Source organism: Ranitomeya imitator, chromosome 5 (genome assembly GCF_032444005.1).
Source record: "Ranitomeya imitator isolate aRanImi1 chromosome 5, aRanImi1.pri, whole genome shotgun sequence".
Classification (NCBI taxonomy): Eukaryota; Metazoa; Chordata; class Amphibia; order Anura; family Dendrobatidae; genus Ranitomeya; species Ranitomeya imitator.
In genome coordinates this window covers 37,865,223-37,937,311 of record NC_091286.1, presented here as the reverse complement: position 1 = coordinate 37,937,311, position 72,089 = coordinate 37,865,223, and the positions used below count along the sequence as shown (strand labels likewise).

Below are 72,089 nucleotides of genomic sequence, written 5' to 3'. Positions count from 1 at the left end.
GAGAGGACCCTGCCCGCGAGGGCTCACAGTCTACAGGGGATGGGGAGGATACACTAGGAGAGGGTCGAGCTGGTCATGCGGCGGTTCAGTATACTGGGGATCACTGCAGGTTGTAGGCTTGTCGGAAGAGGTGGGTCTTCAGGTTCCTTTTGAAGGTTTCCGTGGTAGGCGAGAGCCTGATGTGTTGGGGTAGAAAGTTCCAGAGTATGGGGGAAGCACGGGAGAAGTCTTAGATGCGGTTGTGGGAGGAAGAGAGGAGTAGAGAAGGAGATCATGAGACGATTGAAGGTTGCGTGTAGGTAGGTACCTGGAGACCATGTCACAGATGTATGGAGGAGTCAGGTTGTGAATGGCTTTGTATGTTATTGTTAGTGTTTTGAACTGTAGCCTCTGGGCAATAGGAAGCCAGTGAAGGGCCTGGCAGAGAGGAGAGGCTGGGGAGTAACGGGAAGACAAGTGGATTAACTCTATATCAAGTTAATTCTCTATAGCGGTGTCTGCAAGTAGTCAGTGTAGCATTAAGCAGGGGAAGCTGGTTATTCTTCTGTCCTCTACCATCATAGACCCCTTTAAGTGTCATGTGCCATGAGTTTTTGGTAGGCACTATATACAAGGGCAAAAAAAGTTCTTCAAATATCTACCCAACACTGAATTGTGAGAACCATTGACAGCCATCAACAGATAGTGAAGTGTGATACATTGTGTCAGAGATGATCCACCACTCCAACCAATCCTTGATGTTAAGCACAGTAGTGTAAATTTTTGGGTGACCACTGTGGAGTTCGCAATGTTCAGAAGCTTTCTCTCTGAGGACAGGATAGGGTAAAGGTTGTCAGCATAGGAAGGGTGAAAAGGGGCTGAAATAGGTAAATATAAGTCTCATCTCTCAACTGTAGGTGCATTAGGTAAACGGCTACGTGAAATCCACTTGATTTGGAAATGTACACAGCACTCTAATCAGGATCTCTGGTAATACTGCCCTATCTTAGGACCACATAAACATGGTGACAGATTCCTTTTAAAGAGGTACTGTCACTTGCTCAAAAAAAGTGAAATACCTACTGTAATTGAGCTTCCCTGATCTGCTGTTTCTTTCCATTTTGCGCTGCATCACTCCATTGCAGAGATATTCATATTTATTGCATTTGGAGCGCAATATGTGAAATTTCTGCCTCAAGTGAAATTTTGTCTTCTTGTACCTTCACAACTCCCTCCCAGAGGCTTTCAATCAAAGTTTCAGTGTCTGAGTCTCTGTTAGATCAGCTGTGATTGCCGGAGTTTGTAAGGAAGGCGTGAAAATGCACACTGCCAAAGAAAACTTAAGTAACTCCCAGTTGCAATACATTCAAAAATTTCACATATATTTTGCTCCTAAATCAATAAATGTAAATCTCTCTTCAATGGAGTGATGCAAAGTAAAATGGATGAAAGCAACAGAATATGTAGAGCTCTATTTAACATTGTTATTTAATAACTCTGTATAAATAATTTAACAATATTTATTTTTGAGCAAGGTACAGGTCCTCTTTCAAATAAATCTGACGCAGGATTTATGTGGCTCTCAGATAGAGCAGTAGTCACAGTTTTCAGCGCTGGAATCTGGATCTCTATCATCAGATTCATTCTGACCTAACAGTTCTCAGCAGGAATCAGAACCTGGCTGTTCGATTGCAGCCATGTATATAATTCTCTCAAATTCCCCAGCATTTCAGAGAAATTATACTTTAAAGCTCCATCCTGGGATCATAGTCAGAGATAGCCGACTTCTCCCAGTGCCAATGCAGGTGATTGACAGGCCTCTCCCTTAGCAAGAAACCTGTTCACCACTAGCAGTGCTGGGAGAAGCCGATCAGGGTTGGTGCCAGACTAGTCTAGTCTCTGGCTATGGAACCTCGCTGGATAGTCCTTGATGAACAATTTCTCTGAAATGCTGCAGCATTTCATAGAGAAACATTCCAGGTTGCAGTAGATCAGCCAGGTTCTGATTTATGTTGCCCTCAATTTGGTCAACATTAATCAGGTATTACAGTGTGTGCAGAATTATTAGGCAAGTTGTATTTTAGAGGATTATTTTCATTATTGATCAACAACTACCGTATATACTCAAGTATAAGCCGAGATTTTCAGCCCAAAAAAATGGGCTGAAAGTGCCCCTCTCGGCTTACACTCGAGTCATGGTCGGCGGGGGAGTCGGCGGGTGAGGGGGAACGACGACGGTCACATACTCACCTGCTCCTGGCACGGTCCCTGCGTGTCCCATGGTCTCCGAAGCCGGCAGCTTCTTCCCCTGTTCAGCGGTCACGTGGTACCGCTCATTAAAGTAATGAATATGGAGTCCACTCTTATAGGGGTAGAGCCGCATATTCATTCCTGTAATGAGCGGTACCAGTGACCGCTAAACAGAGGAAGAAGCTGCGGGCGCCGGAGACCATCTGTCTGGGAGAAGCTGCCAGGGACCGCGCCGGGAGCAGGTGAGTATTTCATGTTCACCTTCCCTCGTTCCACCACCGCCCCATCTTCCGCGTCCTCTGCAGTGACTGTTCAGGTCAGAGGGCGCGATGACGTATTAGTGTGCGCGCCGCCTTCTGCCTGAACAGTTACTGTGGAGAGACGGGACGCTGAGGAGCAGCGGGCAGCGAAGAGAGGTGAGTATGTCATGTTTTTCAGCATTACATTTGGCACATTGTTATATGGAGCATCTTATGGGGCCATAATGAACTGCATGGAGCATTAAATGTGGCACAGTGTTATATGGAGCATCTTATGGGGCCATAATGAACTGTATGGAGCATTATATGTGGCACATTGTTATATTGCGCATCTTATGGGGCCATAATCAACATTTGTGCAGCATTATATGGGGCATATTTTAATATGGAGCATCTTATGGGGCCCATCATAAACTGTATGGAGCATTATATGGGACGTATTTTGTATGGAGCATCTTATGGGGCCCATCATGAACTGTATGGAGCATTATATGGGGCTCCTGATTCAATATGGATATTCAAAAACACTTAACCTACCGATGTCCCAATTAATTTTACTTTTATTGGTATCTATTTTTATTTTTGACATTTACCGGTAGCTGCTGCATTTTCCACCCTAGGCTTATACTCGAGTCATTAAGTTTTCCCAGTTTTTTGTTGCAAAATTAGGGGTCTCGGCTTATACTCGGGTCGGCTTATACTCTAGTATATACGGTATGTTCTCAATCAACCCAAAAGACTCATAAATATCAAAGCTTAATATATGTGGAAGTTGGAGTGTTTTTTTTTAGATTTGGCTATCTTAGGAGGATATCTGTTTGTGCAGGTAACTATTACTGTGCAGAATTATTAGGCAACTTAATAAAAACCAAATATATCCCCATCTCACTTGTTTATTTTCACCAGGTAAACCAATATCACTGCACAAAAATTAGAAATAAACATTTCTGACATGTAAAAACAAAACCCCAAAAAATTAGAGACCAATATAGCCACCTTTCTTTATGATGACACTCAGAAGCCTTCCATCCACAGATTCTGTCAGTTGCTTGATCTGTTTACGATCAACATTGCGTGCAGCGGCCACCACAGCCTCCCAGACACTGTTCGGAGAGGTGGACTGTTTTCCCTTCCTGTAGATCTCTCACATTTTATGAGGGACCACAGGTTCTCTATGGGGTTCAGATCAGGTGAACAAGGGGGCCATGTCATTATTTTTACTTCTTTGAGACCTTTACTGGCCAGCCACGCTGTGGAGTAGTTGGGGGCTTGTGATGGAGCATTGTCCTGCATGAAAATCATGTTTTTCTTGAACGATACCGACTTCTTCCTGTACCACTGCTTGAAGAAGTTGTCTTCCAGAAACTGACAGTAGGTCTGGGAGTTGAGCTTCACTCCATCCTCAACCCGAAAAGGTCTCACAAGTTCATCTTTGATGACACCAGCCCATACCAGTACCCCATCTCCACCTTGCTGGCGTCTGAGTCAGAGTGGAGCTCTCTGCCCTTTACTGATCCAGCCTCTGGCCCATCCATCTGGCCCATCAAGAGTCACTCTCATTTCATCAGTCCATAAAACCTTTGAAAAGTCAGACTTAAGATATTTCTTGGCCCAGTATTGACATTTAACACCCCTCCTCTTTACAGAGATGCACATCACCTGATTTACTTAATTGGTAGTTGGCTCTCAAGCCTGAACAGCTTGGAGTAGGACAACATGTATAAAAAGTATCATGTGATCAAAATACAACTTGCCTAATAATTCTGCACACAGTGTAGTTGTCCTTTAAATGATAGAATTATGGCTGTATACCTCTGTCTTTTGTAATCTCTTCTTAGTGGCAGAGATACACAGATGATTGCATGTAGGTAGTAATAAAGCATGATGAAGGCTTTTTGCAGTATTAATAGAGTAATGATGTGTAGACATTTATATTATTTGTTCATTGACCAGATAAAATACTAGATTCTATGAAATTAGATTTTGCAAATGGAATTGTTATGGCCTTACCTGTTGAGGTGGATTTACTCGGCCTCAGATCAGGGTGAGCAGTAAGGACCACAAGCACTGATGCCGTGGAAAAGGCAGTTAGTGCATCAGCCGGGCTGGAAGCAATGTATGCAGTGGAACCAAATGTGTGTGCATACTGGGATTACTAGTAGTAAGAAAAAAAAACAAGCAAGACCTCAAAAGTATGGCATATTTTATTAAGGCTAACTGGGGGTAAAGTACCATCTTGTGATCAGCTTATAATAAGCTTCATGCAGCGTAGTGCATGTATTGAATTTCTATACTCTTTTAAAAGATTTTTCCCATTGTTCTGAATCCTGAGTAAAGTTCAAATCTTTCTCCCAGTTTGTCGTATTAGTTGTCTTTTTAAGATCAATGTCGCTATTAAAAAGTTTATATATACTACATGTTTTCCATTTTATTTCATTCTTGGGTTCCTCGATCAAAGTGATTATCGATTTAGGTATTTGTAGTTGTTGGTTCTGTTTTTTTCTTGTTTATGTATCATTTAATAAAATCTTCCCAGCGCAGTCACCATTGTGCTGGAGGGAATGCAGGAAAAAGGGCGACATCAAGCATATCTTTTGGGAATGTACCTAGATTAAAGAAACATGGAAGAAAGTGGAACAACTGATACAACAGATTACACACAATAATATAAGACTCTCTACACACTTAACAATTCTAGCAATAGGGATAAATGATATATTAAAAGAATATATCTTTATAGTCTCACATATAATAATGGTAACAAATCATTTAATTGCATCCCATTGGAAAAGGAAAGATCCTCCAAAAATAGAGGACATCATAGAAAGAATAGCTACACATAATGTGTACGAATTTAACCACGCCATAAGACACAATAGATTTTCCCAAATACTCAAAAAATTGAGCCCCCCTGGAATAAAGAATTCACAACACAAATTCACCTAGTCCCCTCTAATCACAGGAGAGAAGGAAAGAGAAAAAGGAAAAAAAATAAAAAAGATTTTCAGTATGAGACGTCCTGAGATGGCTGACAAGGATCCCTCCTTTGCAGTGGGGGAATTAACAATTGAAAAAGAAATGTAGGCTTGGAATACAAGAATGTGTTTTATTAAAGGGAACCTGTCACCCCCAAAATCGAAGGTGAGCTAAACCCACCAGCATCAGGGGCTTATCTATAGCATTCTGTAATGCTGTAGATAAGCCCCCGATGTATCCTGAAAGATGAGAAAAATAGGTTAGATTATACTCACCCAGGGGCGGTCCCGGTATGACGGTAAGGTCAGAGAGGCCCAGCGCCTGCGCACTGTAGTACTTTGTTCTGCCCTCAACAGGCCAGACAAAGTAGGCCTACGCTGGAGCCGCAGCGTGAATACAAGAAGAGAACGTCATCGTTAGAAGATGGGAGGCCCCGGACCGGACCGCGACGCCCATCGGACCAGACCACAGCAGGAACGCCCCTGGGTGAGTGTATTCTAACCTCTTTTTCTCCTCTTTCAGGTTACATCGGGGGCTTATCTACAGCATTACAGAATGCTGTAGATAAGCCCCTGATGCTGGTGGGCTTAGCTCACCCTCGATTTTGGGGGTGACAGGTTCCCTTTAAATGTAGAATTATTAGAAACAATTAGAAGTAAATATATTGTGTATAATTGGTGGCTATAAAGTTGTTATAATTAATAATAGGTAATAGTATGATTATAACTGTTTAAACAGATAAATATATATATATATATATATATATATATATATTTTTTTTTTTTTTTTAAGATAGTGAACTATATACAGCATTTACTCCTGTTTATATCCTAGATTTGGATACCCATTCTTTTACCCTTCTAATCCACCCTCCTTGCCCTTCCCTTGCCTATCTCTCCCATTACAATAAATAATATGTCTTAAGTATAGTAAAATATTGAGAGAAGATATACGTAAAAGGTAGAAGTGATATGCCACATGCACAGCTTGTTATTGTTGTTAAAACATTTATTTTGTTTTTTCTTTTTGAAAAAATAAAAATCTATTGAAACAAAAGTGTGGCATATTCTCTAAGATGCTCATACATGTACTTTATATACCGTATGTAATCGAGTATAAGCCGACCCGAGTATAAGCCGAGACCCCTAATTTTGCCACAAACAACTGGGAAAACTTAATGACTCGAGTATAAGCCTAGGGTGGGAAATGCAACAGCTACCTGTAAATTTCAAAAATAAAAATAGAAACCAATAAAAGTAAAATTAATTGAGACATCAGTAGGTTAAGTGTTTTTGAATATCCATATTTAATCAGGAGCCCCATATAATGCTCCATACAGTTCATGATGGGCCCCATAAGATGCTCCATATTAAAATATGCCCCATATAATCCTGCATAAAGGTTAACAATAGCCCCATAAGATGGTCCATAGACACATTTGCCCAATATAATACACAAATGCTGATTATGGCCCCATAAGATGCTCCAAAAAGATATTTGCCCCATATAGTGCTGCACAAACCTTGATTATAGCCCTATAAGATGCCCCATACAGACACTTGCCCCATATAGTACTGCACAAACGTTATGGCCCCATATAGTGCTGCACAAACGTTATGGCCCCAGAGATACTCCATACAGACACTTGTCCCATTTGCTGTTGCTGCGATAAAAATATATAAATCACATACTCACTTCTCCGTCGTTCAGGCCCCCGGCACTTTCAATAGTCACCTGCTCCTTGTTCCGGCGCCGCTCCATCTTCAGCGTTTTCAGTACTGACGTTCAGGCAGAGGGTGCGCACTAACCACGTCACCGCGCCCTCTGACCTGAGCATCACTGCTGAAGACAGAGTGGCGCCCGGAACGAGAGCAGGTGAATATCGCGCAGCACAGCGCTCCCCTCCCCGTTATACTCACCTACTCCTGGCGCATTCCCTGCAGGTCTCTGCTTCCCCAACGCCGCAGCTTCATCCTCTACTGAGCGGTCACTGTTACCGCTCATTACAGTAATGAATATGCGGCTCCACCTCTATAGGAGGTGGAGCCGCATATTCATTACTGTAAATGAGCGGTACCATGTGACCGCTCAGTACAGGAAGAAGCTGCCGGCGCCAGGGACCTGCAGGGACCGCGCCAGGAGTAGGTGAGTATAATTAGACAGCCCCCGCTCACCCTTCCCTGCCGACCGCTGGGTATGACTCGAGTATAATCCGAGAGGGGGACTTTCAGCCCAAAAAAATGGGCTGAAAATCTCAACTTATACTCGAATATATACGGTAATTGAAAGACAGAATTTAGCACAGTTTGTCCAGCCCTGTTTAACAAAAACTAAATTTGGAATGTGCTGAAAAATAACATAGTATTCCCCTTTTTGATCCCAGTTTCAAAGCCACTTGGGTCTCTATTTTTCCTGTTCAATTCATTCATGCTTGTGACTGCTGTAGTCAATCAATGGAAGCTGCGGTGACCATTATGTCACTACAGTGGCCAGTGATTGAATTGATTGCAGGCAAGATCTGGTCTCAGCAGTAATGTGATAACCACTGCTACAACCAGTGATTAGTTGCAGGCGGCAGTCACATGCATATGTGGACTGAACAGGAAGTACAGATGCAGCAGAACACCTGGACAGTGCTGAAACATGAGTGACAGGGGATCTAGTAAGGTAATAAATCTTTTATTTTTCAGCCTTGTGTTTTAAAAAAAATTAAATAAACCCACTGGGCCAGATAACCCATTCAATTTCTTTAGTTAGTCAAATGATCATTGTAAACTTCAACTAGCTTTGTGTATTGCACTGGATAATGTTCTCTAATCTCTACAGTATTTTTAAAATTCCAAAACTGTTCATGTTTTATAAGGCATGGTCTCATTATCGTTAGAGCACTTGTTAATGTACAATTCTTTTTAACAGCTATATATAAATATGCAGAGACATTTTACTGTGGTGAATGTTGAAGGCTAAACATAGATCAGGATTTGGACGACAACCCAGTAATTTTATCTCCAAGTCTGTTTCAATTGTGTTAAGCAATGTGACTCACTGACATGTTGTCTGGGGCAGGGAGACTATTCACAGTATGTTAAAAAGACAGAATGCCACATGTAAGTCTTACATCTGTCATCTGGCACATCTGTCATACAAGCAGACAATTGTCACATTCTTCAGAAACTATACACAGCTTGAGTTGTAGGCTTGGGCTCCAAAGCATTTCTGAGTTCGTTGTGCAGTCTCACTGTTCCTGTCACGCTGTGACGGTCTACGTAATGAAGGGGGATCTCGAACTGTGACCCTAACTATCCCTGTCCCAAAGGGTACTTTTGAAAGTAGAGAGGCCCGAGTCTTCGACGTTACTATGCTCCTGTTAAACCCTGATATGTCCCCTCCCCACCCCATGAGGGGACCGAAATGTAAGGTAAACAAGACCCAGACAAAACAGGGATAACAGAAAGCAACAAACAAACTCACCAAAGGTAAAGAGGTATATAGGAAAGGATAGGAATGTACTAACCAAATGGGAATAGGAAAATGAGGAAAATGGACACCCAAAAACAGCACGCAACAATCTCCATTAGCAACAACGATCTCCTATTCAGCACAGCGTCTCCAAGGAGCTAGGAAACAAAGTTTTCACTGACAAGACAGGGAAGATCTGGCCAGGTTTTATAGGGAGAGGAAATGACCAGATCAGAAGAAAATGGAGCTTCAAATTTGTAACCATCATAGAACGGGTAGTTAACAACTTCAGCACCAAAGGAAGCCGAATCCATTTAATATGGAACTCAAGCACACAGGCTAAATTGAAGATATGCAATTCACAATAGGTAATCTTCTAACCCCAGATCTCCGAGTAGAGCATGGCACACTCGTGACAGTTCACTTATGGGAGAAAATTCAAAAGGTGACCTGCAGTGATCCCAATAATTTTGACCACGTCATTTTTATTTTTGTGACATAAAAGAATGAATTATTGAAACAATTTATTACCTGAGTTGGGTTCTCACATATTTGAACTGCTCGTCCTTACAACTGCGCTTCCACATTGCAATGGTAATTGCTCACTGACATATTGGTATCTGAGTGCAAGAAGAAGGTTCTTGCTATAGAAGCGAGAATGACAACTAATGGCCCGAGACATCAAGACCAGCATTGTTCACGCCAATCTTTATGAGGAGATGGGCTAGAATCAAACAATCCTGATTCATTAATCAGGAGCGCCAGACGAGTGTGCGCCTTGCCACAAATACTATTCCAGCCCCTGCTGGAGTAAGATTTGTGATGTAGTGAAAGCCACTGCTTGTCATGAATTTGATGAGGAGTGGTCACCACACCCTATCCCGCTTCGCCCACTTTGTTAAAGCTGGGCAAAAGTGGCAAGAGAATGCCAAAAGTTGCATAAAAAAAGCACAGAAGCCATTTGCACCAAATGTATGACTTTTCAATACTATTTACACCAAAATACTGTCAACATTTCATATATTCTTCAAAACCTATGACCAGTTGGGTTTCAGGCTGGAGCTTCAATGCAATTTTTCCTTGTGAATCTGTTGCAGGTTGTTGCACAATTTCACTCTTCTCCAATGGGAAAAAAACAATTAGTGCCCTGCAAAGATCAGAAACATTCCAATAATGCCATTATTCTTGCTATTTCTTGGGGTAAATCACAGATTTTTTTTCAGGAACCATAAAGATAAATAGATATATGCAATCATGGCTGAAAGTGTTGGCATCCTTGAAACTGTTCCAGAAAATGAAGTATTCCTCCCACAAAATTATTGTAATTACACGTTTTCATGTTTTGTTATAAACCTGTTTATTTCCTTTGTATGCTCTGGAACAAAAAAAAAATAGAATAAAGGGAAATTAGACATAATTTCACACAAAACCCCAAAAGTGATCCAGACAAAATTGTTGGTACCTTTATAAAAATGTGGGTAAACAACTTTGTTTCAAGCATGTGATGCTCGTTCAAACTTATCTGTGGCAAGTAACAGAAGTGGGCAATATGAAAATAACACTTGAAACCAGATAAAAGGGGAAAAATTGGCTCAATCATTGCATTGCTTGTTTGTGTGTGCCACACTAAGTATGGAGAACAAAAAGCTTAGGACTTGAGAACCAAAATATCAACAATCTCAGGGTATGTGCACACGTCAGGATTTCTTGCAGAAAATTCCTGAAGAAAACCGGACATTTTCTGCAAGAAACCCGCATGCGTTTTTTTAAGCGTTTTTCTTGCGTTTTTGACGCGTTTTTTCGCATTTTTTTTCCGGAGCTTCCCAATGCATTAAATAGGGGGAAAAATGCAAAAAATCCACAAAATTAATGAACATGATGCGTTTTTTACCGCAATGCTTTTTTTTTGCAGAAAAAAACGCATCATGTGCACAAAAATTGCAGAATGCATTATAATTGATGGGATGAATATGCATGCATTTTTAATGCGTTTTTATAGCGAAAAAAGCAAAAAAAAACGCAACGTGTGGAAACATCCTCAAGGTTACAATTCCATCTACAGAGATCTTGATGTTCCTTTGTCCACAGTGTGCAATATTATCATGAAAAAAAAACTAAAGAGATTAACTGGAATGAGTTGATGTGCATGCAAGATGTCAGCGCATGTTCACACTTTCACACTGGCCTCTAAACAGACAAAACCCAAGATCAAAACATAAAAAGCAAATACCCTGCAGTAAATAAATGAACGGCAATAGTGCCTGAAAATAATATAGGGTGCTTAGTTAACATAATTTTGATTAAAAAAAAATGTAAAAGCCATCCCACCACTTCATGGTGACCCTATTCGTGATGGTCCTAACTGTTAATATTAAAACTTTACCATTTGTCAAGTGATGTGGATAAGGGCTGAGAAAGACTGAAACTGGGCTAGTGCTTAGAGCCGCAGCGTCAAACACGCAGCGTCCAGATGTTACAGCATAGTGGAAGGGATTTCATGAAATCCCATCTCCACTATGCGTTAAAAAAGCCAGACGGCAGACCCGCGTAAAAGGACATGCGGCGCGTCTTTTCAGAACGCAGCATGTCTGTTTACAATGCAGCGACGCTCCATCGCCACACCGTAAATTTACCATAGACATTCATTAGATGCAGTGAAACCGCATCTGATGATTAGTCACATGCGTAGAATCTGCATACCCACAGCTTACTATGCATGTCTGCCGGCTCACCTGTTTCGCCGCCGGAAGTCCCTCGTCCACTGCAGTTCTCGCGATTACTTATTGCGAGAACTGCCGTACACGTGACCGGGAGTTATCTCCGGTCACTAGTCTGGTTCTCTCAAACAGCTGATCAGCTGATTGTGAGAACGCTGCAGTGTTTGTGATCGCTGGAGAGTTATCTTCGGCGATCATCTACAGGCTCTGCTACATCTGGATGTCAGGCATCTAGATGTAGCGGAGCCAGACTCGTCTAGACTGTGTGCACATACAACACACAACATACACCATGCGACATACAACATGCGACGCGACATACAACATGCGACATACGACATGCACCATGTGACATGCGACATACAACATGCAGCATGCGAAATGCAACATGTGACATGCAACATACAACATGCGACATACTGTACATACATACAGAACATGCAACATTCATAACATACAGTACATACAATACATACATATAGACATACAGTACATTAAACAAAGAGTACATACTCACCATCACCTTGTCACCTTGATCCCCGAAGCCATTGTCACCTGTAACAAATAATAAAATAATAAACAAACAATATACTCCCTGATCCGCAGATATCCAATTAAAACGAGTGTCCCACGACGATCTCCCGTGGAGAGCAGCCACATCAGCTGACCGCTCTCCAGGGGCTCCAGGAATACAATGATGGAAGGTATCCCCCCAAACTGTATTCCTCCGCCCCTGTGACAAAATAGTCCCTAGTCTCACTTGTGGCACTGCTGTGTAGGAAAATTCCAACACAGCTTTGCCATAAAGTGAGACTCTGAACTAAGGTAACCTCAGTGATACACTGCAGGAGACATTGTCTCCTGTCAGTGTGTCACTGGAGGGCCTATAGAGCAGTGACATCACCCGATGTCACTGTTCTATAGAGATCGTCGTGGGACATTCGGTATTAATTGGACTACGGCGGAAAGTAAGTATACGGTTGGTTTATTATTTTTTCTTTTTTTACAGGCGCTCAAGTATGGTAAGTATGGGGAAATTAAGAATAATAAAATATTTTTTTCTGGCTGTGTCTTTATTTTTTTTTACACTTTCACTACAATAGGATTAGTAATGGATAGGCGTCTTATTGACTCTTCTCCGTTATTAACCAGGCTTAATGTCACCTTATATTAGCAAGGTGACATTAACCCCTTATTACCCCATATCCCACCGCTACAGGGGAATGGGAAGAGAGGGGCTAAGTGCCGGAATTGGCGCATCTTACCGATGTGCCATTTCTAAGGTGGCTGCGGGCTGGTATTTGTAGCCGGTGGGGGCCAATATCCATGGCCCCTCTCTAGGCTAGGAATATCAGCCCGCAGCTGTCTGCTTAGCCTTTCTGGCTATAAAACATAGGGGGACCCCACGTCATTTTTTTGGGGGGTCCCCCTATTTTTATAGCCAGTAAAGGCTACGCAGACAGCTGCGGGTTGATATTCATAGCCTGGGAGGCCCCATGGGTATTAACCCCTTCCCAGGCTACAAACATCAGTCCCCCAGGTGCTGGCTTTCCCTCTCTGGTGCAGAAAATTGCACGGGAGCCCACGCCATTTTTTTTTTTTTTAATTAAACATTGCGTTTAAGGCCGGCGTCAATACCCGGCACTGCCGAGGGCACTCAGGACCGGAGCGTTCAGCTGCATAGAAATACATGCAGCCGCACGCTCCGCTCCTGAGTGCCGGTGGCAGTGACGGGTATTGAAGCGAGAGACTTGTGTGAGTTTCTCGCGAGTGTGACCCCAGCCTAATGCAGATTTCGTATGTTCTTTATTTAAGGCCGGGATCACACATGCGAGAAACTCGGATGAGTCTCGCATCTTAATACCCGACACCGGCACCGGCATTGAAAGGTCAGTTGAAAACATCGAACTACACTCAGATGAAAGCCGAGTCCAGTCTGATTTTCACGGACACAATGAAAGGAGGAGATGGGAGATTTTATTTCATTCATCTATTTCCTTCATTCTCTACATCTGAGAAAATCGGATCACACTATGATCATAGACATATCAGTATCTGATCGGAGTGTGATTAGCATAATCGGACCAATTTTCTCAGATGACAGAAAGTTGGTCGTGGGACTCTAGCCTTAACCATATTTTTTCATTTTTTGGACTTTGATGTATGCAGCAAATCCAAATATGTAATCTGTTTTTGTGCTATTTTTGGAATGTGAAAATAGGGGTGATTAAAACTTTTACAATTTTGATATAGTTATTGTGTCCCGTTATATCACTTAAACCTGCGATCCCTGTTACAATATACTGCAATACTTTACCACTGCAGTATACTGTCAATTCAGTAAGCTCTCGGCTTGTATACATACCCATTGGTGCCCACAATTGCAACACGGTTGGTGGAGGAAAGGGGTGATGGGCAACTTTACTGCCTTCACCAGCAATTGACTGTGGCATGCAAGTTGTTGCAAACTCTGCTTTCAAAGTCAGGTGTTGGCTGTATAACACAGCTGGCACCAAAACAATTCCTGAAAATCTCTAGAGTGGAAGTCACAGTCATCTGAATTGAACCCCATAGAACATTTTTGAGATTTAAAGAAGACAGCGGTACAAAAGTAGTTGGAATTTCGAACATAATTAATGGTGTCCTCATTGTTGAGAAATACAGCCAGATGCTTATCCATCATCAAATACCAACCGGGAGGCGTCTGATTGACTCTGAATTTATTATGCAGCACGATAAGGTCACCAAACATACAGCCAATGTCATTAAGAACGATTTTCAGAAGAAGAATAGTCCTGGAAGTGATAATATGGCCATACAGAGCCCTGATCTCACATCAGCCAGTCTGTCGGGGATTACATGAAGAGACAGAAGGATTTGCACAAGCGACATCCACCGATAACCTGTAGTTAGTTCTCCAAGATGTTTGGAGTCAACCTGCCTCCCGAGTTCCTTAAAAAAATTTGTAAATAAAATATCCTTGAAGAATTGATACCGTGATGCTGTTTTGATCAAATATTGATTTGATTTAAATTTCTCTTTTAGTCATACATGTCATGTGTTAGGATACGATTAGTGATTAGCGAGTATACTCGTTGCTTGGGTATCAAGCTCGGGTGGTCTCCTGAGTATTTGTGAGTGCTCAGAAATTTTAGTTTTTTTCCCCGCAGCTGCATGATTTGCGGCTGCTAGACAGACTGAATACATGTGGAGGTTGCCTGGTTGTTAGGGAATCCCCATATGTATACAGGCTGTCTAGCAGTCGCAAATCATGCAGCTGCGTTGACAAAAACTGAATCTCCAAACCCGAGTAATGAGTATACTCGCTCATCATTAGATACGATTAATGAGCAGAATTCAAAATACAACAATGCTTTATGGAGAACCTGCAGGGTCCACTACTATATTCCTGGTGCCAGATACCTGCCAGGGGTCTTGCAGAGTGGAGTCCATGCTTTGACCTGTCTTTGTTGTTATTGTTACATAAGTTCGATCTAGACCATGTTAGGCAGGAGATTTGTATTACTTTATACAAATACAAAATCCAATTTCATAAGCCCCCTGCCCTAAACTGTCTCTACTCTTCCTGAAGAGAGTGATAAAATGAGAGAAAAAAAAGAAATAAAATGAAGACTTCTTGCAAAACTGTATTCCCATCAGGGACAAACAGCCAGTGCTGAAGTCCAGGGGCCCAAGAAGTGAGACACCCGTTTCCAACTGCAAACAAGCAAGCAGCTCTTGTTACAGACATAAGGGGGTACATTATGATGAGCTATTGGACTACTAAAGGCCTATATACAATTCTTGCACAAAGGAACTTTGTTGCCTGTGTCCGCCCCTGGTTCCCATATTGTATTTTATGCTTATTTTGTCACTGAAAGATGAAAAATGTTCTTCAAAAATTATTGGTCAATAGGTGCAACAGCGCAACATGAAATATACTATAACATGTAACGCAAATATACTACGACAACATGCAAGGCAACTGATCATTAATAATAATAATAATAATCTTTATTTTTATATAGCGCTAACATATTCCGCAGCGCTTTACAGTTTGCACACACATTATCATCGCTGTCCCTGATGGGGCTCACAATCTAAATTTCCTATCAGTATGTCTTTGGAAATGTGGGAGGAAACCCACGCAAACATGGAGAGAACATACAAACTCTTTGCAGATGTTGTCCTGGGTGGGATTAGAACCCAGGACTCCAGCGCTGCAAGGCTGCTGTGCTAACCACTGCGCCACCGTGCTGCCCACATTGAATTAGGATTAATCATTGGGGTATCATATTAAAAGCTAGAAGAGAAAACAAATCTGTAAAACTTTTGCAAATGTGTCATAGAAGGATCAATTATTCTTCTGATAAGCTATAATATCCCTCCATTTCAAAAAGTTCTTAATATTTTTTTTCTTCAACTCCCTTATGTAATACGTCATATAATTTCAGCAACACTTTTTTTCTAATCCGACATCCTAATAAAAATATAAAATAATTTTTACGTACACTAATTACAGTATTGTATCCTGAATATTTTAAATCCATTACAGGATTTCAATAAACTTTGCATAATCACACAAGTATGCAAAATTTGGGTTTATGAATATTTTTCAAAATCCAATTACTGATACTTATGGGGGGGTGGTTTTGCCCTGATACAAAAAACACTTCTATTTTTAACCAACACATATGGATTTTGCCTGAAACGCATATGAAATTATGTACAAGCGAGATGAACAAAAAAATCTTTATTGTAGCCAAAAATTTACACAATATTACCGTATATAAAAAATTATTCATTCTGCAACTTTATTGGGAATTAATTCTTGTGTCTTTCCTTTTCTTCAAAGCTTCTTTTGATACCTTTTCTCTTAGAGAAGGCCTATGAGTCTTCTCTATGAAGTATCCAGCAGTAGTCCTCCATCATTTTCACGTTCCACCTACCTCGGTATCGTCGTTCCATCTCCTTGGTATCCTGATGAAATCTTTCTCTTAGCTCTTCGCTAACAGCACCAAGGTTTTCAGGAAAGTAGTTCAATGGGAATATAAAAAAATGTAACTTCAAATTCATCCCAAGGCTTTGAAACGTTTCAGCATGTTCTCCATGATGGACTAAAATTTTGGATCTTTGTTGTTACCGAGAATATTTCTCACGACTTTAAAATAATCCCAAACCCTTTTCTCAGCCGCTTTCATTTTTGTTTCAAACACATCATCCTACATGAGATTCCAAATATCCAGACCCACAAAAATGCCTTCCTTCAGTTTTGCTGAAACATAGTAAACAGGTAGTTTGAAGTATTTCCTTCTTTCGGTAGAGCTTTCACAAACGGTTTCATCAGTCCAAGCTGGTGGCAAGAGAACTTTAGAGGGATCAAGTAAACTTTACACAGCTATGTGTTTGAGTACAGATTGCAAAGTTGTTCTCGTTGGCCAACTTTTTTGGCTCCAGTGAGGAGTCCTATCCTGGCTGTCCCATTCACACAAAAAGCATGGGTACGTAGTGTATCCTCCTGGCTGCCCAAGGAGCAAAGAGAGAACTTTCAGATTACAACGATGGCATCTCTTCCTTCTGCCTCCCTTCCCTGGCAGAGACGTCGGCTTACTCACCACCGCGGCCACCATCCCGCTCTGTCTCCTTCTTGAGAATAAAGTCTAAAATTGTCATAGTTTTTCTTCAAGTACACAGAATGTCCTACAGACTGTTATGGTAAATATTTTCTATCTCGCTGTTATATATATATATATATATATATATATATATATATATGTGAAAAAATTGGAACAGCATCAAATTACTACCTTACAAGGCATGCAGAGCTCTCCCGACCAGCAATCCAATGGTCAAAAAGTAATGAACTAAAAAAAAAGGAAAAGCAGCACAAAATAATTGAAAAAAAGTGGACTTTAATGCCTGAACGGCTTGACAAAGGATAACACATTCTGTAATGCTGTAGATAAGCCCCCGATGTAACCTGCAAGATAAGAAAATGACGTTATATTATACTCACCCAGGGGCGGTCCTGGTGTGGTCCGATCCGATGGGTGTCGTGGTCCGGGGCCTCCCATCTTCTTACGATGACGTCCTCTTCTTGTCTTCACGCTCCGGCGCAGGCGTACTTTATCTGCCCCGTTGAGGGCAGAGCAAAGCACTGCAGTGCGCAGGCACTGGGCCTCTCTGACCTTTCCTGGGGCCTGCGCACTGCAGTACTTTGCTCTGCCCTCAACAGGGCAGATAATGTACGCCTGCGCAAGAGCTGGGGCAGGAGGAAGAGAAGAGGACATCATTGTATGAAGATGGGAGGCGCTGGACCGGACCGCGACACCCATCGGACCGGACCGCACCTGAACCGCCCCTGGGTGAGTATAATCTAACTTGTTTTTCTTGTCTTGCAGGTTACATCGGGGGCTTATCTACAGCATTACAGAATGCTGTAGATAAGCCCCTGATGCCGGTGACCGCAGCTTATAGGCGAATTTTGGGGTGACAGATTCCCTTTAAGAAAAACAAATTAAGACTTTGGAGTGGCCTAGTTAAAGTCCTGACCTTAATCCGATTGAGATGCTGTGGTATAACCTTAACAAGGCGGTACATGTTCGGAAACCCTTCAATGTGGCTGAATTAGGCTACTTTCACACTTGCGTTTTTTGTTTTCCGTCGACGTGCAGCGAAATGACGTATCGACGGACGTCATGAAAATAATGAAAAACGTTTGCGACGGATCCTGTGAAATGACAGATGCGTCGTTTGGATTTGTCAAGGGAAAAAATTTCCGGAATTAAAATGAGAGAGAGAGAGAGACTTTTTCCCAGAATTAAAAATCCTTCCGGGCATGCTCAGAATGGAAAAAACTGGATCCGCCGCTGGATTCCTGTGTGTGATGGTAAGCGACGGATCCTGTGTCCATAGGCATCCTTTGTAGCCGACGATGGCCAGCGCAGGATGCGTCGCTGACCGATTTTCTGACGTGCACAAAAAACGTTACGATGAACGTTTTCTCTGCACGATGGACCGCTATTTTACGACGGATTCAGTGCACGACGGATGAAACGGATAGCAATCCGTCACTAATACAAGTCTATGGGAAAATGCTGGATCCTGCAATTTTTTTTGCAGGATCCTGCATTCTCAAAAAACAACGGATTGTGAGGGATCTGAAAAGATGGAAGTGTGAAAGAGGCCTTACAGCGATCCTGCAATAATGAATGGGACAAAATTCCTCCAGAGCGTTGTAAAAGACTCATTGTCAGTTATCAAACACTTGACTGCAGTTGTTGCTGCTCAGGGCGGCCCAACCAGTTATTAAGTTTAGGGGGCAATCACTATTTCACACAGGACCCTGTAGGTTTGGATTTATTTTTCCATTAATAATAAAGACTTTCATTTAAAAATTGCATTTTGTGATTACTTGTGTTAGCTTTGTCTAATATTTACATTTGTTTGGTGATCTGAAACATTTACGTGTGACAAACATGCAAAAGAATAGGAAATCAGGAAGGGGCAAACACTTTTAGGCCATGTTCACACTATGCGGTTTTTACTGCGGAACCGCGGCGATTTTGCCGCTGCGGGTCCGCAGCTGTTTTCCATGCAGGGTACAGTACAATGTTACCCTATGGAAAACAGAAACCGCAGTGCACATGATGCGGAAAAACCCGAAAAAAAACGTGCAGAATTGCTGCGGAAAAAAAGAAGGACCATGTCACTTCTTTGTGCAGAATCGCAGCGATTCTGCACCCATAGAAATGCATTGATCCGCTTACTTCCCGCATGGGGCTGTACACACCATGCGGGAAGTAAGCGGATAATGTGCGGGTTATACCCGGGGTGGAGGAGAGGAGAGTCTCCTTCAGGCCCCGGGAACCATATTTGTATTAAAAAAAAAGAATTAAAATAAAAAATCATGTTATACTCACCCTCGGAAGTCTCAGCGCTGCACGCGGCCGTCCGGTCTCAGGTTTGCTATGCGATCAGGACCTTCGGTGACGTCGCGGTCACATGACCGTGACGTCACCGAAGGTCCTGGTCGCACAGCATCTTTGGAACCGGACCGCCGCCTGCAGCGCCGAGGAGATCGGGACGTCAGAGGGTGAGTATATCATCATGATTTTATTATTTGTAACATTACTATTGATGCTGCATATTGCTGCATATGCAGCATCAATGGTAGGGGTAAAATCCCGCAGCGGAACCCGCAGGACAAACCGCGATAAATCTGCAGGGATAACCGCAGCGGGTTTGCCCTGCAGATTTATCAAATCCGCTGCGGGAAAACCCGCAGGACAAAAAGGAATGTGTGAATGTGGCCTTAGGCCGGTTTCACACGTCCAGATAATTCCGGTACCGGAGAAAACAGTACCGGAGTTATCCGTGTCCGTGTGCTCACGTGGCAAATCAGTGTGGCACACGTGCGGCAGCCGTGTGCCGCCCGAGGACCACACGGACCGTGCAGGAGAGACAGCGCTACAGTAAGCGCTGTCCCCTGCTTGTGGTGCTGAAGCCGGCATTCATCCCTTCTGTCCTGCTCGGCTGAAAGCAGCGCTTGCAGGAGAGAAGGGATGAAAGATCAAGTGTTTTTTTTGTTTAAAATAAAGTTTGGGGGTCACCTCCCGCCTCCCATCCTCCGTGCGCCCGCCCGCTTGCCAAGAAATACCCAGCTCCTGCGATGTCTGCTCTCAGCGCCGGCAGCTTGTCCTGTGTGGCGGTCACGTGGTACCGCTCATTACAGTGATGAATATGCGCATATTCACTGTAATGAGCGGTACCACGTGACCGCTCACACAAGACAGGCTGCCTGCGCTGAGAGCAGACATCGCAGGAGCTGAGTATTTCTCGGCAAGCGGGCAGGCGCACGGGGGATGGGAGGCGGGAGGTGACCCCCAAACTTTATTTTAAACAAAAAAAACTTGATCTTTCATCCCTTCTCTCCTGCAGGGGAGAAGAGATGAATGCTGCCTTCAGCACCACACGCCGGGGACAGCGCTTACTGTAGCGCTGTCTCTCCTACCGCAGTACGTGCACACGGAGAAGAGTGCACACTGTTGTCCGTGTGCACGTGTGCGGGACGCTTTGTGGACCGTGCTGCCGGAGAAAAGCGGACATATCTCCGTGTTTTCAACACGGACACACGGTCCGTGAAAACACGGAGACATGTGCATAGACCCATTCATTTGCATGGGTCTACGTTTGTCACTACACGTACCGGAGACACTGATGTGTGAAAGAGGCCGTACACACAACTGTATATCATGACAAAATATCCATGTAAAACAAGTGAAATAAACAGTAAACGGTATAATATAAAAGAACCGAATTCACACACAGATGGGACAAAATTGTTAGTTGCCGAAAGTAAAATAAGTAAATGTCAAAATAATAGCTTATAATATTTCTCAGATCAAACAGGTAATCTGATAACTAATTGTTTGATCAATCAGCCGAATGATTAGATCAATAGATGCAATGAATTATTTCAATGTAATAAAAAAAATCTCCATTTTCATCATATTGTTCATAAAACAAAAAAAGAGAGAAAAAAATACGAGCACTGTCCCTTTAACTCGTGTACGGAAGAAATAACAACATGGCGCCCCGCTGGCTTTACGCTCCTCCTCTCCACTGAACAGCTGTTGTACGAACTCCCGCTGGGTCTCCAGCAGGTCAACCAATCAGAGCTTCGGAATCGTGCAGCAGTGTAGCCAATCAGCGCCGAGCATTCCTTCCTGCTCGTGAAGACGTCATTGGGCGGTCCTCCCTGACAGGAATTGTGTGCGCCATCTTTGCTTCTCTCCATTGGAGGTGGGGTTGACCGGCCGGTCGGGGGCTCAGTCTGTGTACGGTACCCGGTAAGTGACGCGCCGGTTCCGGTCATTAACCCTTCTGTTGCCAGATAGAAATATGGTAGGCAGAGCGGCGGCTGGGGCTGGCAGTGCTCGTAGGCGGCCGTTTACGGGAATGAATGGAGAGGACGGGTCGCATCTATAACTCCGTCCTGTGTCCCAGTACTGCACCGCATAATGGGGGGGTGGATGTATTATAGGAGATGAACTACAAGGCCCAGCATGCGCTGTGAGCCGGAGTCACGTGTCCTGCTTTCTTCGTGCTGGTAATGGAGGTGAGGGCGATTTATCGCTGGAGGCAGCTCATGGCGGAGGCTTTTTATGTTCCTACCATTTCACCAACTTAAAGGGGTCTTCCAGCCTCTGAGGGGTCCGCAGGATCAGGAGGAATGCCCAGTGGTTGTGATGGGAGCAGAGCTCTCCGGCGCCTTTCATACTGCGGACCCCTGTTCTCAGGGCGGGTGGGCTCCTGACAAAGAGCATATGTTTATCACCTATTTAGTTGGTAGGCGATACATTTAAATTTTGGGGGGCAACCCTTTTAATAACATGTACTTAAAGGGGTTGTCCAATTTCCTTAAGCTGAAGTTTTTTTTTTTTAATCTATACTCACCCTCCCCAGGTCCGTCACCGAGTCTCCGCCACTGCACCTAATGTCTGTTGTCTGCAGTGCCGATGTTGCGTGTACAGTGCTGCAGTCAATCGTTTAGCTCAGTAGTTCGTGGCGTCAACACAGTCAGTGAGCTGAGTGGTTCGGGCCTTCAGTTACTCATTGCGTGATGTCGGCGCTGCTGCCAGTCAGTGAGCTGAGTAGTTTGTGCCATCAGTTCAGTTACTCGTTGCTTGATGTCGGCGCTGCTGCCAGTCAGTGAGCTGAGTAGTTTGTGCCATCAGTTCAGTTACTCGTTGCTTGATGTCAGCGCTGCTGCCAGTCAGTGAGCTGAGTAGTTTGTGCCATCAGTTCAGTTACTCATTGCTTGATGTCAGCGCTGCTGCCAGTCAGTGAGCTGAGTAGTTTGTGCCATCAGTTCAGTTACTCATTGCGTGATGTCGGCGCTGCTGCCAGTCAGTGAGCTGAGTAGTTTGTGCCATCAGTTCAGTTACTCGTTGCGTAATTTCAGCGCTGCTGCCAGTCAGTGAGCTGAGTAGTTTGTGCCATCAGTTCAGTTACTCGTTGCGTAATTTCAGCGCTGCTGCCAGTCAGTGAGCTGAGTAGTTTGTGCCATCAGTTCAGTTACTCATTGCGTGATGTCGGCGCTGCTGCCAGTCAGTGAGCTGAGTAGTTTGTGCCATCAGTTCAGTTACTCGTTGCGTAATTTCAGCGCTGCTGCCAGTCAGTGAGCTGAGTAGTTTGTGCCATCAGTTCAGTTACTCGTTGCGTAATTTCAGCGCTGCTGCCAGTCAGTGAGCTGAGTAGTTTGTGCCATCAGTTCAGTTACTCATTGCGTGATGTCAGCGCTGCTGCCTGTCAGTGAGCTGAGTAGTTTGTGCCATCAGTTCAGTTACTCATTGCGTGATGTCAGCGCTGCTGCCAGTCAGTGAGCTGAGTAGTTTGTGCCATCAGTTCAGTTACTCATTGCGTGATGTCGGCGCTGCTGCCAGTCAGTGAGCTGAGTAGTTTGTGCCATCAGTTCAGTTACTCGTTGCGTAATTTCAGCGCTGCTGCCAGTCAGTGAGCTGAGTAGTTTGTGCCATCAGTTCAGTTACTCGTTGCGTAATTTCAGCGCTGCTGCCAGTCAGTGAGCTGAGTAGTTTGTGCCATCAGTTCAGTTACTCGTTGCGTAATTTCAGCGCTGCTGCCAGTCAGTGAGCTGAGTAGTTTGTGCCATCAGTTCAGTTACTCATTGCGTGATGTCAGCGCTGCTGCCAGTCAGTGAGCTGAGTAGTTTGTGCCATCAGTTCAGTTACTCGTTGCGTAATTTCAGCGCTGCTGCCAAGTCAGTGAGCTGAGTAGTTTGTGCCATCAGTTCAGTTACTCATTGCGTGATGTCAGCGCTGCTGCCAGTCAGTGAGCTGAGTAGTTTGTGCCATCAGTTCAGTTACTCATTGCGTGATGTCGGCGCTGCTGCCAGTCAGTGAGCTGAGTTGTTTGTGCCATCAGTTCAGTTACTCGTTGCCTAATTTCAGCGCTGCTGCCAGTCAGTGAGCTGAGTAGTTTGTGCCATCAGTTCAGTTACTCGTTGCGTAATTTCAGCGCTGCTGCCAGTCAGTGAGCTGAGTAGTTTGTGTCATAAGTTCAGTTACTCATTGCGTGATGTCGGCGCTGCTGCCAGTCAGTGAGCTGAGTAGTTTGTGCCATCAGTTCAGTTACTCGTTGCGTAATTTCAGCCCTGCTGCCAGTCAGTGAGCTGAGTAGTTTGTGCCATCAGTTCAGTTACTCATTGCGTGATGTCAGCGCTGCAGACTATAATATACACCAGGAGCAGCTGTGGAGACTCCGTATTGGACATAGGAAGGGTAAGGTACAGCAAAAATAAAAGAATTCCTGCAGGCAGTGAACAGAGGTGTTCCAGAGCCACAATACCCCTCATATTATTTAATGGTTAAATGGCTGTCAAAGCAAGCAACTTTGCAATTTAAATGTCCTCTCACTTCTCAAGATTGGAAGGATTTTTAATGTTGTTTACTGCTAGTTGCCTAGGATACTGGCCACCTCTGCTGTCTTATCAGCAGTGGCCAGTCTCTTAAGGTACCGTCACATTAAGCGACACTGCAGCGATATAGACAACGATGCCGATCGCTGCAGCATTGCTGTGTGGTCGCTGGAGAGCTGTCACAAAGACAGCTCTCCAGCGACCAACGATGCCGAAGTCCCCGGGTAACCATGGTAAACATCGGGTTACTAAGCGCGGGGCCGCGCTTAGTAACCCGATGTTTACCCTGGTTTCCATTGTAAATGTAAAAAAAAAAAAAAAAACACATACTCACATTCCGGTGCCTGTCACGTCCCCCGGCGTCCGCTTCCCTGCACTCCTGCATCCTGTGTAAGCGCCAGCCGTAAAGCAGAGCGGTGCTCTGCTTTACGGCCGGCCAGCGCTGACACAGGATGCAGGAGGAGTGCAGGGAAGCGGACGCCGGGGGACGCGACAGGCACCGGAATGTAAGTATGTAGTGTTTTTTTTTTTTTTTTTTTTTACATTTACAATGGTAACCAGGGTAAATATTGGGTTACTAAGCGCGGCCCTGCGCTTAGTAACCCGATGTTTACCCTGGTTACCAGTGAAGACATCGCTGAATCGGCGTCACACACGCCGATTCAGCGATGTCAGCGGGTGATCCAGCGACGAAATAAAGTTCCGGACTTCTAGCTCCGACCAGCGATGGCACAGCAGGATCCTGATCGCTGCTGCGTGTCAAACACAACGATATCGCTATCCAGTTCGCTGCAACGTCACGGATCGCTATCGTTATCGTTCTAAAGTCGCTCAGTGTGAAGGTACCTTTAGGCAAGCAGCACAGGGGTCGGTGAGCTATTTGCCATAGAACTGTTATGAAGCTTCCCAGATTGCAGGATCCAGCTGTCTTCCAAGAATCCGTGAAAAAAAGTGAGCAGGTAGCTTCTTTTAACCGCTAAAGGGCTTCCGAACCCCATCATAAGACGGAACATGTGCAGAGCAATGCTGTTTTGACATTGCTGTGCATTATGCTCATTTTATGGACCGCTTTTCAGTGCTTTTTCCAGCTGAATCTGCCTGAAAAAGACATCGTGTGCATATGCGCTAAAGTTTCTCCAAATTTCCTGCCCATTTTTGTCTGCAAAAGAAACACTGAACTCCCAAGTTTAATCACAGAAAAACCCCTATTCCATAGCTGATCGGGGTTTTTTTTACCTTTGTACCCGCATTGTTTATGGTTAGATATTTTATCTGGGAGAGAATTACCTCATATTTTAACCTGTTTGTGATTTTTATATTTTAAAATCTAGAATCTGAGCTGAAGATGCCAATGAACCGAATTGAATTTATCTACGAGCCCAGGAAATTTCGGTAATTCCTTTGCTGAAGTTTTATTTAGCATCTTTGCTTGTAGTCAAGGAGCGCCATCCAGCTTTATGGAGAAGTCATTATGATGGAGGGGAGAGCAATGGGAGTGATCATTGTGGTAGTAATCATTGTACCACTTACATATTTAAATTGCAGGTGTGATGGGCCCTGTGTGCAGCCCCTTGCGCTCATCTGTATAGGAAACAGGAGCTGCCTGCTTTTCCATGCATTATTCTGCCCAGGGGTAGTGTGTGCTGCGACATGCACCACAATTGGTCCGTGCATGGTCTATCTGAAAAACTGGTCATCTGAACAAGGCCTTAAACTGGAGCACTGCTTCCTTTACCGCCATAAGGCTTGTATGGATGATCGCCCACAATGCAACACAAAGATATAAGCCATAAGTGTTAGTGATGAGAAAATTCCTTTCAGGCATTAGTCGCATGCAGTCAGTTTTTCCTCTAGCTCTTCTTTTTAAATTAATGTCATATGAAACATAATGTTAGTACATCCAGTGCTGACTTACCTGCCATGATTAGTCAATGATTGTATAACTACTAGATTGCTGTAGGTCGGGCTGCATGAATGGAGCGGCGGTAGTGTAGTGTGCACTGCCACACCATTTATAATTCAAGGATGTACTCGGCCCACAGGGCACGGACTGGCCGGCGGCTCCCCGACAAGAGTGTGACGGTTTCATGTATTTCTATGCAGCTGTTACATTTTGGGTCGGGAGAGCCACTGGCCAGTCTGTGCACTGTGTTCTGATCTTTCTCCGATTTATTCGGCCGTCTGACTGCGACCTAAGGGACTGACTGACAAAATATGAACATGAGAGAAAGGTAATTCTTGGTGTAATCCAATTGCCCTGAAGATGTGGCAGCCATTATCAGGACTGCTTTTATAGAATGTAGGCAGCCACAAACCACTGACATAAGTCAGAAAAGCTTTGGGAAACTAGAAATGAACATGATATCTTTTAACTTACTTTTCCCCAATTATTTTTATGGACTTCGTTTTATTTCACAGGGGCCGAGGAAATCGAGGCAGGGGAAACTTCATTGGTAGAGGTATGAAGGTACAAGCGTTTTTTGAAAGGGAGAAGTTTCTGAATAAACCAATGAATGGCATTGTACCAATGAGGTAATATCATAAGTGTTACTATAACTCAGAACCAGTAACTTTTAAGTATCAGGCTGAATTAACATTTGTTGCACAAATTTATACAGTTGTTCCATTTGTCTGGTTTGTAGAAATGCAGGTATAGTAGTACAGAAAACATGGGATTGTTCAGCAACTCGCACAATGTGCACGGACAATAAATCCTGGTTGGGGGAAGATAAAAGTAGCACATATAGAAAATTGTTGATTTGTTCCGCACTCAGTCTCCATAAAGAAATAATCAGTTGAAAGACACACAAGTTTAAAATCCGGAAAGCAAAAAAAGAATAAAAATCTCTATGGTCTCAAACCTGGGAGTGTCAATGGTTGTTTATCATGACATTAAGAACTGTTCATCCTCGTAGCTTCGAAACGTGTAGGATTTTTTCAGGTTGTCATGGTTTAACTTGTGTGTCTTTCTACTGATTATTTTTCATGGACCAATAATACACTGCTCAAAAAAATAAAGGGAACACTAAAATCCCACATCCTAGATATCACTGAATGAAATATTCCAGTTGCAAATCTTTATTCATTATATAGTGGAATGCATTGAGAACAATAAAACCTAAAAATGATGAATGTAAATCATAGCTAATATCCCATGGAGGTCTGGATTTGGAATGATGCTCAAAATCAAAGTGGAAAATCAAATTACAGCCTGATCCAACTTCAGTGTAAATGCCTCAAGACAAGGAAAAGATGCTCAGTAGTGTGTGTGTGTGTGTGTGTGTGTGGGTGGCCTTCACTTGCCTGTATGACCTCCCTACTGTACAACGCCTGGGCATGCTCCTGATGAGGCGGCGGATGGTCTCCTGAGGGATCTCCTCTCAGACCTGGACTAAAGCATCCGCCAACTCCTGGACAGTCTACGGTGCAACGTGACGTTGGTGGATGGAGCAGACATGATGTCCCAGATGTGTTCAATCAGATTCAGGTCTGGGGAACGGGCGGGCCAGTCCATAGCTTCAATGCCTTCATCTTGCAGGAACTTCTGACACACTCCAGCCACATGATGTCTGGCATTGTCATGCATTAGGAGGAACCCAGGGCCAACTGCACCAGCATATGGTCTCACAAGGGGTCTGAGGATCTCATCTCGGTACCTAATGGCAGCCAGGCTACCTCTGAGGGCTGTGCGGCCCTCCAAAGAAATGCCACCCCACACCATTACTGACCCACTGACCGGTCATGCTGAAGGATGTTGCAGGCAGCAGATCGCTCTCCACGGCATCTCCACAGTCTGTCACGTCCTCAGTGTGAACCTGCTTTCATCTGTGAAGAGCACAGGGCGCCACTGGTGAATTTGCCAATCCTGGTGTTCTGTGACAAATGCCAAGCGTCCTGCATGATGTTGCTCTGTGAGTACAACCCAGATCTGTGGACGTCGGGCGCTCAGACCATCCTCATGGAGTCGGGTTCTGTTTGTGCAGACACATGCACATTTGTGGCCTGCTGGAGGTCATTTTGCATTGCAGGGCTCTGGCAGTGCTCCTCCTGTTCCTCCTTGCACAAAGGCTGAGGTAGCGGTCCTGCTGCTGGGTTGTTTCCCTCCTACGGCCCCCCCCATGTCTCCTGGTGTATTGGCTTGTTTCTTGGTAGCGCCTCCAGCCTCTGGACACTACGCTGACAGACACAGCAAACCTTCTTGCCACAGCTCGCATTGATGTGCCATCCTGGATGAGCTGCACTACCTGAGCCACTTGTGTGGGTTGTAGAGTCCATCTCATGCTACCACGAGTGTGAAAGCACAACCAACATTCAAAAGTGACCAAAACATCAGCCAGAAAGCATTGGTACTGAGATGTGGTCTGTGGTCCCCACCTGCAGAACCACTTCTTCACAGGGGGTGTCTTGATAATTTCCAATAAGTTCCATCTGTTGTCTATTCCGTTTGCACAACAGCATGTGAAATTGATTGTCAATCAGTGTTGCTTCCTAAGTGGACAGTTTGATTTCGCAGAAGTTTGATTTACTTGGAGTTATATTCTGTTGTTTAACCCCTTCAAGACCCAGCCTATTTTGACCTTAAAGACCTTGCCGTTTTTTGCAATTCTGACCAGTGTCCCTTTATGAGGTAATAACTCAGGAACGCTTCAACGGATCCTAGCGGTTCTGAGATTGTTTTTTCGTGACATATTGGGCTTCATGTTAGTGGTAAATTTAGGTCAATAAATTCTGCATTTATTTGTGATAAACACGGAAATTTGGCGAAAATTTTGAAAATTTCGCAATTTTCACATTTTGAATTTTTATTCTGTTAAACCAGAGAGATATGTGACACAAAATAGTTAATAAATAACATTTCCCACATGTTTACTTTACATCAGCACAATTTTGGAAACAAAATTTTTTTTTGTTAGGAAGTTATAAGGGTTAAAATTCGACCAGCGATTTGTCATTTTTACAACGAAATTTACAAAACCATTTTTTTTAGGGACCACCTCACATTTGAAGTCAGTTTGAGGGGTCTATATGGCTGAAAATACCCAAAAGTGACACCATTCTAAAAACTGCACCCCTCAAGGTACTCAAAACCACATTCAAGAAGTTTATTAACCCTTCAGGTGCTTCACAGCAGCAGAAGCAACATGGAAGGAAAAAATGAACATTTAACTTTTTAGTCACAAAAATTACCTTTTAGCAACAATTTTTTTATTTTCCCAATGGTAAAAGGAGAAACTGAACCACGAACGTTGTTGTCCAATTTGTCCTGAGTACGCTGATACCTCATATGTGGGGGTAAACCACTGTTTTGGCGCACGGCAGGGCTTGGAAGGGAAGGAGCGCCATTTGACTTTTTGAATCAAAAATTGGCTCCACTCTTTAGCGGACACCATGTCACGTTTGGAGAGCCCCCGTGTGCCTAAAAATTGGAGCTCCCCCACAAGTGACCCCATTTTGGAAACTAGACGCCCCAAGGAACTTATCTAGATGCATAGTGAGCACTTTGAACCCCCAGGTGCTTCACAAATTGATCCGTAAAAATGAAAAAGTACTTTTTTTTCACAAAAAAATTCTTTTAGCCTCAATTTTTTCATTTTCACATGGGCAACAGGATAAAATGGATCCTAAAATGTGTTGGGCAATTTCTCCTGAGTACACCAATACCTCACATGTGGAGGTAAACCACTGTTTGGGCACATGGTAAGGCTCGGAAGGGAAGGAGCGCCATTTGACTTTTTGAATGAAAAATTATTTCCATCGTTGGCGGACACCATGTCGCGTTTGGATAGCTCCTGTGTGCCTAAACATTGGCGCTCCCCCACAAGTGACCCCATTTTGGAAACTAGACCCCCCAAGGAACTAATTTAGATGCCTAGTGAGCACTTTAAACCCTCAGGTGCTTCACAAATTGATCTGTAAAAATGAAAAAGTAATTTTTTTTCACAAAAAAATTCTTTTCGCCTCAATTTTTTCATTTTCACATGGGCAGTAGGATAAAATGGATCATAAAATTTGTTGGGCAATTTCTCCCGAGTACGCCGGTACCTCATATGTGGGGGTAAACCACTGTTTGGGCACTCGGCAGGGCTCGGAAGAGAAGGCGCGCCATTTGACTTTTTGAATGGAAAATTAGCTCCAATTGTTAGCGGACACCATGTCGCGTTTGGAGAGCCCCTGTGTGCCTAAACATTGGAGCTCCCCCACAAGTGACCCCATTTTGGAAACTAGACCCCCCAAGGAACTTATCTAGATGCATATTGAGCACTTTAAACCCCCAGGTGCTTCACAGAAGTTTATAACGCAGAGCCATGAAAATAAAAAATAATTTTTCTTTCCTCAAAAATGATTTTTTAGCCTGGAATTTCCTATTTTGCCAAGGATAATAGGAGAAATTGGACCCCAAATATTGTTGTCCAGTTTGTCCTGAGTACGCTGATACCCCATATGTGGGGGTAAACCACTTTTTGGGCGCACGGCAGGGCTCGGAAGGGATGGCACGCCATTTGGCTTTTTAAATGGAAAATTAGCTCCAATCATTAGCGGACACCATGTCACGTTTGGAGAGCCCCTGTGTGCCTAAACATTGGAGATCCCCCAGAAATGACACCATTTTAGAAACTAGACCCCCAAAGGAACTAATCTAGATGTGTGGTGAGGACTTTGAACCCCCAAGTGCTTCACAGAAGTTTATAACGCAGAGCCATGAAAATAAAAAAAAAAATTATTTTCTCAAAAATGATCTTTTAGCCTGCAATTTTTTATTTTCCCAAGGGTAACAGGAGAAATTTGACCCCAAAAGTTGTTGTCCAGTTTCTCCTGAGTACGCTGATACCCCATATGTGGGGGTAAATCACTGTTTGGGCACATGCCGGGGCTCGGAAGTGAAGTAGTGACGTTTTGAAATGCAGACTTTGATGGAATGCTCTGTGGGCGTCACGTTGCGTTTGCAGAGCCCCTGATGTGGCTTAACAGTAGAAACCCCCCACAAGTGACCCCATTTTGGAAACTAGACCCCCAAAGGAACTTATCTAGATGTGTGGTGAGCACTTTGAACCCCCAAGTGCTTCATAGAAGTTTATAATGCAGAGCCGTGAAAATAATAAATACGTTTTCTTTCCTCAAAAATAATTATTTAGCCCAGAATTTTTTATTTTCCCAAGGGTTACAGGAGAAATTGGACCCCAAAAGTTGTTGTCCAGTTTCTCCTGAGTACGCTGATACCCCATATGTGGGGGTAAACCACTGTTTGGGCACACGTCGGGGCTCAGAAGGGAAGTAGTGACTTTTGAAATGCAGACTTTGATGGAATGGTCTGCGGGTGTCACGTTGCGTTTGCAGAGCCCCTGGTGTGCCTAAACAGTAGAAACCCCCCACAAGTGACCCCATTTTAGAAACTAGACCCCCCAAGGAACTTATCTAGATATGTGGTGAGCACTTTGAACCCCCAAGTGCTTCACAGACGTTTACAACGCAGAGCCGTGAAAATAAAAAATCATTTTTCTTTCCTCAAAAATTATGTTTTAGCAAGCATTTTTTTAGATTCACAAGGGTAACAGGAGAAATTGGACCCCAGTAATTGTTGCGCAGTTTGTCCTGAGTATGCTGGTACCCCATATGTGGGGGTAAACCACTGTTTGGGCACACGTCAGGGCTCGGAAGTGAGGGAGCACCATTTGACTTTTTGAATACGAGATTGGCTGGAATCAATGGTGGCGCCATGTTGCGTTTGGAGACCCCTGATGTGCCTAAACAGTGGTAACCCCTCAATTCTAACTCCAACACTAACCCCAACACACCCCTAACCCTAATCCCAACTGTAGCCATAATCCTAATCACAACCCTAACCCCAACACACCCCTAACCACAACACTAACCCCAACACACCCCTAACCCTAACCACAACCCTAATTCCAACCCTAACCCTAAGGCTATGTGCCCACGTTGCAGATTCGTGTGAGATATTTCCGCACCATTTTTGAAAAATCTGCGGGTAAAAGGCACTGTGTTTTACCTGCGGATTTTCCGCGGATTTCCAGTGTTTTTTGTGCGGATTTCACCTGCGGATTCCTATTGAGGAACAGGTGTAAAACGCTGCGGAATCCGCACAAAGAATTGACATGCTGCGGAAAATACAACGCAGCGTTCCCGCGCGGTATTTTCCGCACCATGGGCACAGCGGATTTGGTTTTTCATATGTTTACATGGTACTGTAAACCTGATGGAACACTGCTGCGAATCCGCAGCCAAATCCGCACCGTGTGCACATAGCCTAATTCTAAAGGTATGTGCACACGCTGCGGAAAACGCTGCGGATCCGCAGCAGTTTCCCATGAGTGTACAGTTCAATGTAAACCTATGGGAAACAAAAATCGCTGTACACATGCTGCGGAAAAACTGCACGGAAACGCAGCGGTTTACATTCCGCAGCATGTCACTTCTTTGTGCGGATTCCGCAGCGGTTTTACAACTGCTCCAATAGAAAATCGCAATTGTAAAACCGCAGTGAAATGCGCAGAAAAAAACGCGGTAAATCCGCCATAAATCCGCAGCGGTTTAGCACTGCGGATTTATCAAATCCGCAGCGGAAAAATCCGCAGAGGACCAGAATACGTGTGCACATTCCTAACCCTACCCCTAACCCTACCCCTAACCCTACCCCTAACCCTACCCCTAACCCTACCCCTAACCCTACCCCTAACCCTACCCCTAACCCTACCCCTAACCCTACCCCTACCCCTAACCCTAACCCTATTCTAACATTAGTGGAAAAAAAAAAATTTCTTTATTTTTTTATTGTCCCTACCTATGGGGGTGACAAAGGGGGGGGGGGTCATTTATTATTTTTTTTATTTTGATCACTGAGATAGATTATATCTCAGTGATCAAAATGCACTTTGGAACGAATCTGCCGGCCGGCAGATTCGGCGGGCGCACTGCGCATGCGCCCGCCATTTTGGAAGATGGCGGCGCCCGGGAGAAGACGGACGGGACCCCGGCTGGATCGGTAAGTATGATAGGGTGGGGGGGGACCACGGGGGGGTGGAACGGAGCACGGGGGGGGGTGGATCGGAGTGCAGGGGGGGTGATTGGAGCACGGGGGGGTGATTGGAGCACGGGGGGAGCGGACACGAGCACGGGGGGAGCGGAGCACTGGACGGAGGGGAGCCGGAGCAGTGTACCGGCCAGATCGGCGGGGTGGGGGGGCGATCGGAGGGGTGGGGTGGGGGCACACTAGTATTTCCAGCCATGGCCGATGATATTTCAGCATCGGCCATGGCTGGATTGTAATATTTCACCCGTTATAATGGGTGAAATATTACAAATCGCTCTGATTGGCAGTTTCACTTTCAACAGCCAATCAGAGCGATCGTAGCCACGAGGGGGTGAAGCCACCCCCCCTGGGCTAAACTACCACTCCCCCTGTCCCTGCAGATCGGGTGAAATGGGAGTTAACCCTTTCACCCGATCTGCAGGGACGCGATCTTTCCATGACGCCGCATAGGCGTCATGGGTCGGAATGGCACCGACTTTCATGACGCCTACGTGGCGTCATGGGTCGGGAAGGGGTTAAGGCTGTGTGCACGTGATGCAGAATTTTCTGCACTAAATCTGCATCTCCTGGCAGAATCCGCAGGTGCGTTTTTTTATGCGTTTTTTGTGCGTTTTTTTTACTAATGGATTTCTATTATAGAGGGTGCAGAAACGCTGCAGAACTGCACTTCTTTCAAATCTGCAGCGTTTCTGCGCAGATTTTTCTGCACCATGTGCACAGCTTTTTTTTTTTTCACATTGATTTACATTGTACTGTAAATCACAGTGCAGTTCTGCTGCAGAAAAATCTGCTGCAGTTCTGCACTAAATCTGCATCGTGTGCACATACCCTAAGTGTTACCTTTTATTTTTTTGAGCAGTGTATTTTCATGTTTTATTTGAAGATTAAATACTGGACTAATCAACGATTTTCTACTTTGTAGGACAGAGGCGGAAATTTGTGCAAGAACATTAAATTTTAGTTGACTTATTTGAGATTATTAAGGTGAACGGTAAAAATAGGTGCCTATAATAACTTTGATGCAAATTACAAATATTTAGCCACACATGCTTTCATGTCTTATAACAAGAAAAAGAAAGGTTGTTGATGGGTGGGGGTCAGGGTCCTGAACCCCCCACAAATCTGATTTAATACCACTCTGAAGTGTGCAGGAGTGGTGCTCAGGCTCAATAGTAAGTCTATGGGTATATACACAGCACTGTAAAATGAAATGTACAGACCCTTAGACTTACTATTGAGCCTGTACACAACTCCTGCCAAGCGCTGGACCTCCACTGATAAGCGACGCTAGACAGCACTGTGGGTGCTTAATGCTGTATGTGTTCATGTGTTTTGTTTTTTTATAGACGTGGTATGGGGAGAATGCATCCATACATGGACCCTCGAGGACGTGGTGGTATAAGGGGACGAACTCCAGGATTTATGCCGCCGCCACCACCACCACCTCTTCCGCCTAGGGAAATGGGAGATCCCTTTCCTCCGCTTCAATCACCTCCTCCCTTCGCTCCTCTAAGGTTCACTGACATAATGCATTGTATTTGATTTATGGCTAATAATGCGCAGTAAATAACTTTTTTTTTTTATATATATACATAAAGGCGTGGACACCCACCACCACCACCTGGTCTGATGGGATTTAGAGGAATGCCCCCTCCTCCCCGAGGTAGGAACATGTTACCACCACCAAGAGGACGTTTTTCTCATCCAAGAGGGTAAGACCATCTAATGTTTATTTTGTATTTTATTTCCCCATGTGAAAGTATATATTGAGTACATAGAAATTAAGAATTAACTATTATATCTTCCTTCATTGTGGAGGCATAGCAGTAGATTAATAACCATTTCGGTGCCATGTTGTTCCTGCATGCAGTACTTTATATAGCAAATTATATAAAAGTAGATTACACACTTTTTTTTTTTTTGTGATTTTAGCCATTTTCTTTTTCCTTTCTTGAAAACCAGTTGTAGCAAACACTTGTGATTTTATCCTCCCACACAGCTTTCCCAATGGACGCGGTTTTGCAGCACATCCTCCGCCACCTGGCCGGGGCCAGAGATGGCCTGCACCGCCAGGTGGTAGACGCTTTTAAAGAGACACACTGTTTACAATCCATAGCAGTTTTTATGTGGCTGGAGAGTGAATCTTCTTTTTTTTTTTTTTTTTTTTTTTTTAAATGGTCCTATATTGCCAAAATAGTTTGGGTTTTGAAAATAACTTTTTTATTTTTTCCCATCAGCCCTCATGCATTAAGTGGCATAGACAAAAATAATAATAATAATAATAATAAAATGCCAAACGGTAATACATAAGACAAATGATCTTTTTCCTCTTTGGACATTTTATCATTTATTAAATGCGTGGACATTTGGCTGTTGCACAACGGGACAGAACTTACAAGATGGGTCAAGCGTTAACATTAATTATAACACTTAAGTATTGGACTTGTGTGCAACGTTTTACAGATGGCTCTCGGTATTGTTTTTTTTAAAATCCTGTGTACTTTAAGCACTATATATCAAACTTGTTATACATATTTGTAACGCTAAATGTAAAAAAAAAAAAAAAAAAAAAGTTGTGAACAGTTGAAACGCTGAAATGTTGTAACTTTAGCAGTAGAGCAAAAGGTTGAACTAGCCGTGCATAGAGAGCTTGACCTGGTGCAACGGTTGCGTAGCTGCCATATAATTGTCATCTGTACCATTCTGAAGCCGTTACGTAATGCATCTGTTTATTTCTCTGCATTACTCTGTTACTAAACATTTCTATGCTTGTAAAACGAGACTGTATACTGCATCAAAAGTGTTTTATAATGTGAGCAAAAACCTATCGTTCACTGTTATTGTTATTCTAAATGTAATTTATTTCAGCATTGCTGTAAAAACCTAGCTACAACGGCGAACTGTTCACTGTACGCTGGGGAGTCCCCTGCTCCCATATACTATTCTGCTGAGGGCTGAAAAAAATGGGGGCGTTCGAGCCGAGACTTTATATTTTTAAATTTTCCTTAAGCATACGTGCAGAACACTGGTCCATTATTGATTAATTTATACACTTCTTCAGTTTGTTACTCACACACCAGAAAATTGTTCTGTATTTTATTCATTTCTTTTTTTTACTGAAATGTTGCATTTCTTTAGTTCTGAAGTTAAGATTTAATTACATTGTAACACTAAACTGAATGTATACTCCTGCCTCAACAGTATTTATTCTAAATGTTTAATACATTTTTTTTTCTTTTACGTGACTCCTTTTTTAAAATCCCAATACAAATGTACATTTATATATATTCTTTTCACTTATTACTAGTGATGAGCGAATATACTCATTACTCGAGCTTTCCCGAGCATGCTCGTGTGTCCTCCAAGTATTTTTTAGTGCTCGGAGATTTAGTTTTCTACGCCGCAGCTGGATGTTTTAGGCTATGTGCACACGATGCGGAAAACGCTGCAGATCCGTAGCAGTTTCCCATGAGTTTACATTACCATGGAAACCTGTGAGAAACAAAAAACGCTGTGCACATGCTGAGGAAAAAAACGCGCGGAAACGCAGCGGTTTACATTCTGCAGCATGTCCCTTCTTTCTGCGAATTCCGTAGCGGTTTTACAGCTGCTCCAATAGAAAACCGCAGAAAAACCGCGGTAAATCTGCAGCAAAAACGCAGCGTTTTTGCCCTGCAGATTTATCAAATCCGCTGTGGAAAAATCCGCTAGTGGACCAGAATACGTGTGCACATAGCCTTACAGCTACTAGCCTGCTTGATTACATGTGGGGATTCCCTAGCAACTAGGCAACCCCCACATGTACTCAGCCTGTCTAATAGCTGTAAATCATTCAGCTGCAGCGATGAAAACTAAAACTCCGAGCAATCATAAATACTCAGAGGACACCCGAGCGTGCTCAGGAAATCTCAAGTAACCAGTATATTCGCTCATCACTACTTATTACTAAAAGGGTAATGATTTCAGTAGCCACATAGATTTTTGCTGATGGAAGGCGTGTCTGTAAACTTTGTTGCAAATTTTCCCCCTATACCTCTAAAAAAAAAAAAAAAAAAAAAAAAAGTCTATTCTAGACATTGAATTAAAGGGAACCTGTCACCCCCGTTTTTTCAAGAAGAGCTAAAAATAGCGTTAAATAGGGGCAGAGCTGGGCTTTACATTAGTGTATTTTGGAGCCTTTATTCCCCACCTATGCTGCCGAAATACCTTTGTAAAGTCGCCGTTTTGGGCTGTCACTCACGCTGGTCAGGTCATATGGGCGTGGTGACAGCGCTGTTTCTCCCCCAGATCTACATTGGTGGCGTAGTGGTGTGCGCATGTCCAAGTGGTAAATCCACTGCGCAGCTTCAAGGAAAATAGCGCGATCTGCGCTATTCAGCAGTTTATCAGTGGGCGCGGCCATCTTTGTGAGGCCGCGCGTGCGCAGATGGTTCTTCTCGGCTTCCCAGGGCTTCAGTTGCAGCCGAGATGCAGTTCGCATCTCGGCTGCAGGAAAATGGCCGCCGCGATCTCCATCTGTTCACGTGTGGCATCCCGCGGCCATTTTCCTGAAGCCCCGGGAAGCCGAGAAGAACCATCTGCGCACGCGCGGCCTCACAAAGATGGCCGCGCCCACTGATAAACTGCTGAATAGCGCAGATCGCGCTATTTTCCTTGAAGCTGCGCAGTGGATTCGCCACTTGGACATGCGCACACCACTACGCCACCAACGGAGATCTGGGGGAGAAACAGCGCTGTCACCACGCCCATATGACCTGACCAGCGTGAGTGACAGCCCAAAACGGCGACTGTACAAAGGTATTTCGGCAGCATAGGTGGGGAATAAAGGCTCCAAAATACACTAATGTAAAGCCCAGCTCTGCCCCTATTTAACGCTATTTTTAGCTCTTCTTGAAAAAACGGGGTGACAGGTTCCCTTTAAATAATCAATTGAGTTTGCCTGCAGCCACCACTAGAAGAAGTTTGGAAGCTGGCTGCATACAACCTATATACATTGAACTCTTTAGTAAATAAGTATGCGGCTAGCTCCTGAAAACCACTATATAATTGGCAAAAACAGGTTTACAGTTAGCATATGTCCGCCTACCTATGAAAGAAATTTGAAGCTCTCTATTAAATACAAAAACCTCATATATACTATAATACTATATATGATGAAAATGAAGGTGTTCTCAAGCATACCTAACTTACAAATGGGGGTCCCACACCCAGCCCCCCCATAGATCAACTGCTAGTCACTCCCACTGAGGCCGGATGTAAACAACGTGTACTGGAGATGAACTCCTGATAACAGCTGTCGCTCACACTGATCTGATATCCTAGAAAACCCCTTTAGGGTATGTGCACACGTCAGGATTTCTTGCAGAAATTTTCCTGACAAAAACCGGACATGTCTGCCAGAAATCCACATGCGGTTTTTTTTCGCGTTTTTTCATGCGTTTTTGACGCGTTTTTGGTGTTTTTTGTGTTTTTTTCCAAATGCATAGAATAGCGTGAAAAACGCAGAAAATCCGCAAAATTAATGAACATGCTGCTTTTTTTTACCGTGATGCGTTTTTTTCCACGAAAAAAAAGCATCATGTGCACAAAACATGCAGAATGCATTCTAAATGATAGGATGCATAATGTATGTGTTTTTAATGAGTTTTTATAGCGTTTTTATCGTGAAAAAAACCTAAAAAACCTGAACATGTGCACATACCCTTAATCGGCACGGTAAAAGAGGGCATAAAAATGATTTTGTTAAAAACATATATACGTCAAGAACGAGCATCAGATAATAGCCGGTATGTGAAGACTCAGCTTCTGAAAGGGATCCTGGGCTGCGCTGTACTACAATAAAAAGACATAAGGGAAGAATTAGCCAAAGCGTTGGAGAGGAAAATGAAGCTGCAGATTCCTGCTCCGAGGGGCTTCAGTGTGAGAATAGGTTTCCAATAACCTCCATTATACTCGCACCAGTGTGTACATTGTTCCAGTGTGTACATTGTTCTTCCACATATGAGTATTGTTACTGATCCATCAGACTGAAAGAATGATGCTATTATTGTCACCCTTTGAAGCTTGTAGAAGATGGCTTGAAGACCATTGAAGAAGAGCATTATTGTAAGGTGAGAGTGATAGTGATTTTTCTGTGTGCGCTCATCCTCTGGGGTTTCATCAGCAGGTAAGGCTTCAAGTGTAAATCCATGCTGCCTTCTGAAAACCAAGCTGTAAACTGCTGCTTTGTGTGCTGGTAACTGCTGAGCTTTAATTAGAAAAAAAATATCTAACAGAAGTTATCCCACCGTTACTAATGAAGGTACATTTGTAGGTTAAATCTTCTCCTGAATGGTGAGGGTCTTCCTGCTGAGATTACCAGTGCTCCTAAAAAGAGAGCTGCAGTTAGTTCATTTTATCTCTTTATAATCCGGTTTCACGCATCCAACATTTGCAGTTGCAGTCCTGACCGTGGGGTCTGGCTTGCCCTCGAGTCTCGCGATTTAACTTCTGCAATCTCTTCTATGCATGTGAGGCTGCCGAGTTTTGGGTCAGGAGTAGTGATGAGCGAATATACTCTGTACTCGAGATTTCCCGAGCACGCTCAGGTGTCCTTAGAGTATTTGTTAGTGCTCGGAGATTTAGTTTTCATCGCCGCAGCTGAATGATTTACATCTCTTAGCCTGCTTGATTACATGTGGGGATTCCCTAGCAACCAGGCAACCCCCACATGTACTTATGCTGGCTAACAGATGTAAATCATTCAGCTGCGGCTCTGAAAACAAAGTCTCCGAGTACTTACAAATACTCGGAGGACACCCGAGCGTGCTCGGGAAATCTCGAGTAACGAGTACATTCTCTCATCACTAGTCAGGAGACCTGTGGGCAGTCAGTACTTAGACCACAAATGTGCGACTTGAAACTGGCCTTGGTTTTTTCTGCACAGCGACTCCCTCATCCATCCTCCATGCAGGAAGCTAAAACACAGCATCATTCACTTGATTGTCCAGTACAGCAGGTGCGTTGAGAATTGAGTAAAATGAAATGAGCCGCTGGGCTTAAAGGGGTTGTCCGGGATATAACAATTGATGGCCTGTCCTTAGGAATGGTCATCAATATGAAATCGATGGTGGTCTGACACATGGCACCATACAGCTGATATCTGCTACAGCAGCGGATGGATACAGGGGGAACACAGCAGCTCGGTTCATTGCTTGGTGGTTGATGCCAAGTACTGCGCTTTTTCTCCTATTCACGTAGGTGCTGGGTGTCCGCCCCCCACCAATCTCATTGATGTTCAACTCTGGGCTTAGGTCATCCAATATTAGGGAAGTATAAAAGCAAAAACACAGCTAATGCTGCAAGTTGAAGCTCTATTAAAAAAAAAAAAGAAAAAAACTTTTTGAACATCCCTCACATGTTTAACAATGTCATTCTTATCATGGCTATTGTACCAGCTCCTATAATGATACTGTAGTTCTTTACATTTTACTTAAGCCAGTATGTACTCTTCCTAACTTTTAGGCTCAGGCTTATCACAAGGTCTCTGAGAAATACTTTCTCTCTGGACGGTTCTGTTAGGTTTTACATTGATTTTAGTGCAGTGTCTGATCTATACCAGCTTGGGAGTGTACAACTAGAAACATCAGGTAAGACCAGCAGACAATGATGAATCAGTCCTAGGAGAGATCTAATGTTATGATGTTACTATGGCTGTAAAATAAATGGACAATGATTTAGACGTTAACTGACTACGGGGAAAGACAAACCTGATCTATCAGCATTAACAGTAACTGTCCCCTGCTGTCAAAGCCACCTCTGCTCCCCTCCACCTTAGATCAGAGCAGGGTTTCTTTCTCTGCTGTCTTCTAATATTAAGGTGCGTTGTGCTTATGTAATGCCTGCTTGGCTTCTTTTTTTTTTCTCTGGTGGGTATAAAGAATAAAATAATGACACAAGCTACTTCTGAAAATTTGCTCTGCTGTAACTGCCGGGATTAGGATGCTCACTGATCCAGCAGTTTAACCCCCATGTATCCTACACTGTCAATAGTGACAGCAGCACAGGCAGAGTTTTGACAGGCGATCAAGATGCAGAGGTGCCGTTCAGGCCTCGGGGGTCTGTCACAAGAAGAAGAAAAAAAAAAATGTTCAGCTCAAATTTTTGTTAATTTAAAATGGTGCCCAATCGTGATTGGAAAAGGATGAATATAAATCCAAACAAAAAAAAATCAGCACATTTCTCCGATATAAAAAAAAAAAGTAATAAAATTTCACATTTAAAAACATGACATTCATGCAATGAATAAGAACCGTATACACACTTTGGGTTTTCTCATGCGCCTCATTGGGGGACACAGGACCATGGGTGTTATGCTGCTTGCCACTAGGAGGACACTAAGTAAACAAAAAGAGTTAACTCCTCCTCTGCAGTATACACCCCTTGACTGGCCAGTAATGACCCAGTTCTTGCTTAGTGTCCGTAGGAGGCACTTGGGTCTGTTTTCAGACCCCAACGTTTTTTTTTTTTTTTTTATTCTGTACATTTAAATTTTTTAATTAACGGAGTGAAGGGGGCGATGGATTCCGTTTCAGGGTCCACTCTTCCCCGAACCATCAACAGGCGAGTATACCTCCCCGTACCTCTCCTGTGACGACTGGGGCACGCCTAATCTACGCTAGGGCGACGGTTCCTGTACGGTCCCGATCTTTCCCCCTGTAAAAGGGCGAGCACATAGAGTATACCTCTTATGTGCATCTCATCTCCCGGGCTCCTCTGCAATTAAGCCCTCACCTGACAGCTTCATGTAGTCCCCGCAGTAGCCGTAAGCCCCCTGCGGCAGGCACATCCGTAAGTCCCCTGCGGCAGGCACACATCAGGACGCTCCATCCCCCGGCATAGGGAGGATCGATTGAGCTGGAGGTGGCTCCCTCCTTGGTGAGTAATACCCTTCCTCACGCTGCCAGCATGGGAAGGTGCGGTCCGGGTCCCTGGGGAGAGGTAGGGCTGGCTAGGTGCCAGCGGTGATCATTAGGCGTGGCGTCGCGGCGCGGCCACTGTCGCGCTCCGCTGGCCGGCTCCACAAATTTTGTCCTCGGCTTTTTCAGCCGGACTAGGCCGCAGTTCAAAAATCCCGCCCACCACCGGAGCCCCGCCCACTACTCAGGCGCTTCTTGCTCTGAACGAGAAGAGCCCTGCAAATCTTGGGTGCCATCTTGGGACTCCACTTCTGCAGGGAAATTCAGCAGAAAACACTACTTTACCTCTCTTCCTCCCTGGGGACACCAGCACAGGACCATGGGTAAGCTGCTCCACTCCATAGGGAAAAGCTTATCCTCTTCTCTGCACCCATAGCCCTGCTATCGCAGTTTATTGGAGAATAGACATACACTATGTCTCAATCTAAGGAGGCTAGAAGCTAGAAGGGGCAATAAAAAGTACACTGTGTTCTTTACTTCATGTGCCACTTGCAATTCTGCGTTGCCATGTGCCCACAATACCCCTTTATGCCAGAACTGTGACCCGGCCTGTGCGCAGCCGCCTTCTGCCTCCCCCTCCAATGTCTCCACCGACCCCGTCGAGCCTAACCTTCCTGAGTGGGCTGTGTCCTTGTCACGTTCAATGGATTCCTTGGTCAAGGCATTGGACTCTTTCCGGGGATCCTCCCTAAGCCAGAACTCCTCTGCGTCGACTGCGACGGAATCTGGCGCCGGTGCGGGGCCGTCCGACCACAGGGGGTGTACTGTACTACAGGAATCTCGGGGTGCCAGAAAAAGATCCCTTCCCTCGTCTCCCGTACACGCTCAAGCTTCAGCATCTGCGAGCTCATCTTCTCGCTCCCCCTCCCCCAAGGGTCGCAGCGTACATGACTCGGAATAAGAGTCGGAGGAATCTTTAACCCAAGACTCCTCTATCGGTCAGGAGACAATTGACTCCCTTATTGAGGCAGTCAACAAAACACTAATGGTGGACGAGGAATCTGTATCCACTCAGGAACACGTCGTGTCTTTTAAAGACTAAACGCGTTCAAAAGATATTTGCTAATCACCCTGAGTTTCAGGACAGTGTCCAAAAACACATGGAACACCCGGAGAAGCGATTTATGGCTCAAAAAGCCACGGAAGCTAAATATCCTTTCTCCAAGGACCTGATGAAGGCGTTGCATCTCTATCCTTCTGTGGATCCTGCCGTATCGCGACTCACATCCAAAACAGTCATATCTCTGTCTGACGGTTCATCAGTCAAAAATCCTTCTGACCGTCAAATTGACTACCTGGCTCGCTCAGTCTTTGAGGCCTCAGGAGCAGCTCTCATTCCATCTTTTGCCGCTACCTGGGTGGCTAAGGCAATGGTTGCCTGGGCAGAGGTGTTAACCTCTACCGTCCACGGCAGTAATCTTCCCCCAGAGGCGGCAGACTCGCTAACCAGATAACTACGAAGTCTCCGGCCTGACCTAACGCTTCCATAGATGCGGCTAATTGCGCAGCGCAAGCCGCTGCAAACGCAATCTCCATCAGGAGGGCCTTGTGGTTCCATGATGGGCGAGCAGATTATGCTTCTAAAAAGTCGCTGACTTCTTTACCTTGCCAAGCTGGCCGTTTATTTGGGGAGAAACTAGACCAAATCATTTCTGACGCTACCGGGGGAGGAGTAAATTTCTTCCACAGCACAAACCTGCCCGGCCTTTTTGGAATCAACAACAGTTTAGATTCCGGTCCTTTCGTAACAACTCCAGTTGGTTCTCCACTTCCCCTGGTTCGGGACGGCGGGAAAACAAATCCCCAAGTCTCATACGGACCTAACCGTTCCTGGAAACCCAGACCGAGACCTTCTAAGGCATCTGCATCCCTTCCACACAATGACTCGTCGACGTGTCCGGCGGATGTCTTCTTTCATTCCATCAAAATTGTCTCTCTGTCGTTCACGACGAGTGGATCAGAGAGCTTGTGTCTTCCGGATACAAAATTGAGTTTTTTCCATCCCCCTCCGTGCTTCTTCCAGTCTTCTCCCCCCAAATCAAGGGCGTCACGTCTTCTTCAGGCCATACAGGCGCTTCAAAGGGACGGTGTCATCGTCCCGGTCACTCGAGACCAAAGGTTCAAGGGGTTTTACTCCAACCTATTCATGGTCCCAAAGAAGGACGGGACTCTACGGCCCATACTGGGCCTCAAACTGCTAAACAAGTTTGTACGGGTCCGACACTTCAGGAGAGATTCGCTCCGTTCCATTGCCGCGTCCCTGGAAAAAGGAGAGTTCCTTGCATCCATAGGCATCAAGGATGCTTATCTGCACATCCCAATTTTTCCCTCTCATCAGCAGTTCCTGCGCTTCTCAGTCCAGGAAGAACACTTCCAGTTTGTGGCCTTGCCCTTCGGACTCGCCACTGCCCCCAGATTCTTCACGAAGGTCATCGCAGCCGTCATGGTCATTCTTCACGCTCGGGGTAGTTCTTCCGTATCTGGACGACCTATTAATCAAGGGTCCGTCCCATTCTGCCTGCGAGGAGTCTGCAAGTGTCACCGTGGATTCTCTTTCTCACCTGGGTTGGAAAATCAACTTCGAGAAATCAACTCCAGTGTCAGCTCAGCAAATCTGCTTCCTGGGCATGATTTTGGAGTGACGGGTTAGTCATTCTCCCTCCAGAGAAGGTCTTGCCCTTACAACAGGGAGCGCGCAAGCTCTCTCGTCCAGTCCCTCGCTCTATTCGCTTCACGATGCGCATCCTCGGGAAAATGGTTGTGGCGATGGAAGCCGTTCTGTTTGCGCAGTTCCATCTCCGTCCCTTGCAATAGGTGCTGCTGTTAGCCTGGGACAGGAGTCCGTTCTCCCTCGACCGTCGCTTTCGCCTGTCCCCACAGGTCAGGCAGACCCTCAGGTGGTGGACGCTGCAGTTCTCCCTGGACCAAGGGAAGTCCTTTCTCCCAGTGCGCTGGTTAGTGGTGACCACCGATGCCAGCCTTTTGGGCTGGGGCGCAGTTTTCAATCACCACACGCCACAGGGTCGTTGGTCCACAAGAGTCGCGTCTTCCAATCAATATCTTGGAGATTCGAGCGATCACACTTGCCTTACGCAACTTTCACCACCTTCTTGCAGGTCATCCCATCAGAATCCAATATGACAACGCCACAGCCGTGGCATATATCAACCGGCAAGGGGGAACCCGCAGCAGGGCAGCCATGCTCGAAGACACCCACATCCTATGCTGGGCTGAGCCCAATCATTCGCTCATCTCGGCGATCCACATACCGGGTGTGGAGAACTGGGAAGCGGACTTCCTCAGTCGCCAAGGTCTTGTCTCGGGCGCATGGTCCCTCCATCCGGAAGCCTTCCAGCAGATTTGTCTTCGCTGGGGGACGCCGGATGTGGATCTCATGGCCTCGAGGCTAAACCAGGTTCCCCAGTTCATTGCTAGATCCCGCGATCCTTGCGCCATCAGAGTAGATGCTCTGGTCCTGTCGTGGCATCGGTTCCAGCTGCCATACATATTTCCGCCTCTTCCTCTGCTCCCGAGAGTCATCATGAAGATCAGGGCAGAGGGGAGACCGGTGATCCTCGTCGCGCCTAGCATGGTACGCGGAACTCGTCCAAATGGTCACAGATGTCCCCTGACGACGTCCAATTCGCATGGATCTCTCACAGGGCCCAATTTGCCACCAGAACTCCGGGCCCTGGCTTTGATGGTGTGGCCGTTGAATCCTGGATTTTAGCCCAAGCCAGATTCTCTCCAGGGATTTCTTCTACCATGATTCGTGCTAGGAAACCCGTATCCATGTGCATTTATCATCGCACCTGGCGCATCTTCTTTTCATGGTGCAATGCCCATGGACGTTCTCCTCTGGTGTTTCCTATTCCGTCCATTCTGGAGTTTCTCCAATCAGGTTTAGAGTAAGGCCTTGCCCTAAGCTCGCTCAAGGGACAAGTGTCCGCATTGTCTGTTCTATTCCAACAAAAGATCGCTTCCAGACTGCCGGTTAAGACGTTCATCCAAGGAGTCTCCCGGGTGGTCCCTCCCTATAGAATGCCTTTGGCTTGATGGGATCTTAACTTGATTCTCGGAGTTCTTCAGGAGGCCCCTTTCAAACCATTGCAGGACATCTCTCTCACCCTCCGTTCATGGAAGGTGGTCTTTCTCGTGGCGATTACGTCAATAAGGAGAGTTTGAGTTGGGGGCCCTCTCTTGCCGACCCCCTTTTCTCATTTTTCACCCAGACAAGGTAGTTTTGAGAACCTCTCCCTCTTTCCTACTTAGTCATCTCCTTTCATCTAAATGAGGACATTGCCTTGCCGTCATTCTGTCCGGCACCAACCCATCGTATTGAGAAAGCTCTCCATACTCTGGATGTGGTTAGAGCTCTTCAGCGATACATATCTTGCACGGCTCCCTTTCGTAAGTCGATGTCCTGTTCGTGCTTCCAGAGGGACATAGGAAAGGTCTGACCATCTCAAAGGCCACTCTAGCCAAGTGGATTCGCTCCACTATTCAGGAATCCTACCACGTCAGGAACACCCCTGTCCCAGCAGGGATTAAGGCACATTCGACTCAGTCGGTTGGTGCTTCTTGGGCCATTCGGTACCAGGCTTCAGCACAACAGCTTTGTAAAGCTGCGACTTAGTGCTTTGTGAAGGTATGCAGACTGGACCATCTCGTTCATACCCAGGCTTCGGCAGGCGCATTCTGCAGACAGCAGTACCTCGGTAAGCCAGTGGTACATGGGGTTTTAGCAGTGCAATTGCTCCCCACCAGGGACTGCTTTAGGACGTCCCATGGTCCTGTCTCCCAATGAGGCGTAGGAGAAAAGGAGATTTTTGTGTACTCACCGTACAATCTTTTTATCCGAGCCAATCATTGGGGGACACAGCACCCACCCTGTTAGCCTATTGGCTGGTTGTTGTGGTTTGTTCCCCAGTTTTTGACATTGTTTACTTGTCTTGGGTTTTTCTTATATTCCTACTACTTTACTACCGAACTGGGTCATTACTGGCCAGTCAAGGGGTGTATACTACAGAGGAAAATAGGGATTTTTGTGTGTACTCACCGTAAAATCCTTTTCTCCGAGCCACTCATTGGGGGACACAGGACCATGGGTTATGCTGCTGTCACTAGGAGGCTGACACTAAGCTGAGACAAAAAAGGGTTAGCTCCTCCCCTGCAGTATACACCCTCATGCTGGCATGCAGAGACCCAGTTAAGTGCAAAAGCAGTAGGATAATGAGAACAATATATCAAAAAACATTGGAACATAACATGTCAAACAACAGTCAAAGACTAAAAAAGATAACTAGCCGTAAGGCTACCAGGGTGGGTGCTGTGTCCCCCAATGAGTGGCTCGGAGAAAAGGATTTTACGGTGAGTACACACAAAAATCCCTATTTCTCCTTTGCCTCATTGGGGGACACAGGACCATGGGACGTCCCAAAGCAGTCCCTGGGAGGGAAACAATACAACCACGTAACTTCATGTACCATCTGACTACCAATGCGCAACGGCCGCCTGCAGGATACGCCTGCCAAGGGCCGCGTCTGCAGAGGATTGGATATGCACATTGTAATGCTTTGTGAAGGTATGCAGGCTGGACCACGTTGCGGCCTTGCAAACCTGCTCCGCTGATGCCTGGTGCCGGATGGCCCAGGAAGCACCCATCGACCGAGTGGAGTGAGCTCTAATCTCCGCCGGGATAGGATTGCCCCTGACCCGATAGGATTCCTGGATAGCAGATCGGATCCATCTAGCTATCGTGGATTTAGACGCCGCCAAACCCTTTCTGTGACCCTCCGGGAGCACGAAAAGGGCGTCCGATTTTCTGAAGTGTGCCGTTCTGGAAATGTACCTCCTGAGAGCCCGTACCACGTCCAGAGTATGGAGAGCCTTCTCGACCCTATGTTTAGGCTGCGGACAAAAGGAGGGAAGGATGATGTCCTCGTTAAGGTGGAAAGATGAGACCACCTTTGGAAGAAACGCGGAAGAAGGACGTAGGACTACCTTGTCCTGATGAAAGGCAAGGAAAGGTGCCCGACAGGATAGAGCGGCGAGCTCTGAAACCCTTCTGATGGACGTCACCGCTACCAGGAAGGCAACCTTCCAAGAGAGAACAGAGAGCGGAACGTCTTGAAGGGGTTCGAACGGCGGTTCCTGGAGAGCCCCCAGGACCAAATTGAGATCCCAGGTCTCCAAAGGCATCCTGTAAGGAGGAACAACATGGGAGACTCCCTGAATGAAAGTCTTGACCTGAAGGTTGGTGGCGATCCTACGCTGGAACAGCACGGATAAGGCTGAGATCTGACCTTTAAGAGAGCTCAGGGCCAAACCGGAATCCAGACCGGACTGAAGGAAATTCAGGATACAAGGGATGGAGAAGCTGAGCGGAGGGAGCCCTCGGAGCCTGCACCAAGAAAAGAAGGTCTTCCAGACGCGGTGGTAGATAGAGGCAGAGGACGCCTTGCGAGCACTTAGCATGGTAGGAATGACCTGCTGAGAGAAACCAGCACGAGCTAGAATCCAGGTTTCAACAGCCACGCCGTCAAACATAGGGCCCCTGAGCTCTGATGGTAGATCGGTCCTTGGCGAAGTAGGTCTGGGCGGTCTGGCAACCGCAAGGGGACGTCGGCTACGAGCTGAACGAGCTCCGCGTACCAAGCGCGACGAGGCCAGTCTGGGGCGACCAGAATGACCGGGCCTCCCTCCGTCCTGATCTTTCGGATGACCTTCGGCAGTAAGGGAAGAGGAGGAAACACGTATGGGAGTTGAAAATGATGCCATGGAGAAATTAGCGCGTCCACTCCTATGGCCTGGGGATCCCGAGATCGAGCGATGAAGTTGTGGACCTTGGCGTTCCATCTGGATGCCATCAGATCCACGTCCGGGGTCCCCCAGCGAAGACAGATCTGGTGAAAAACTTCTGGGTGAAGTTCCCATTCCCCCGAGGCAAGGCCCTGGCGGCTCAGGAAGTCCGCTGCCCAGTTCTCGACTCCCGGAATGTGCACCGCCGAGATGGAGTGGTTGGTCTCGGCCCAACGAAGGATGAGAGAGACTTCCCTCATCGCCGCCCTGCTGCGGGTACCCCCCTGGTGGTTGATGTAAGCCACCGCCGTGACGTTGTCCGATTGGACTCTTATTGGGTGACCCGCAAGCAGAGCGTGGAAGTGAATCAGAGCAAGTCTGATAGCACGAATCTCCAGAATGTTGATGGGGAGGCTGGATTCCCGAGCAGTCCAACGACCCTGGGCCGAGTGGTGAAGAAACACCGCCCCCCAGCCAAGAAGACTGGCGTCGGTGGTTACCACTAACCAGCGGAACGGGAGGAAGGACTTCCCCTGGAGAAGAGATGGTCCCAGGGTCCACCAAATGAGAGAATGTCTGACCCGAGGAGACAGGGGACAAGGGAGGTCGAGAGAAAAGAGACTCCTGTCCCAGTTGTCCAGCAGAGCCTGTTGTAAGGGGGCGGAGATGGAGTTGAGCGAAGGGAACAGCTTCGATTGCCGCAACCATCTTTCCCAGGATCTTCATGGCGAACCGAATGGTTCGCGGGCGAGGATGGCAGAGTGTACGGACTCCCTGCTGGAGCGCTTGGACCTTGGACCGAGGAAGCAAAACCAGCCCCCTTGAAGTGTCCAGGATCATTCCCAGAAAGGAGATCCGACGGGAAGGAACGGGAGATGACTTGTCTAAGTTGATCAGCCAGCCCAGGCGAGAAAGCGAATCCAGGGTAATGTGGACGCTTGACTCGCAGGCCTGAAACGACGGGCCCTTTATGAGGAGATCGTCTAAGTAAGGTAATACGACGACTCCTCGAGAGTGAAGAATGGCCATGACAGCCGCCATGACCTTGGTGAACACCCTGGGCGCCGTGGCGAGACCGAAGGGCAAGGCTGTGAACTGAAAATGGTCCTCTCGAATGGCAAAGCGAAGGAACCTCTGATGAGGCGGGAAGATCGGGATGTGAAGATAGGCATCCTTGATGTCTATCGAGGCCAAAAATTCCCCTCTTTCCATGGAGGAGATGACCGATCTGAGCGATTCCATCCTGAAGTGCCGGACTCTCACGCACCTGTTCAGAAGCTTCAGATCCAAAATGGGACGAACGGTCCCGTCCTTCTTTGGCACGACGAAGAGGTTTGAGTAGAAGCCTCTGAACCTCTCGTGTTCCGGGACCGGCACGATGACCCCGCTCTGGCGGAGGGAGTGGATGGCGCAAAGAAGGGCGCGAGACTGAGCTCCCGAACTGGGAAGACGAGAGGGGAAGAACAGAGTGGGAGGGGGAGAGGAGAACTCTATCTTGTAGCCAGACGATACCAGATCTCTGACCCATTCGTCGTGAACGACGGAGAGCCAGGCTTGTTGAAAAAGGAGTAGACGACCGCCTACTCTTCTGGGATCGACTGGCGCTGTTCCCGAGTCATTGAGAAGGGAATCTGGGAGGTCTGGAACCTCTGGTTCGGGGCTGCCTCGGTTTCCCGCGCCAGGAGGGATTAGGTCTGAAGGATGGACGAACGTCTTTGTCTGCGCGGGCGGAGCGGTCCGATCTGGGAAGGCCAGAGGGATTGGACCAGGCAGAGTTGGTACGAAAAGGCCGAACACGAAAGTAAGGCTGGCGCTGGAAAGCCGCCTTGGGCCTCTGTTGGGGAAGAAACTTGCTCTTTCCCCCTGTGGCGTCGGAAATAAGCTGGTCAAGCTTTTCGCCGAAAAGACGCCCGCTTTGAAAAGGGAGAGAAATCAGGGATTTTTTAGAGGAAGAGTCTGCGCGCCAATCTCTGAGCCAAAGGGCCCTTCTAATAGCGATGGCGTTGGAAGCCGCCGAAGCAGCGCAATTTGCCGCGTCGAGAGATGCGAACATAACATAATCGCTGGCCATGGCTAGCTGCTTAGCCAGGTCCGCCATCTCCGAGGGGAGGTCCTGCTCATTAATGGATTTCGCTAGGGCATCCGCCCAGGAAACCATAGCCTTGGACACCCAGGCCGCGGCGAAGGAGGGAGACAGGGACGAGCCAGAGGCTTCGTACACCGAGCGAGCTAGAGAGTCTATCTGGCGTTCGGTGGGACTCTTAATTGAAGCGCCCTCCGGGACTGAGAGAAGAGTCTTAGAAGCCAGGCGCGAGACCGGCGGATCTACCGTGGGGGGATCCGTCCAGTCTTTCACGAGATCAGCTGAGAAGGGATACTTGGAAACCAAGACCTTCTTACCCGTGAAGCGCTTGTCTGGGTGTTTCCTGTGACGCCTGACTATGTCCAGGAAGGCTGGATGAGAGGCAAAAGCTTTGTGAGAACGCTTGGTTCTGGAAAAGGAGACCGCATGTTCCGGAGCGGAATTAGAATCGTCATCCACCTTTAGTGCGTGATTGACTGCTACGATGAGGGAGTCAACCGTGGCTCTGAACTCCGGAGCCTCCGGATCCAAAGAAATTTCAGACTCATGTTCAGAGTCCTGAACGCTTCGAGCCCCCAAAGAGGGTGAGCGAGAGGTGGAGCTGCCAGAGTCTGAGTGACGAGGAGAACGCTCCGGAGAGGTAGTACGGGTCCGTTTTCTGGACGACCGTGCCTCTTTAAGAGGCGAGCGGCCCCTGCTGGCCGACGATTCCCCTGCTATGGAGGGATCCCTTAGCACCTGTAGCGGATTGCCCCGTTCCCCGGGAGGATTTTGAATGGACTTGATGGCGTTAGCTAAAAAATCCACGGACTGAGAAAGCGAGGCGACCCACGGGGGGGGGCTAGGTACTCCAGGGTCGGCGGCGGTGGAGGGCTCCTGGGCACACGAGGCATCGCAGGCAGAGCAGAGGGGAGAGCTTTGAGGCCTGGGAAGAGGGGCCTGGCAGGTGGTACACGCAGAAAAGAAGGTTGTATGCACCTTAGAAGATTTTTTAGACCTTGACTGCGACATGATGCTAATGCAGACAAAATTACAGGGTCTATATAGAGGTGACCAGTGACTGAGAGGGCGCTGCAGAGGGGAGCTAACGATGTCTCCTTACCCCGGTCCTGTGTCCCGCTATCCAGGAGAGACGAACTGCTGGGGTGTTCACTCTGAGAGGAGGAAGCCGGCTGCACGTGGGCCACTGACGCACCAGAGATGCGACAGGCAGGAGCTGCGGCGCTGAGGAGAGGGACCAAGATGGCCGCCGAGATCAGGAAGAGAAATCTCGGCAGCTGTGAGAAGCGCCAGGAGCAGGGGGCGGCGCCACAGACACTGGCTGGAGTGGGCGGAGCTTAGCGGCGGCGACCAGCGGCTAGGCCGAAGCCGGGGACTAAATTTGCGGCCTCGGCCCGGCGCGCGGTCGCGAGCGCCGGAAAGGGACAGGGACCGCCCAAAAAGCCTGCAGATGGAGCCCAGGGATGAGGAGCCCTCCTGACCGCCGGCGACACCCCCCCCCAGTCCCCCCACCGGGCACTTACCCTGAAATGGAGGTGAGAGGGAACCATGGTGCCATATATAGGAACGGTGCAGGGGTTGGGAAGCCTTCTATCCACCTACCCCACATGGGGGGTGGAGAGGAACCGTCCACCACCTGAGTCACAAGTCACATTGGTGATGCAGTGTGGTCTGCACGGACGCCACTGGGATAAAGCCACTGTACAGCCGAGGGTAGAACCTGGTGGACAGGGCAGATGTCCGGCAATAAAAAGGCCTGGCTGCAGAGGAGGATACTGGAGGTAGGAACACCAGTGCTCGTCTGTATAAGGGGAGATCGGGGCCCATTAGGGGAGAAACCGTCGCCCAAAAAAAAGACAGCTCAGGCAGTGGCTCCCACGTCGCAGGAGAGGATACGGTGAGGTGAAACTCCCGTGCTCGCCTGTTGTTGGTTCGGGGGAGATCGGACCTTAGAAGAATCCGTCGCCCCCTTCGTCCGGAATAGATGAAAAAAGAGAGAAAAAATCAGTGTGCCTCCTACGGACACTAAGCTTAAACTGGGTCTCTGCATGCCAGCATGAGGGTGTATACTGCAGGGGAGGAGCTAACCCTTTTTTGTCTCAGCTTAGTGTCAGCCTCCTAGTGACAGCAGCATAACCCATGGTCCTGTGTCCCCCAATGAGGCGAAGGAGAAAGTTTATTCTTATATTCCTACTACTTTACTACCGAACTGGGTCATTACTGGCCAGTCAAGGGGTGTATACTACAGAGGAAAAGTTTATTCTTCTAAGTTTACTTAGTGTCCTCCTAGTGGCAAGCAGCATAACACCCATGGTCCTGTGTCCCCCAATGATTGGCTTGGAGAAAAAGATTTTACGGTGAGTACACAAATCTCCTTATTCTCATCGGGATATCCTGTTTTTAAATGTGTGAAGTTGCATTTGTTTTTGTTTTGTCTGGATGTGATACTTTGTGCCCTGCAGCGCTACGTGCTGTGACTAAGGATTACAAAATATGTTCACATTGCTGACAAATGTGCATTTTATCGTAACACTTTGGAGTGCTGGCCCGTGACTTTTTGAGCAGTGGACATAAAACCAAACCGTCCAAGATGTTTTCTGTGAGTTTGAAAAAACAAAACCCCATTATACTCAGATGTTTAACTTCAGGGAAATACATCGACATCAGATTAATGTGTGCCATCTCCACATACGCACTGTACTCGATTACTGGTCTCAATTGAAATTTGGACATCTTTGGCAACTTGCTGTGAAAGACAGGTTTTACCTTTATTTATGCAATCTGTTGCTCAATGACTGAAATTTTGCTGGTTCAATTCATATGCAAATGAGATAAGTGCTCTGAGAGTGTTAAAGCACTTTCCAAGTGTCTGTCTCCCTGGCTCTATTTACTTTCTGACCCTCATAATGTAAAACAGAGGTAACACTGACTTCATGGAGTATCCTTGTGACTAGACCAAGGCTTGTAAACATAAGGATGAATGACCTCGGGGAGATCAAAACATCCAACACCGCGGAGACACCATCATGTGTTTCTCAACGCAGTGATCCAGAACACTGCCCCCATCCCTTATGGGAAATATGCAAATGCATGTAGAAAAGCCGCGGAGACACCATCACGTGTTTCTCAACGCAAGCAATAAATAGCCAGGTCTTTCACCGGGAAGGAACAACCACGGGAAGAGCAGCATCCAAAAAGGAAAACCACCTATGCCAAAACATGGTATCCATCCACAGACAGCTGTTTCCGGGTATTTGCCCCTCATCAGTGTGGAGTATGAAACTGGCCATTAGGAGCAGTGCCTACTAAAAGGACTCTAAACATAAGGATGAATGACCTCAGGGAGATCAAAACATCCAACACCGCGGAGACACCATCACGAGTTTCCTACTCCACACTGATGAGGGGCAAATACCCCAAAACAGCTGTCTGTGGATGGATACCATGTTTTGGCATAGGTGGTTTTGCTTTTTGGATGCTGCCCTTCCCGTGGTTGTTCCTTCCCGGTGAAAGACCTGGCTATTTATTGCTTGCGTTGAGAAACACGTGATGGTGTCTCCATGGCTTTTCTACATAGACCAAGGCTTGGACACACAGTTTCTATTTTAAAGGGAACCTGTCACCTGAATTTGGCGGGACTGGTTTAGGGTCATATGGGCGGAGTTTTCGGGTGTTTGATTCACCCTTTCCTTACCCGCTGGCTGCATGCTGGCTGCAATATTGGATTGAAGTTCATTCTCTGTCCTCCATAGTACACACCTGCACAAGGCAAGATTGCTTTGCGCAGGCATGTACTATGGAGGACAGAGAATGAACTTCAATCCAATATTGCAGCCAGCATGCAGCCAGCGGGTAAGGAAAGGGTGAATCAAACACCTGAAAACTCCGCCCATATGACCCAAAACCAGTCCCGCCAAATTCAGGTGACAGAGTCCCTTTAAGCCTTAGCTGTATCAATTTTTGTATTGACCGAAAGCTCAAATATTGCTGGAGTCATGTCCCGCTCTGCTCACCCATAAAGGCGTGGCGGAGAGGCATCCCATGCCAGCACTTGAGCCTGCCTCATTGCTTAGAAAAGGGACAGATGTACAGTCAAATCTCCGCTCCCTATTTTGTGACTTGTTTATAATTTATATATACAAGTGTATTACAAAGTTAATAAAATTAAATGTTCTGGTGTCCTGTGCAGTTTTCGCAAACAGAGCCCTAGAAGTACAGTTTGGGTTGTGGCCTCACAGCTTCTGCTGAGAAGGACATGGGTAATTGCCAAGCTCTGTACTCAAAGTCAGCAACTCCATCTCATTTTGGCAGGACTAGCCAACAATCTAATGTGTAGAGGGGGTCTCCCGCGTGTCCCTCTCAAATGTTGGTGGAGAGAAGTAGGAATTTGGACCCCATATTTTGTATTAAAAGATAATCAGCTGGCAGGAGTCTGGCTTCAGATTTCTCTCACCATTGAAAAACAGGAGTATGTGGGAGACCGGAGGAATAGCTGACAGTCATCACTTATATGGCCAAAGTAACACAGGTGAGCCCAGAGCCTGCAGCTTAAAGTGGTATTCCCATCCCGAAGATCCTATCCCAGTATGTTGTAGGTGTAATAATAATGTAAGCAAATACCTCCAATCAGTATAGTTCTTCTGATAAGCTATTTTGCTTACCCCATGTGCAGGGCATTGCACTAGCTTAGGGATCCATGGTTACGACCACCCACAGTGACAGCTGTAGTGGTTATAACAATGCATACCAAAGTTACTGCAATGCCCCGCACATGCGGTAAGCAACATGGCTTATCAGAAGAACTATACTACATTTCTAATTTGAGGTATTTGCTAGTATTATTATACTTAGTACATACTGGGATATAATCTTGGTGATGGGATTACCCTCCTTTTAAGGCTACATTTATAGAAACCAGAATTTGTGTGAATGAAATATCTGCCACTGACTTTATTCTGCAGTTAATTTTCTAGTCAGGTTGGTACAATGAGGGTGAATGGAACTTCCTGGATATAAACAAATATTCCCATCTTCAAACATAACTTGCTGGTTACTGCGGCTCCAACTACAGGGGAGTAAATGAACAGAGAACCCGGAGCTATTTCAAGTAAATCACTACGTCATGCACTGAGCTGCCATCATTGGTAGAGTTCGGGCTTGTCCAGATGAACGTATTATACAGAAGTGTGTTGTCCATGGACTGCACCCATCACAGCCAATGTGTCAGAGCAATTTTCCACATGGAGCAACAGTCTGTATCCCGTGCAGGTACGAGCACACGGAGCAATTGACTGACCCACGTTTTCACTTGGTTGTCTGAACCCAAATAACTTTCAAAGAGACCCTACTACTAATTACGGCAACTTTAATATTAAAAAAAAAAAAAAGTGGGGGCTTTATATAGCAGCGTAGGATACACATATGTAGGATAGGGGCTCTGGCTCTAGTTTGGCCTAAGGGTATGTGCACATGTTGCGGATTTGGCTGCGGATCTGCAGCAGTTTTCCATGCATTGTACAGTACCATGTTAACCTATGGAACACCAAATCTGCAGTGCACATGCTGCAGAAAATTCCGCACGGAAACGCTGACGTTTATTTTCTGCAACATGTCAATTCTTTGTGTGGATTCTGCAGCATTTTACACCTGTTCCATAGTTAGAATCCGCAGGTGTAAAAAGGCAGGTGGAATCCGCATAAAAACTGCAGATTCTGCGGAAAAATTCACAACGTGTGCACATAACCTAATAGTTACCCTGCCTTACCACGGACGTTGGCTGTCTAAGAAGCCACATGGTGCTTCCACTCACCATTGGCTTGTCCTCAATTACCCCTTTATACCCGGTTTCTTAGGCTGCCAACCTCTGCAGTAAGGCAGGGTTATTATTAGGCCAAACTAGGGCCAGGACCCCTATTCCTGATTATATACACCCCCCCCCCCTCCCTTTAATATTGATATATTAGTTTCTGTAATTAGGAGGGTCTTTATGTTTATTTGGGACCTGCTTTGTCATTTGAACCCAGCCTTTGACAGCTGACTGCTTATGCATAGGATGGAAGGGTGGGGAGTTCGAATAGACCAGGCTCGTGAATATTAAGGTTTACATTGTAGGTGCTCATCCCTGATAATGTAATCTCAAAACAAGAAGCTCCACATGACAGTATTAGCATCAGTGCTCCTACCTTGTACTGCTCTCAGATGGGGCGGCAGAATCCTGTGGATAGTTTTGCATTATTACAGAGAATCTATACAGTAGCCTACACTGGAGAAGGTAAGCATTACTACCTGATGTGAGAAGGACGGGTACAAGAGTGATCCAAATTGAGAGGAGCAAAAGGTGCTACCACCGTCCTGTCACACTGTCTCCAGCTTGATGTAAGTATTCATTCTCCTGGTTGTAACAAATGTATTAAGAGCATCAGTGACAGCAGATTATACTGTTTTCACAGAGTCTCATTGGCGCTGCTTCCCTGGAACATGAGAAGCCACGCTGAGAGTATACGTGCAGCCTTGTTCTGGCAACGCGGAGGTATCTATCCACGAGGCTGTGGCATCCGGCCATGTCATTCGAGTAAGATTTGCACTTATGTAAGCGGTGAGAAATGATCTGAGATGTGTAGATCGAGACCACTGCATGCCACCAGTGTCCTGCTCCACATACAATGGCAGAAGGGACTAGGAAACACAAGTATTTTTAGACAATGCTTGAGCCTATTGTAAAAGAAGCTACTAATAAGGTTATGATTCTAGTATTGACCCACATATACCTCGTTTATAGGTCTATTCAGTGTCAGATATTGTAAGAAAAAAAAAATCACGCATGTGGCAAACCGTGCGATACAACATATTTATTACAACAGCGGCACAGATCACAAGGGCTCTTTCTGTTCCTTGTCCAGCGAGTCCCATATCGGCTGCTTTAGATGGTCCGGTAGTTTCTCGAGTTTGGTCTGAGAATAGAGTAAAATGTTCAGGTTTATTTTATTCCCCAGTAATCTTCCTGTGCACTCAGACAAGCCCAGGTCATTCTCCCGGTTACCTTTGTGATCTCTAAGGCGACACCTTCAGGGACATTGCGCTGGATATATTCTAAGTATACGTCGGCTGTGCTGCCCGTCAGATGTCTCAGCTGCAGATTAACGTGGGATGGCGTTAGGAACCAGTGTCCACAGAGGCATTATACGGAGATGAGGAACACCAGGATCCTCCCATGTGTTATCTGTGTATCTATATTACTTGAGCTCTTACCTTAAAGCATCTGTAAAGTGTCCTCATCTCATACTGGACTCTGTGTTTCTTGAAAATGTGGATGGATTTTAAGAGGGTGAAACGTTCAATCTTCCGCTTTGGCTCGTGCCTAGAAATAAGAATAACTAAGTAAATTTGTGTAGATCAAAGAGAAGCGGAAGAGGTTATTGCCCTCTAGTCTAAAATTTGAACTTTGCTGTAAGAAAAAAAAAAATATACATTTGGCCAGCACTTAATGCTATGTTATCTCCAGTGGTCGCTGAAGAGGACAAGCTCAACTTCCACTGGCAAATTTCAGTGATCAATGGAAATTGCTGAAGGCGGATCCCTTGAGGGGAAGCGTATGGCTTTTCTCTCTACATAAACGAGTGGATGTGTGTATCGACGATGATGTCATAAGGTTGCCATAGCGACTATCATGCCATAATAGGTTGTCATGGCGACTGTCAGAATGGGTAGTCATGGCGACAATGATGTCAGAATGGGTATATGGACACGGAACTATGGGATGGAGGATATGTATGATGGGAATATGGGCACGGGACTATGGGATAGAGGATAATCATAATTTGTTATAACTAACCACAGTTAGGTACTATGCCTGGGCAACACTGGGCTCTTCAGCTAGTATAAAATAATGCCATAGTACGTACAGCGTGATTCTTCCCCCTCATACTTACACCTCCAGAGAGAGGCCGAGCTCCTTAGCTGCCAGGACTGTGAAGTATTCATAGCTATCCAGCACTGACTTGTCATGGCCCTTCGCTAACACTTCTATCGTCTTATAGAGGACATCTGGTTCGTCAGTAATGCTTATCTGTGTTAAGGAAAATAAATGTCTTGTAAAGCACTGATGTGTCCTGTGGATCATTTTCCTCCCTCATCACACAACCACAAACTCCACCCCCCTCAATATGGATCCATGGTCATGACCCTCCACACAATACGTAGGGTCCAGTCACTACACATCTAGCACCAATTCAGATACCAAACATTGCTAACAGAAGTTTCTGATATCTACTCTAGTGATGAGCGAGTATACTCGTTGCTCTGGTTTTCCCGAGCACGCTCGGGTGATCTCCGAGTATTTGTTAGTGCTCGGAGATTTAGTTTTCCTCGCCTCAGCTGCATGAATTACAGCTGATAGACAACTTGAATACATGAGGGAATTCCCTAGCAACCAGGCAACCCCCACGTGTACTTATGCTGGCTAACAGCCGTAAATCATCCAGCTGCGGCAACAAAAACTAAATCTCCGAGCACTAACAAATACTTGGAGGCCACCCGAGCAACGAGTATACTCGCTCATCACTAATCTACTCCACTGCTCTGAATTTGGTCAGTTCTGCAGAATTCTTTGGAAAAAAATCAATTTTGTTTTTTAACGGTTTACCTTTTTTTTTTTGTCTTGTAGTATTGGCTGATGGTTTTTGATCCTATGTTTTCAAAATGGCGCTCACGGTTCATGAATTTTACACAAAATGATTTTTTTTTCCTTTTAATATATATATATATATATATATATATATATATATATATATATACACACACACACACACACACACACACACACACACACACACATTTTCTTTAGTGCAAAATGTCTCAATTTGCAAAAAAATGTAATGCATGAATAAAATTACTCCAGGGTGAAGGGAGTGGAGTACAGTTGCGCAAAAACTTGGCGACTATTTAACCCCTTCACAACGTATATATCATTGTCATAGGCCATGGCTCTGTATTTGATGTGGGCTCCGGAGCTGATCCCGAAACTTTTCCACACATGACAGCTGATCTAATCAGCCGTCATATGACCCTAAGGGTATGTGTCCACGTGCAGGAAACGCTGCGTGTCTGACGCTGCATAGAGCCGCAGCGTCAGACACGCAGCGTCCAGATGTTACAGCACAGTGGAGGGGATTTAATGATCCCGTCTCCACTATGTGTGGTAACACGCACGCGGTGGCCCTGCGACTCCGGACATGCTGCACGTCTTTTCAGATCGCAGCATGTCCGTATATCTTGCGGCGACGCTGCGGCGCCGCAAGATATAGCACAGGACCCTATGGTGGGGAGCGATGATGCCGGATGTGTGCTGTGAGCACATCCGGCATCATCGCGTCCCAGAAAGGGGGCGGGGCTTACCGCAGAGCGGCTAAGCCGCTCCGGCGATACCGCCGGCCATCCTGAAAGTGGACACATACCCTAAAAGTCGTGGGTGGAATCCTGCTGAGCTGCAGGACCAGAAACAGAGTTAGGCTGCCGTCACACTAGCAGTATTTGGTCAGTATTTTACATCAGTATTTGTAAGCCAAAACCAGGAGTGGAACAATCAGAGGAAAAGTATAATAGAAACATATGCACCACTTCTGGATTTATCACCCACTCCTGGTTTTGGCTACAAATACTGATGTAAAATACTGACCAAATACTGATAGTGTGACGGCAGCCTCACAGTAGTGAAGGGATTATAGCCCTCCAGCCCCTCACTCAGTCAGACGCTGGATGATCTCATGGATGGGTTATTCTAGGGAGATGCCACTAATGTAATTTCATAAAACATTTACATGATATAATCACCTGTGTAAAACATCCAGAAACTTACCAACGTCTGCACTCTGGACTGTGGATTATTTGGAGGAGCTGTTGATGTCTCTGTGGGTGCCACATGGCTGGTATTTCTTTAAAAAAAAAATAAGACAATGGCCACCTGTTCTCTAGATACATGCTTCAGTCGTAAAGGACATTAATTCACGTGGAGAAATGTCTACAACTCAAAATCAGTTTGTGTTATCTTCTCAATGAGATTTCTGCAGCCACCACCTTTCCACAAGCGCTAGTCAGAAGAAAGATGTCGGGGAGCAGGCGAGGTAAAGGCGCCCATACACATTAGATGAACCTGTTGAATTTGGAGGGACCTGATGACCATCTGAGATGAATTGTGGCATTCCAGCACTTCTCTGACCCCCAGGAGTGAGGAGTCTCTGGGCATGTTCACCCAGAGATATTTTGCAGAAGTTTTTGGAACGGACACTCGAAAAATCCTCTGAAAAAGTTTCAAAAACTCCTGAAGAACTCTTCTACTTGAAATCCACTTTGCTAACCAGATCAGCAGCTTTTAGATGTTTTTTTTCCCCCTGAATAGGTTTTAAAAAACTCCTGGAGTGAAAAAAAGTGTATGTCACTTCTTTGAAGCAGATCCTGTAGAATCTGCTCCAAACCAGGTACTGTCCAATCAAAAGGCTGCAAAGAACACTGCAGGAAGAACGCTTCCAAAAACTCCAACACCTCTCAAATAAAAAAAAAAAAGAGGAATTTCCTCAAGTGATTTCTGCATTAAATCTTGTGGTTTTCAAAGTTTTGGGAGAAAAAAAATGCAGTGTGAATGTAGCCTTATCAGAGGTTTTCTTCTCTCCCCTTGGAAAACACTAGTACGCTTGGCTGAGCCCCCTGGTGTAAGGGAGAGTTGGGCGAGACAACGAACGTTGGGACAGGAGTCTAAGAGCCTAATGGCTCTTTAACGTTGTTCTTGTAGTCAGAGTTCACAGATACAAAACTACTACCCTCATCCACAAAGCACTCCATGGCTCAGCACCACCCTACATCTCCTCTCTGGTCTCAGTCTACCACCCTACCCGTGCCCTCCGCTCCGCTGATGACCTCAGGTTAGCATCCTCAATAATCAGAACCTCCCACTCCCGTCTCCAAGACTTTACACGTGCTGCGCCGATTCTTTGGAATGCACTACCTAGGATAATACGATTAATCCCCAATCCCCACAGTTTTAAGCGTGCCCTAAAAACTCATTTGTTCAGACTGGCCTACCGCCTCAATGCATTAACCTAACGATCCCTGTGTGGCCTATATTAAAAAAAAAAAAAAAAAAAATTAATTAACTGGTTCATGCAGCTTTACATGAACACCCAAGCCTTACACTATGGCTGGTCCGAATAACTATAGCAATTGTTACCATCCACCTCTCGTGTCTCCCCTTTTCCTCATAGTTTGTAAGCTTACGAGCAGGGCCCTCACTCCTCTTGATATCTGTTTTGAACTGTATTTCTGTTATGCTGTAATGTCTATTGTATGTACAAGTCCCCTCTATAATTTGTAAAGCGCTGCGGAATATGTTGGCGCTATATAAATAAAAATTATTATTATTATAGATATGATTGATAGATAGATAGATAGATAGATAGATATGGGAAGCACGGTGGCGCAGTGGTTAGCACAGCAGCCTTGCAGCGCTGGGGTCCTGGGTTCTAATCCACCCAGGACAACATCTGCAAAGAGTTTGTATGTTCTCTCCGTGTTTGCGTGGGTTTCCTCCGGGTTCTCCGGTTTCCTCCCACATTCCAAAGACATACTGATAGGGACTCTAGATTGTGAGCCCCATTGGGGACAGCGATGATAATGTGTGCAAAAACTGTAAAGCGCTGCGGAATATGTTAGCGCTATATAAAAATAAAGATTATTATTATATTATAGATAGTGAATAGAAAGATTCCAATTCATCCAATATATTAAGTAAAAGAAAAACTTTGCCAATGATCTGAGATCGGACACGGCAGCCATGTGGCCACCCATCAGTTCTCTACTTTTCACTGTACATTCAGTAGATTGTAAAACACTAATGTGACTCCACAACTGAGCTGTACAGATCTCGCAGTGTCACCAAGGTGATATACGACTACAGAAGACGTTGATGACAGTTTGCAAAGTTTTCTTCATTGTGATTACCGTAATTGAAACAATTGACCAAAACAAAAGAATTGGTTGAGAACATGATGGACATAGCACACTGAGTATCGGGGATTTTGGATGGCCAAAAAGGTTGAGTCAAAACATTTATTGATAACCTTCAAGTGCATTTTATCACAAGTCAGCATAGAAAGAAAATAAAACACAAAGCAAGAGAAAGTGCACTGTAAAGTCATAGTTAAATAAAATGACAGCAGCTTCATTCAAGGGAAAAATTCAGAAAACAAACAAAAACCATGAGCCAGACACTGTCTACCAAAATGACCTTCACAGACCATGACATCCAGAGAACGCCCACCAGACACCAGGAGACCCCACCACTGTACTCACGTTACGTTGTGTCTGTAAGTCTGGGCGACAGCGCAGGCGCAAGAGGGAAGACGCCGCTGTGTTCTCAGCACCTAGGACAGAAGTCGGAGGGAAAAAGATGCTCCAGTTATGGAGGATGTAAAGGCAGGAATAAAGAAACCTAAGCGGATGTCAGAGATACAGCAAATAGCTCAGATAGAAAAGCTGCCAATCACTGAGGAAGGCAGCGACACAGGCTCGTAGGGGGAAGAGGAGTGTGGGCAGGACGAGTGGGACTCAGGCTCGGAGTGGGGGCAGGGCTCAGAAACACTCCACCAGTGGGACTCAAAGGCTCGGAGTGGGGGCAGGACTCGGAATCACTCCATCAGTGGGACTCACAGGCTCGGAGTGGGGGCAGGACTCGGAATCACTCCACCAGTGGGACTCACAGGCTCGGAGTGGGGGCAGGACTCGGGATCACTCCACCAGTGGGACTCACAGGATCGGAGTGGGGGCAGGACTCGGGATCACTCCACCAGTGGGACTCACAGGATCGGAGTGGGGGCAGGACTCGGGATCACTCCACCAGTGGGACTCACAGGATCGGAGTGGGGGCAGGACTCGGGATCACTCCACCAGTGGGACTCACAGGATCGGAGTGGGGGCAGGACTCGGAATCACTCCACCAGTGGGACTCACAGGCTCGGAGTGGGGGCAGGACTCGGAATCACTCCACCAGTGGGACTCACAGGCTCGGAGTGGGGGCAGGACTCGGAATCACTCCACCAGTGGGACTCACAGGCTCGGAGTGGGGGCAGGACTCGGAATCACTCCACCAGTGGGACTCACAGGCTCGGAGTGGGGGCAGGACTCGGAATCACTCCACCAGTGGGACTCACAGGCTCGGAGTGGGGGCAGGACTCGGCATCACTCCACCAGTGGGACTCACAGGCTCGGAGTGGGGGCAGGACTCGGAATCACTCCACCAGTGGGACTCACAGGCTCGGAGTGGGGGCAGGACTCGGAATCACTCCACCAGTGGGACTCACAGGCTCGGAGTGGGGGCAGGACTCGGAATCACTCCACCAGTGGGACTCACAGGCTCGGAGTGGGGGCAGGACTCGGAATCACTCCACCAGTGGGACTCACAGGCTCGGAGTGGGGGCAGGACTCGGAATCACTCCACCAGTGGGACTCACAGGCTCAGAGTGGGGGCAGGACTCGGAATCAGTCCACCAGTGGGACTCACAGGCTCGGAGTGGGGGCAGGACTCTTGTAGCAGGAGGGATTGAGTCACGGGCGAGGAGTGTGGGCGGGGCTCGGACTCCACCAGTGGGACTCTCAGGCGCTATCAGTGTGGCAGGTGGCAGTGAGTCACAGGCTCGGAGTGCAGCAGCAGAGTCTGTAAGTGATGGGTGACACAGGCTGGGTGGATGATGCTCCAGGCTCTCGCTCTCTCTCTCTACAAGCCAGCGGGATCTGTCACAGCCATTTCGAGCTACATAGGACACGCTGAGCCCTGTAGTCCCACATTCTGATAAAAGACGGTTGACTGCGACGAACACCTTGGCCATCCCGCGTCACCATAGCAACTATGCTTACCTGGCACCGGGCCGCCGCCAGCACATTGCGGGAGAGAAGGGCAAATCCTCCACAGGCACTCATGTCCTCTTGACCACCAGCGATGCCGTCACTTCCGGCGCATCTCTGCGTAAGTGACAACCATAGAGACGAAGACGGAAGTAGAAAGTCTAAGCAGTGTTCTGTACGTCACATACCAGAAAGAGGCTTTTAGGGAGGAGATTACGCGCGGCCATTTTTGATTTGGGCATTGCGGCCTTTTTACCAGACGTCCTGTTTTTTGGTTCTTGTTTCCAGTTTCTATTTGGTTAATGTGAATATTAACCCCTCACCGCCCACCAGGTTTTCTTCTTTTTCTCCTATTCTTTTTTTTAAATTTCTCTATCCACGTAGCCATACCACGACCTTGATTTCTGCAGGACGAGTTGAAGTTTTCAGGAAACACAATTTTATTTTACCGTACAGTCACTGAAAAATGGGGATAACATTCCTGGGGAAGGAAAATGATGGGGGAGAAAAAAAAACAAAATCATTATTGTGTTTTGGGTTTGTTTTGGCGACATTAATAATGAGTCTCCGGGTCAGAACAAGTGCGGAGATACCGACCTTCTACGGTCTTTAATTTACAGATTAAAAAAAATGGAATTTCATTAATAAAATATTTGGTTTCCACCGCGATTTTCTTATTCTGAATTCATTTTTCTGTAACTTCAATTTTTTGTTGATGGACTTTTTCACATGGTGAACTGTAGTCTTCATTGCTATCATTTTAAGGTACATATAATATTTTGATTTATTTTTGGTTTTCCAAATTTTACCCTACAAGGATCACCAAGCTACGACTTGCCTATTGTGGGCACATCATACGAAGAGAGCAATCACTGGAGGAGGACATCATGGTCGGAAGAATAGAAGGAGCAAGGAGAAGAGGAAGACAAGAATGAATAAGTGAAACAGAAAGGCTATGTGCACACGTAGAAAGCTCCTCTGCGGATTTTTCCGCAGCTGATTTGATAAATCCGCAGTGCAAAACCGCTGCGTTTTTTACTGCGGATTTATCACGTTTTCTATTGCGGATTCCACTGCGGTTTTACACCTGCAGTTTTCTATTGGAGCAGGTGTAAAAACGCTGCGGAATCCGCACAAAGAATTGACATGCTGCGGAAAATAAAACGCTGCATTTCCGCGCGTTTTTTTCCACAGCATGTGCACTGCGGATTTCGTTTCCCGTAGGTTTACATTGTACTGTAAACTCATGGGAAACCGCTGCAGACCCGCAGCTGCGGAAACGTTGTGGAACAGCAGCAAAATCCACAACGTGTGCACATAGCCTAAGGCCGGCGTCACACACAGCGTAAAACAATACCCTCCGTATATTACGGCCGTAATACGCTGAAAAGTCCCCAAAATAGTGGTCCGTAGCTCCTCCGTAGGCAGGGTGTGTCAGCGTTTTTTGCGCATGGCATCCTCCGTATGTAATCCGTATGGCATCCGTACTGCGTGTTTTTCTCGCAGGCTTGCAAAACCAACATACCGCTATAGAAGGGATCCATGTGTCACAAAAAAAAAATATATCTATATCAGTAGATTATATATATATTATATATATATTAATATTTCTTCCAGCGCGAGATAGCTTTAAAGCCGGTTATTCAATTACCGGCTTTTGCTCTCTCCTTCCTAAACCCGACCTGATATGAGACATGGTTTACATACAGTAAACCATCTCATATCCCCTTTTTTTTGCATATTCCACACTACTAATGTCAGTAGTGTGTCTATGCAAAATTTGGCCGTTCTATCTACTAAATTAAAGGGTTAAATGGCGGAAAAATTTGGCGTGGGCTCCCGCGCAATTTTCTCCGCCAGAGTAGTAAAGCCAGTGACTGAGGGCAGATATTAATAGCCTGGAGAGGGTCCATGGTTATTGCCCCCCCCCTGGCTAAAAACACCTGCCCCCAGCCACCCCAGAAAAGGCACATCTGGAAAATGCGCCTATTCTGGCACTTGGCCACTCTCTTCCCATTCCCGTGTAGCGGTGGGATATGGGGTAATGAAGGGTTAATGCCACCTTGCTATTGTAAGGTGACATTAAGCCAAATTAATAATGGAGAGGCGTCAATTATGACATCCATTATTAATCCAATACTAGTAAAGGGTTAAAAAAATACACAAACACATTATTAAAAATTATTTTAATGAAATAAAAACAAAGGTTGTTGTAATATTTTATTCAACGCCCAATCCAATCACTGAAGACCCTCGTTCTGTAACAAAAATAACATAATAAACCAACAATATCCTTACCTTCCGCAGATCTGTAAAGTCCAACGATGTAAATCCATCTGAAGGGGTTAAAATATTTTGCAGCCATGAGCTTTGCTAATGCAACGTTGTTCGTGGCTGCAAAACCCCGGGGAATGAAGGTAAAGTAGGTCAATGACCTATATTTACCTTCATTTGCGGTGAGGCGCCCTCTGCTGGTTGTTCCTAGATCGTGGGAACTTTCCTAGAAAGCTCCCAGGCTCAAGTTCATATGAGGACAACCAGCAGAGGGCGCCTCTTATGAACTGCATTACTGCACTAGAAATATGAAAAATGAGAGCTTTTAGCGCATAAAAATGGCCAATTTTTTGTGTACCTGGTAGCCTCTTTACGGCATCTCTCTTATACCAGGTCCTACGCTTGCCTTACCTCGCTGAGAATAAACGTCTCCATCTGAATGGGGGCATGTGAAACCTCTTCTTAGACTAAAATTCTCTCTCTCTGTGGAGGGGTATTGGACCTGCTGTAATTAAAACACCTGAAGCTAGGAGGCGGAGTGCACGATCAGAACGCTAGAGAATACATTTCAAAAACCTGACCTGCACATCCAAACATAGACTCAGTGTGAACAGGTGCTGAACCTAGAGTCGCCAACTCGTATATAGTATAAAATTGGCCATTTTTATGCGCTAAAAGCTCTCATTTTTCATATTTCTAGTGCAGTAATGCAGTTCAAATTTCGTGTTTTCAAGTTTGCATGTTTTGGCGCTGCAGTGTGCTGCCTTATTTACTTAACTATATACGAGTTGGCGACTCTAGGTTCAGCACCTGTTCACACTCAGTCTATGTTTGGATGTGCAGGTCAGGTTTTTGAAATGTATTCTCTAACCTTCTGATCGTGCACTCCGCCTCCTAGCTTCAGGTGTTTTAATTACAGCAGGTCCAATACCCCCCCACAGAGAGAGAGAATTTTAGTCTAAGAAGAGGTTTCACATGCACCCATTCAGATGGAGACGTTTATTCTCAGCGAGGTAAGGCAAGCGTAGGACCTGGTATAAGAGAGATGCCATAAAGAGGCTACCAGGTCTATAGTTAGTGGCACAGTTTTGGTCGAGGGATGGTTTTTTAAGTAATGGGTGTACGATGGCATGCTTAAATGAGGAGGGAAAAATACCGGAAGTGAGAGAAAGGTTGAATATTTTTGTTAGGTGAGAGGTGACAGCCGGGGAAAGGGACTGGAGATGTGACGGAATGGGGTCACTGGTGCAAGTGGTTGGGCGAGGAGATGCAAGGAGCCTGCTTACTTCTTCTGTAACTGGTTCAAAGTCAGAGAGTGAACTAGATGCAGTGGGGGAGGGAGGACAGTGAATGGTATGAAGAGATTGGGAGATAATTTCCTGTCGAATGTGGTCAATCTTTTCTTTGAAGTAATTGGCCAGATCGTCAGTGCGGAGATCCGTGGTTGGGGCCTGCATTCTTGGGTTGAGTAGGGACTGGAAAGTGTCAAAGAGACGTTTAGGGTTATTTGACAGTGAGGTGATCATGGTGTTGAAATAGGTTTGTTTGGAGAGGTGAAGGGCAGAGTTGTATGTTTTTAGCATGAACTTATAATGGATGAAATCTTCGGGTAGATTAGATTTTCTCCACAGACGTTCGGTGCACCTGGAGCACCGCTGTAGGAAACGTGTTTGCAGCGTGTGCCACGGTTGTCGCCGTCTGTGCTGAGTTGTTTTATGTATAGGAGGAGCAGCTTCATTCAGAGCACTTTGCAGGGTTTCATTGTAATGCTTCAGAGCAGAATCAGGACATGAGATGGAGGAGATTGGGGCCAATGAGGACTGCAAGTTCTTCATAAGTTTCTGGGTGTTAATGGCCTGTATGTTTCTATAAGTGTGGAAAGTGGGGGTGACCTGAGCAGGATGGCAGTTCTTGATAGAGAATGAAAGAAGGTTGTGGTCAGAGAGCAGGAGAGTTTGTAAAAATCATCCACTGAGCAAAGACGGGAGAAGACCGATTCGAGGGAGTTTCCATCTTCGTGTGTTGGAGAGTTAGTATGCTGCGAAAGGCTGAAAGAGGACGTTAGAGATAAAAGTTGAGAAGCAGATGGTGAGAGGGGAAAAGCAATGGGGATGTTGAAATCACTCATGATGAGGGTGGGGGTGTCACAGGAGAGAAAGTGTGGAAGCCAGGTGGAAAAGTGATCCAGGAACTGATGAGAGGGGCCGGGAGGACGATACACCACCGCCACTCGCATGGAGAAGGGGATGTAGAGTCTGAGAGCATGGACTTCAAAGGAAGGGAAGACAAGTGAGGGTACTTGGGGGGATAATTTGGAAGGTACATTTGGGTGAAAGGAGCAGACCGACGTCTCCACCTGCTCTGTTGTCCGATCTTGGTGAATGAGAAAAGTGTAGTCCACCATATGAAAGGGCAGCAGCAGCAGTGGTGTCTGACTGCTGGATCCAGGTTTCAGTAAGAGCCAGGAGATTAAGAGAATTAGAAAGGAAGAAGTCATGAATGAAGGAAAGTTTATTACACACTGAGCGAGAATTCTAAAGGGCAGTTCTGTGCATGCATACACAAGGTCACAATGAAGGTCATGACCTTACGAGCGCTTATGCAGATCCCTGCAAAGCCTCATCAGAGCCAGAAGTCTCAGCTCAGCGTGAGAGGCTTGAGTATTTCAGTGCAAGTAGCAGCGACCAGAAGATGTGATGAACATCAGACGGGTGAGTATAGGTTTTTTTACATTTAATATACAGAATATTACATTCGCGGAGGATAACTTCTCTAGTAATCAAATTTCCTGGGAAAATCTGCACGATCAGGCAAATTCAAAGTTTGCCCGATTCGCTCATGTCCAATGCCGACTGATAATTGATCCTACATCATCACATTAAATTCTCAGACAAATCCCTTCAAATATCCGTTCCCTAATATAGGACCGTGACCAGACTTCCTTCCCCTAAAGCCTTGCAGGACTACAGGAAATTTTCTATCACTGCCCATTGGACGCTAGAAGCGATGCCAAACATGGAAAATGTGAAATTCTTTGTGTCCCACTCATTGTTTGGGTTTACAAATACTGATGTTAATTACAGAGGGCTCCAAAAAGCTAATTCACACATACGGGATTTTTCACGTACTTATAAATACAGACTGTAATTAATCAGTGTTTTGGATCAGAGTTTCTTCTTTGTTTGGTCAGTGTCAGTTTTCACCATTACTGTTTCATCAGAGATTAAAAAATAAAATTACAAGATTAATAATCGCAGACAGCGCACTGATGCCGTCCATGTGCTGTCCGCGATTTTCACACACCCGTAGACATAGACTGGAATGGATAATTTTGATCTGTGACTCACATCAAAAACAGACATGTAACCATGATTTTTGCAGACCATGTGAAATTATATCAGAGACCAATCGTCTCTTAAAAGGATTATTACCCATTGGGGACAATTTTTAATTGAATTATTTAATTTTGGTCTGAAAATATTTTTTGGAATGAGGTTTTATTAAACATTTTGCATAGTTTCTTTTAAAGGCTCTTTTATTTTCTTTAATGGGGTCTGTGGTCAAAAAACCCTGCTGAAAGGAGCTCAGAAAAAAAAAAAACACAAAATAAAGTTACAAACTCCCCATCTGACCATGAGAATGCAGTCACTGACAAATTCTCAATTAACTCATTCTGCAGCCAGAAATAGACGGTGCTGCAAAAGGCCAAAAAAGACAAAACTGCGCAAAATCTTTAATGAAACTCAATTGCAAAATTTTTTTTTTATTATTTTGCTCTAATTACATGCCTTTGAAGTAAAAAAAAATAAAAACAATCTCCAAAAGTTGAAAAATGCATTAAGTAATTTGTTCACAATCTACTCTAGTGTTTTTTTGTTATTAAAGAATTACATAATCTCCCATCGGTCTGAATTCACCGCAGTGAGTTTTCCTTCAAAATAGAAGGAGCAAGGAGAAGAGGAAGACAAGAATGAATAAGTGAAACAGAAAGGCTATGTGCACACGTAGAAAGCTCCTCTGCGGATTTTTCCGCAGCTGATTTGATAAATCCGCAGTGCAAAACCGCTGCGTTTTTTACTGCGGATTTATCACGTTTTCTATTGCGGATTCCACTGCGGTTTTACACCTGCAGTTTTCTATTGGAGCAGGTGTAAAAACGCTGCGGAATCCGCACAAAGAATTGACATGCTGCGGAAAATAAAACGCTGCATTTCCGCGCGGTTTTTTCCACAGCATGTGCACTGCGGATTTCGTTTCCCGTAGGTTTACATTGTACTGTAAACTCATGGGAAACCGCTGCAGACCCGCAGCTGCGGAAACGTTGTGGAACAGCAGCAAAATCCACAACGTGTGCACATAGCCTAAGGCCGGCGTCACACACAGCGTAAAACAATACCCTCCGTATATTACGGCCGTAATACGCTGAAAAGTCCCCAAAATAGTGGTCCGTAGCTCCTCCGTAGGCAGGGTGTGTCAGCGTTTTTTGCGCATGGCATCCTCCGTATGTAATCCGTATGGCATCCGTACTGCGTGTTTTTCTCGCAGGCTTGCAAAACCAACATACCGCTATAGAAGGGATCCATGTGTCACAAAAAAAAAATATATCTATATCAGTAGATTATATATATATTATATATATATTAATATTTCTTCCAGCGCGAGATAGCTTTAAAGCCGGTTATTCAATTACCGGCTTTTGCTCTCTCCTTCCTAAACCCGACATGATATGAGACATGGTTTACATACAGTAAACCATCTCATATCCCCTTTTTTTTGCATATTCCACACTACTAATGTCAGTAGTGTGTCTATGCAAAATTTGGCCGTTCTATCTACTAAATTAAAGGGTTAAATGGCGGAAAAATTTGGCGTGGGCTCCCGCGCAATTTTCTCCGCCAGAGTAGTAAAGCCAGTGACTGAGGGCAGATATTAATAGCCTGGAGAGGGTCCATGGTTAT

The 72,089-nt window shown here is 45.7% G+C and overlaps 2 protein-coding genes across 2 annotated transcripts; one reads left to right on the top strand and one right to left on the bottom strand.

Moving 5' to 3' along the window:
• Positions 1–21,385: 21,385 nt before the first annotated feature.
• On the top strand, positions 21,386–36,367 carry LOC138681237 (splicing factor 3B subunit 4-like). Its single transcript, XM_069768580.1, has 6 exons — positions 21,386–21,492; positions 25,412–25,472; positions 26,499–26,612; positions 34,476–34,643; positions 34,728–34,841; positions 35,129–36,367. Exons 2-6 carry the CDS (start codon positions 25,426–25,428, stop codon positions 35,217–35,219), a joined length of 534 nt encoding a protein of 177 aa, XP_069624681.1. The 5' UTR covers positions 21,386–21,492; positions 25,412–25,425; the 3' UTR covers positions 35,220–36,367.
• Positions 36,368–57,803: 21,436 nt separating this feature from the next.
• On the bottom strand, positions 57,804–65,012 carry MRPS10 (mitochondrial ribosomal protein S10). Its single transcript, XM_069768579.1, has 7 exons — positions 64,870–65,012; positions 63,310–63,380; positions 60,824–60,899; positions 58,899–59,035; positions 58,219–58,327; positions 58,010–58,099; positions 57,804–57,920 (listed from the first exon to the last, which is right to left on the bottom strand). Exons 1-7 carry the CDS (start codon positions 64,930–64,932, stop codon positions 57,840–57,842), a joined length of 627 nt encoding a protein of 208 aa, XP_069624680.1. The 5' UTR covers positions 64,933–65,012; the 3' UTR covers positions 57,804–57,839.
• Between the last annotated feature and the right edge of the window lie 7,077 nt (positions 65,013–72,089).

Bases quoted from the DNA above. Each gene is read 5' to 3' on its own strand.
- MRPS10 (XM_069768579.1), bottom strand. From the start codon at position 64,932: ATGAGTGCCTGTGGAGGATTTGCCCTTCTCTCCCGCAATGTGCTGGCG. The intron at 63,381-64,869 runs GTAAGCATAGTT...CTTCTGTCCTAG, and splicing joins TGGCGGCGGCCCGGTGCCAG to GTGCTGAGAACACAGCGGCG. The intron at 58,100-58,218 runs GTAAGAGCTCAA...GTTAATCTGCAG, and splicing joins CACTTTACAGATGCTTTAAG to CTGAGACATCTGACGGGCAG.
- LOC138681237 (XM_069768580.1), top strand. From the start codon at position 25,426: ATGCCAATGAACCGAATTGAATTTATCTACGAGCCCAGGAAATTTCG. The intron at 26,613-34,475 runs GTAATATCATAA...GTTTTTTTATAG, and splicing joins AATGGCATTGTACCAATGAG to ACGTGGTATGGGGAGAATGC. The intron at 34,842-35,128 runs GTAAGACCATCT...CCTCCCACACAG, and splicing joins CGTTTTTCTCATCCAAGAGG to CTTTCCCAATGGACGCGGTT.